The sequence below is a fragment of the Dendrobium catenatum genome, unplaced genomic scaffold (genome assembly GCF_001605985.2).
Source record: "Dendrobium catenatum unplaced genomic scaffold, ASM160598v2 original_scaffold_125794, whole genome shotgun sequence".
In the NCBI taxonomy this organism is placed as follows: domain Eukaryota; kingdom Viridiplantae; phylum Streptophyta; class Magnoliopsida; order Asparagales; family Orchidaceae; genus Dendrobium; species Dendrobium catenatum.
Genome location: NW_021444229.1, coordinates 611,374 through 681,031, shown reverse-complemented (window position 1 = coordinate 681,031; position 69,658 = coordinate 611,374). Strand labels below are relative to the sequence as shown.

The following is a 69,658-nucleotide window of genomic DNA, read 5'->3' as shown; positions in this document are numbered from 1 at the left end:
ATATAATTTTGTGTAATACTCATTTAAAAAAATTTGACTCTTAAAAGAACATAATGAAAAAAAATAATTTATATAGCCAACTCGACATAGTGGTATAAAAGCTTGATATTATTGTTGTACTCTTTTTAAAAATTTATTCTAAATTTTTATTTACGTATCAAATATAATATTTCAAAAAATTAATTAATTAACTCATATATTTGCATATTCTACAACCAATTTTTTGAGAGTTTAATAAAAAAATATATTAAATTTTTATTATATATGTTATGAATAATGGATGATGTTATTTTTGTAAATAAAAAAATTTATGTCAAGATAATCCATAGCATATCCAAGAGCTTTGAGGTTGATTTTGATCACTTTTTTTGTTAAAATATTCTTATATAATTTTTTTTCTTCATGAATATGCCAATAAAAATAATTACTTTTTCCTAAAAAAAATCAAAATATGAATTTAATAAATATGATTTAGATTTTATTTGAGACAACTTTTTACTACTTTATTAGAAGCTTCTTTAGAAAGCAGTAAAAAAGTTGTCTCAAATGAAACCTCAATCTCATATTAATAATAAAATTTAAGATTTTTATTAATTAAATTAAATCAACATAGATATTCAATTAGCCTTAAAATATGAACCATATAAATAAAATGGGGGCCTTTTTTAATTTTGTATTTGAACTTTTTTAAATTGAGTAAGCTAAAGGATGATTATTAGCACATAAATAAAAAATAATAAATTTAAACAATTTTAAATAAATACCTTTTGCGTAAGCAACTTTACTACTTATAAAGTCGGTGAAATTTAAAAATCAACCTTATAAATAAAAAATTAACATAAAGAGCCCTTATAATGATGATTTGACTTCGCCTTTTCTTTGGCCTAATTAATATGCTCTATGTGGTGTCCACTTCCACTGAAATACAATAAACAATAGGGACTATTTTGCATTTATTAATAAATCACATAATTTTTAAATAATGCTGCTCTTAGATTCCCCTCTATGAAGCCATATTAAAATATCTCTCTCAATGTTATTGGTGTTAATAGGATGGGAATATTCCGTTAAGTGAAAAAATAATATTCTGTTACATCCATTTTCTAGAATAAAAAACTTTTATTTTTTTTTTAATAAATCTAATTACTAACTATTTCTCTTTGTAAAAAAAAATCATTTAGTTCTTTATTTTAAATTTTTTTGGGATGAAAAAGCACATATTTAAGAAAATAAAATATATTATTACATATAAATATTTAATTCTAGAAATTTAAAAAAGATGTAATTGTTAATGATGAAGGTATACTAATAAATAATTATAATTTATTGTATGGCAAAAATTTAGAAATTAGAGTAACCATGCATGATAAAATAAATTTTTTTTGTATGAAGATGGTAAAATTAATTACTAAAAATGATCTCTTTGGTAAAAAAATTTATTTACTTATTTATGTTGAAAATTTGTTTGATGAAAATACACATATCTTAGAATATATTATTACATATAAATATTTAATTATAGAAATTGAAAGAAGATGTAATTGTTAATGATAATAAAAAAATTATAATTTTTTTGAAAGGCTAAAATTCACAAATTAGAGTGATCATGCAAGAAAAAGAAAAAGAAATTTTCATGACACTAAACTTCATAAAAAAAGTGGTGGATTAGTAAAAATCAAAAGATTAGAATGGCACAAAAACAAAGTATTTTAAATAGTTGAATGATGTGATCATATAAAAAAAATTGCACATCATAACCTTTTTATAATATTAAAATCACCAAAATTGCTTGCACATCTAAAATTCTAATTAATGGAATACTTTAAAGGCTATGATGTTTATATTTCAACAATCTACTAGTTTATTAACAAGATAGACAATGACTTATAGTGACTATCAAAGATGACTCCAAATGGAATTTGGGATGAGGAGGCATCTATATATGATTGTATCACGGGAGATAATGTAAAATAATGTGTTCTTGCGTGAGATGAATAAAATAAAATAAAAAAGAAAAATAATTAGATTAAGATATTCTAATCATATTTTTATTTTGAGATTTGTGCAATATAAATTTTTATTTATTATTTCATGTACTTATTCGTCTCAAAATAAATCTAATGATTTTGATGAGATCCATCATAATTATTTTTCAGTTCGAATATTCTCCCAATATAAAAGTTTTTAATTTAAATTTTATGATAATATAACTTATACATAACTAAGGTTTAGAAATTAGAGAGAATTATGTGAATTTCCTTAATAATGGTAATTATAAGAATAAATAAAGTGTTAACAAATTAAGAATTATATTATCATATTTTTAAAAAATACATATTTTTTTAGTATAAATAATAAATCTGCCAAAAATTTACATGTATGTATGTATATGTATATATGATCAATGAACTAATTTATAAACTTACCAAAATATTGGATATTTTTGACTTCATCTCCTTCACTTAGAGGAGGAAGATCAAAGCTAATATCAGCAGAAGAAGAATTCCTTTGCATTACATTACTTTGGCAAAGGTGTACTGATTTGCTTGAAATATTACTACAGCCTGCAGTTTTGCTCTCAACAATTGCATTTTCTTTCCCTGAAACTAATCGATCACAGTAAACAAACAGTAGTGTTATGAAGAATAATTTTATGAAGAATTAATAACTAAGAAGCGCTGAGAACTCAAAATGCAGAAGGCAGTGATGTTAATTATACCGTTGCTCATTGTATCTTTGTTCATCAAATCTGACAGAGCTGAATCAGCTGATGATAACTTCAAATTAACTGAAAAAAAAAAGAAAAAAGAAATATTGCTTCTAAACTTAAAAGGCAAAAACGAAGAAATTAAGTTGAGGAAGAGTAATTTACTGGCAGAGAGGATGGCATCATAAGGCTTAGAGATGGAAAGATAAGTTAGAAGAACAATGAAGCATACGAGAAGCAATCCAAAAGTAAGCTTTTGAGGCTCAGCTTGCCTAAAGCTTCGGGCAAGCGTCTTCTCATACCCCATAATGGATAACTTGTGCTGAAACCAAGCTAACAAGTTTATTTGGAGATGATGAAGTGTGATGAGTATTTCACTATAGAAACTTGTCGCCATGTTAATTTCTTTCATTATATTATTATTATTAATCACTCCCTTTGGAGGTTAATAGGTACTTTTCTTCCAATTGTTGGTGAAGGAAACCAGCTAAGAAGGTATATAGTTATTGCCTTTAAGCTCTTTTTCTTATTCATATTTTTCAACGTAATGAATTTTCTAAGGAATGAGTGCTAGGGATGTGCAAAATGTGCATGTGGAGGCAACTTTTTAAGGGTCAAGAATGATTTCTATAATTGATCTAGTTGGTGTTGAGGTCAATATAAGTTATTAATGGTATTACCAACTCCAAATATAATGATAGGAACAGCTAATATACAATTAACAATAGTAGTTTAAGCTGTTGCTGGTGAGATATCTCTTTAAAGTTGGGATCTAAAGCTTCACTATGGGGTCGGCACAAAGCTAGACAAATTAGCCACGCAATAAGCCACAAAATTTTAAACTTTTTAGTAGCTTTTGATTAAGTAGATGAAGTCAAATTAGTGAGCAATGTAATTTTTTAGAGCTGTAATTAGGTTCAAAGGTTTTAATTTGAGACAATAATAATATATATTGTTGAGTCAATAACAAAAATTATATAATTTCGCTTCATTTATTAGGGGCGAATTGAAAACCGCCACTAAAAGATCCTCTTTCCGCATCGGTTAAAACCTATGTTAAAAGAAACGTTTCAATATCTATCTCGCCGGTTGCAAAACCTCTGTGAAAACCTCTTGCAGTGAATAGTAAATATAACGGTCATGTAGCAATTTTAGAACTGTCGCAAGATTTTTTTTTTTACAGCTAAAACTGTCGCTAAAGCTCTTTTCTTGTATTGAGTGCCAAATTATATGGAGGATGATTTTCTCATAGTAGGTTACAACCATTATATATATAGTTCTTAATCATATGTACGATGATACTAATTTTTAAATATTTTGGAACATAATATATATGAAAACATGACAAAACCTCTTCCATTTTAGTTGAAATGTAAAACATCACAAGAATATTGTTTATTTTTTTCCCTGTATTTGCAACTAATATCAGAGTTGGTCCCAAGAATAGATATTTAGCAAGGGCTTTTGTGATTGGTGGAGGGCGATCACAAATCATTCAAAATTAAAGCAAATACATCCTCCATTTCTTTTCATTCATGTACGTTTTCCAACTCCCTGGGCCATCACTACTACAATATTACAAGCTATTGACGATGGAGTATATGATAGAAATTTTTTGTCGCTGATTATTGACATATTTATTGACATTTTTTTTTTTCGATAATCCATCCTTGCGTGAATAGTCTTTTGATGAGGCCTAATTTGCTCCAGCTGTTTGATAGTATTTTGGATCAAGGTTATACAGTGCATTTTAAAAATTTTACCTGTTAACTGCTTTTGCCTCTGTCTATTTCTTATGGAGAGCTAGAAATTAATGATAGAATATTTGGTGGTAATTTTGATTGTCAACCCACGGTACGGTGATTGTCAAAATCAAAAATGATGTTGCCCGCAAAACTCATGGCTGGAAAAAATTATGACTTCTTTGGTTTGGGCTCTGTATCGATGCTTGTTGCATAACCTGCTGCAACTGTTGCTGTTTTGCCTGTTTCTAGAGAGAATTATGCATGCTATACCGATTTTGTTGCCTTATTCGGTTGCCTGGGAGTATTTTTTGGAAGCTAAGGGCAATGATAAATGCCGATCTTCAGCTGCCTCTTGGACGGTCTTTTTGGCAATCATGGGCTATGCTCTTATTTTAGTCCCTCTCGTTCATTTGACCTGGATCGTGCAAATCAACTTGAGCAACCTGAGTCCTTCAATTCGTGGCTTTTCCGCCACCTCGTTTTGTTTTGAATTGTTGTTTTTGCTTCTTTAGAATCTTTAATCTCTTTTGCTGTTTGAGATTTTGGATTATAATTTTCTTGTTTTGACTTACATGTAATTTCTTTCATTCAATGATACGGGCTTTGCCCCAAAAATTTCCAAAAAAAAAAAAAATTAGGATAACTTATAAATAGTTACCGTTGCCGGTGACTTTTTTATCGTTAATGTTTATGATAGAAATGATCTTTTTTTATTAGATTTAAATGAAATTTTGACTTCTAGCATGACACAATGTCAAAAAAGGATTCATGTAGTCGACCCCATGCAGTGGGACAAAGGCTTTATGTTGTTGTTGTTGTAATGTTTATGATAGAAAATTAATCCATCAATAACTAGTTGATGGTCCAAAAATTAGAGCAAAACTATCTATGGCTCAAATCACTCACTATTAGGGGTACAATCGAGTCAAGCCTGCTCACGAGCCGAATCGGGCTGTACTCATTAATGGGCTCGATGAGTCGATCTATCGAGCTCGCGAGTCAATTACGAGATCGACGGATTAACGAGCCCGAGTTCGAACACTCCGCTGCTCGACTCGATAGCTCGCCAAGTAGCTCACATAAGATGAGCGGGATTTGCAGCGAGAGCGGAAGTGGGAATCAAATTTTATATTTGACGGCGGGAGCGGGATTCGCAACGTGAGCGGGCTTTGACGATGGGAGCGGGATTCACAGCAGGAGCGGGCTTTGTCGCGAGAGCGGGAATCAAATTTCATAGGTGGGAGCGGGATTCACAGATGGGACGACGGTCGACGGAGCTCGACGTAGCTCGGGACGATGAGCGGGATTCACGGACGACGCAGCAGCTCGACAAGCCGCTCGACTTGACTCGTTTCGTGAGACGAGACGAGCTCGAACTCGAGCACGGTACTTGCAATTGGCAGTCGAGCTCGACTCGAACACCCACGAGCTCGAGCTCAACTCAACTCGTTTGCGCCCCTACTCCTCCCTATCTCCTTCCACCACTCTTTATACCATCTTTTTTAGAATATATTAGTAAATCCAAAGATTCCAAACCTATCAGACATATTTATCTCAAAATTCTTAATAATTATCTCAATTTTTTTATATCTATTGAAATTAAGTATCATGTCTTTGTATGTTTGTTCTACTATTTTTGGACCCCATACCTTCTCATGCTTTTGCTATTTCAAAACCAATCTCGCTTCCTATGTTTTTGATTACACTCTAGGATTCCATGAAAGCTAAATACTTAATAATGGTACTCAAATATTTTATCACCAATTATTTTATATCCTATTACACTCTAGATCCCATGAAACATTTCACTTAAAACACATTACCTGAATAATGTCTCATATGTCTCTTCAAATCACAATAGACAAAAAAAAAAAAAAAAAAACAAATCTTAAAAAAAAAAAAAAATCATCAAATTTAACAATATTTAAGTAATAATATTATTAAATTTTATTATAAAGATCATAATTGATTTGTTTTTTTCTTTAATATATTTTATCCTAAGTTTAAGAAAGAGTGGTATGTGATTTTCGAATGTATTTCTTTTTATTATTATTATTAAATAAGCATGTTGCATAAAATTACCATGAATATTGTAATGTGCAAAAAGAAGTGACCATGATGACCTTTAAAACTTATTTCTATGGAATGTTGCATAAATTTATTGATTTCAATTGCATTCAATGGAGCATGTTGCTATTTCTATCTCTTATCATTATTTTTCACTATTTTCATTAATAAATTTTTATATTTGAAAGCTGTTGTAGAAAGCAATAAGAAGATTGTCTCAAATAAAGCTAAGAGATAGAAGTTAGTAATGTGCAGTTTTTAAAATAGCGGTGTTAGGTAGATACCATACTCCATAGTTAAAAAATCTAATAGATAATAAAGACCAACACAATTGTTATTATAAAGAAAAATAATACATGTAACATAAATCATTTCTCCTTCTTATGAGCTAAATGACCCAAACATATTAGTTTGTGAGAGAGGAAGTTAATGATAGCGTTAAAATTCCTAAACTTTATTCATGCTAAAGAGGATAATGCCTTAGTATGAATGTTTCAATTCCAAAGACAAAATAATTAAGTGATAGAAAAAGTTTTTTGCTTGACGTAGAGGGTAAGTTTTAATTCTATATTATTATTTATATGTTTATGAAATCCCAAACAGAGACAAAATACACACTTTCAGAAAATTACCAAATTACCAGAAATCGTATAAAACAACGTTTTAAAACTTTACTTGTACTGAAGCAATATTTTCCAATGTCCAGATAATTTCCTATTCAACAAAAAGCGCACAGAACTCAAAATATCCGGTAAAAACTTTCCATAAAATACTTAAATCGTGCAAAAACATCATTTTCATACCATACCAAAAGTTACACGGTAAAAATTTCGTCAATACAAAGATATGCACATTTTTCGGTAACGGAAACACAAAACTAAGCAAAAGAATACCAAAACTCGAAATCTTTGAAATCAGAAATAGGATTCGAAGTCCTTACTACAAGACGAACAAATCTTCCAACTACGATGACGGACGAAAAGCGCACCGCCAGCTCCAAAATTAAGTCTTTTCTTCATTTTCCTTCTCTTTCTCTCTCTTCAAATGATTCAAAATATCTCAATCCAACATATATCCATTCAAATCGTCCCGGATGATCCAAAATCGTCCCGGGACGATTTGCCCTCTAGATGAAATTCGTCCAGACGTGAACAGTTTTCTTCCCTGGACGGCTTGCTCTTTGGACAATTTTCGTCCCGACGAACCAAATTTCATCCCGGGACGAACTTTGTTCATACAGGCAGTTCGTACATACTAAACATACAGATTTTCACAATTTTCTTCAGTTCATCCCGTACTAAGGCTAGTTCGTATGGACTAACTGCACTAAAAAAAATGCACTTCGGAGGAGTTTTACAGACCCCAGTTGACTTGAGGTCAAAATGACCAAAATGCCCCTTCAGGGCAATTTTGTTTGGTCATTTTTGAAGTTTTCTCTAAACTTCAACATGTCCTTTTCAAATCATACTCTAGAACTCCTTCCAATGCATCCTAATCATCATTAAGAATGCCATGGATCCTAATCAGACTCTGGCCAAGCTTGTTTGACCAGATTAATCAGTTTTGACCAAAATACCCCTTTAGGGTTTAAATACCTATTTTGAATCAAATGACATTCAAATTGTTTGGAACCACTTCCAACAATTTTCAAATATCATTCCAAATCTATTGAATTCACTTCCAATTCCTAAATCAACCTGGTTAACCAAGTCAACCTAGGTGGACCCAATGACCCATTAAGGACTTAAATATGTGTTTTGAACCAAATGACCTTACTGATCCTTAAAAATACCTCCACTAAACTCCAGACATCCAATCAAACTGTTAATCTCAAAGCTTGGCTCTGGGTCAACCTACTTGACCAAGTCAACATAGGTTGACTAGTTCAACCCGTATGCCTATCTACTTCTAATCAAGCTTCAAATCAACTCCAAATCCATTCAAAATCCTATGATCACTTCCCTTAGTGATCTAGACTTGATTGGACCCATTGACCCAGTCAAAGTTGACATGGTTAACTAAGTCCAAGCCTATTCAAACTCCCTTCTTTTGATCAAATCACTTTCAATAAGTAATCAAGTCCCTTTGAGCTTTAAACCCTTGATCCCACTATATTTCATAGTTTAAATACATTCAAAGTCAAGACAAGCCAAATCAAATCCCATTTGATCAAGTCAATCCACGAGGACTTGGTCAAACCCCTTCAAACCCTCATATTCCTATATCAAACCCACACTCCCAAACCTCCCTTACTCCATCAAACCTATACCTAAACTTCATCTACACTCTATTCTAACAACCTTACCTAAGTTTGACTAGTCAAACCAGTCAACTCAAGCTTTAAAACCCTTTACATGATCAAACTTATGGAACCCAACCTCCTCGCTTAAGGCTAGACCCATATATCAATCCAAATGACTCTATACCACACCTAGACTCCAGCATAGCTGCTTTGACCCTTGTTGACTGGTCAAACTATCACTAAGAGCTCAAATAAGCTCTCATGGTCAACCTTCACTCAAACTCTTACCCCATGCCTTGATATTACTTTTAAATCATTTTATCACTCCCTAATACCACATGGATGCTAAATCAGTGACCTATGACCCCTTTGATTGGTCAAATGGTCAATGAGAGCTCAAACAAGCTCTAAGAGTCAAACTCGATCAACCCAACTTCCCAGCATAAACCAGGCCCGTCTAGCCTATAGATCCAACTCCAAAAGCTTCCTTGAAGCTAGCCCGACATCCCCAGCAGCTGTCTTGCCTCCTAGCTCATCCTAACCGTCCCTAGTGGTCCCCTCTAAAAGTGACCCTAGGTCATTCTCACCTAGGCCACACTCCCTCTCTGCTCCCTAACGGCCAGGGACACTTGTGTCACGACCCAACCCGATCGGGACGGGTCCCGCTCGCATCGGGTCGTGGGGCCTGAACTTTCAGACTGACTGAACTGATTCCAGGATCTGGCTTTGAAATTTATTTCAGAACTTTCTTCCAAACATATAGACAAAAACAGACGCACAGAGCTTCCATATCGGCCCGGACGATCCTGGAGCAGATTTGATGTTACAACTTGTCCTCAATCCCAACATCCTCCCTAAGGCATCCCAACCATCCTGTTTGGCTCCAATAGCTGGAATAGGGTAGAGAGGTGGGATTCATTCATCCCAACCTATCTCTTTTTCCAGTTCATCTCTAGAGCTCATGGGATTTCATTTTGATTTCCCAAAACTCCCTCTTCATTTATCCATCGATTCCCAGTGTTTGGAGCTCACCGGCGACGAGTATGATGCAAGGCTGAAGCCTTCATCCGTCCCAAACATTCAAGGTCCCAGTAGAAGCTTTATCAGATGTCTAAGTCTTCTAAAAAGTTGAACGCGTACAATCCACAAGCTCAGTAATACTTGTACCATCCAAAACCATCTAGTATATCAAGGTATATCTAAAACCCTAGGATTTTTTTTTAGGTTCTTAAATAACGTTTCAATCATTTCATCAAAGGCTTAGAAAATTATTCCCCACTTTTTCTTAGACTATACTCTACCTATGTTTAAATTTTCTAACTATTTTATCCATTAATTTATGAGAACAAAAATGAAAGTGTTTCTAGGGTTTCGGGTGGCTGAAGGTTGAACACAAGCCCATGACTGCATAATCCATTCTATTTGGATTGAAAGGTCATGATCTTGTCATATTTAAAAATTAGTTCAGGCACTTGAAACCGTGGTTTAACCAGGCCTTCATCCGGCTGAATCCAAACCGCGGGATTCATTTGAGCCGTCTAATCCTCTCCGTTTAAATTTGCCCTGCGAGTTTGATCTCAGTCATTAGATCAGAACCACGGTAGATCTAACGGTCTGAAGTCCCGCTAAGCTGGTTAAGTGGATATAGTCAGCTGACCACCGCCATTTAGGTGGCTGAATCCTGTCGGGCTGCATGTAGAAGCAAGGGCCCGGGTCAGCGCCGTCGTTTGACCAACCATTTAAAAACCCAAAATAATTTCAAAAAATCCCCTGAACTTTAAAAATGCATAAAAAATTCATTTTTCAACCATTTTTGGAGTTCTTCGGCTGTTCTTTTCAACTTTTTATCTAGTTTATTTTAAAAATAAAATAAAGTCATTTTGGGTTATATTTTATTAGTTGTTTTAATTTTTTATAAAACTCTATTTTAATTTTAAATAAATATATATAAATTATTTTGAGCTGAAATTTGATAGAGGTATTTTAGGGTCTATTTTTTATCTTCCCTAATTTTGTCAAGTCCATTTGATGCATAGATCTTTGATATTTGAATTTACAAAAATATTGTTCATGATTTGACCTAAATTTTTATAAATTTGAATATAATTCAAATTAAATCCAATCAGTGCATTTTTGAGTTCTATGGAATCAATGTAGAGCCCTCTTTTATTGAAAATAAGTTCAAACCTTGATCATGTATAGTTTAGTTAAAATTTACTTCCAATGCAAGTTAATCTAGGTTAATAATAATCAAACTATGCATAATCATGCTATCAAATTAGATTGACTTTAATTTGGATATATTTGCATATATCTCTAAATAAACTTCAATTCAATTTAATGCATTTGTTATTTTATAATATATTGTTTAAGTTTATAAGTCATTAGATGACATAACAATAATGATTTATTATAGAAATCATTCCATAGAATATTAGGGCACTTCTTTTTCTTTGTTCATGATTGTTATGATATGGTGTGATTGCAAATAGTGTTTAAAGGGTTAGCAGAACTTGATAGCTATCCTATAACTTAGTGACATTAAGGATAATAATTAAAGCGTGTCTTAGTAAACTTAGCCAAACATAGGATGAACTAAATATATTCCTTTTGGGATGAAACATGAATATAGAAAATTAGTGTCATGGTTTACTTTAATCAAATTCACCTCATTTTGACATTAATCAACCTCCAAACAATTATTAGATTTAGGTGACCCTTCATTATGGGTCTTGTTTTTTTTTTATAAATCCAAATAATTCAAATAAAATTCATAAAAAACTAAAATAAACTTCATCTAATTCCAATCAACTCTAAATCAAGTCTACAATCATTCAAAATCAAATTGAGTCTAAATTTTATTAAATATTTAATTAACTCTTAATTATCTTTAATTAAAAAAATCATAATAATTTAAATAAAATTCTTTAAAAATTCAATTTAATTCCAATTAATCCTAATTTAATTCTTTTCCTTTTAATAATTAATTAAATAATCATAATAAGTTTAAAAATTGATTATAAATTCAATTTGATTCAAATAAAATTTAATTTTTTAATCTCTTTAATTTAATTATAATTTTGAATAATTTTTCAATTTAATTTCATTAATAAACCATTTAGTTTTAATTAAAAATTCAATAAACGATTAAAATTGTAAATACTATAACAAAATTCATAAAAATTTAAATTAAATTCTAATTCATCTAAACTAAATTAATTTGATAATTTGATTGATTAAATTTTATTTTTGATCAATTAAATTTGAGAATTTATTTAATTTAAATGAATAAAGGTATTTATGCATAAAGCTTGATTCCTTTTTGAGGGCTTTAGGCATTTTGATTTTAAAAGACCTTTAATACACTTAAATAATAAAAAGATATATCATGTGTTGTGCACAACTCCTTTTAGGAAGGCACTAATGCATTAGATTTGGGAGATCTTCAAACTCTTAATAATACACCGACCTTATGTGGCATACTCAACTCATTTGGAAAGTATGTCATATTGCATTTGTAAGGTCCATTTTCTCCTTTTGTAATAAAATTTTAGGGACTCTCAGATGTATGCATGTCTTCTCTATAAGATGGGTATTCATTTTGAGAGTCCCAGGACTTATAAATTGATAACTTTTTGCACTCAAGATGTTATTAATCTATAAGTTCTGTAAAATTAAATATATAACTCTAACATCTAAAATTGGAATATTTTAAAAGTTAAATACACACTATTTAAACTTCAACTAAATCCCCATTTGAACTTTAATGATAAACCTTAATAATACATGCAATTTAAAACATAAATTCCTATAAGACCTATCCAAGTCATACAACCTTTTTTACACACTTAGATGTTTGCTAGGACAACCAACTTTAGCTTAGGCTAGGCCGGTGGTTTTGTTGTGTTTTGATTGTGGGTGTTTTTCCTAGAGGGCACCTATATTTATCTTCTTACTTTTCTATAAATCATAGCATGCATATTTATTTTCTTTCAGTGCATCAGAGTGCGGAGTGAATAAGTGAGGGTAGTATATTTTACTTTTTTATCTTTAATTTCTTGTATTTATAAATGTTCACAAAACACTAATAATTACATAACTGCTTTTATATTTTTGTAAAGTAGAATGTTCCTAGGGACTGATATACTTGTAAAGAGATGTAATTTTAAATTCCTAAATTCTTGTATATAGATCGAGCTGTATTGTGTCTTGAGTCTGTAAAAGAACTAAAAAATGACTGCTTATATACATACAAGTGGGGCTCCAAAAAATAATATCCTCTCTCAAGGGGATGTTCATTTTTAGAATTCCACAAAAGATCTGGAGCCAGAAGACCTTAAGCAGTCATATTTGGTTCTAATTTCTTATAGGTTTAGAACCCATGTTTATTGTCGATCGGGCTTGGCCACCTTTACTTTACTGCAGACCTTGTGATGTACTATGTAAATTTTATATAAATAAAATCAGTTATTTTATATTAATTTGTGATTCATGCATCATTAACATACGAGTAGATTTTCAATTTTTGTAAGCATATCTTATTGCATTTGATTCAAGTTCTTTAACAATTCCTTGATTCCTAGGGTAGAGTTATCTCAAATCTTACATTCATTGGTAAGTTATTATGATTAGGATTGTTAGCTGGCAGCCCACTCTAGACAGGTGATAAGTCTAGAATGTATACACTTTCTCCTTGCACTTTTTATAATTTCTAATCAAATCTAAATTTTTTAAATTCAGTGTTAGAAATTATAATCTAAAGCCTGAGCATAGAAAATTTAATTAGCCCAAATATTTCCTTAAACTTGTATATATTTTAAAATCATTTAGTCTTCATTTTAATTGAGAGTATTCCCTTATGGGATGTAATTAACTATAGGGGCTTGCCCCTATAGGAAGTCTAAACCTAGAATAAAATAAACCCATCTTAATTTCCTTTCGAAGGTAGGGGAAAAATCTGTGAACGTATTAGCCTTATCTGTATTTTAAATTTAATTTCATAATCAAAAGATAGAAGTATATTCGATTTGCTTCACAGTGAATTGAATATTTTTTTATATTTGATTATGGAAATGAATCTATGATTCATTAATCTAATTGGGATGATAGAATAATATGCTTGTCATCCTTCGGGATGATTTTTATATTCCCTACGCTGCATTCAATTAGAAGAATGAATTATAATCTTTTTTTCTTTAAAATTGATATAAGGACATCAGTCTACCCTTCGGGGTGATATAATGTCCAACTATGTGAATTTAATTGAAAGAAAATATTAAAATACAAATAAAGCAAATTGTGTGAGAACTAAAAAAGTATTTTTAATTTTTTTTTCTCATAGAAATAATAACATAATGAATTAGAGTAAAAGGATCTATTAAATGAATTAACAAGTATAATCATTACAACTTTATGTTTCATAAAAAATTGTATTATAAAAGAAAGTCAATAGATACTTTCTCGTTCCTTCATTTTTCTAGCACAATTATTTTCATTGATTTCTTTTAGTGATTGTGTCATATTATTTTTCAGACTATGGAGCCCAAATTTTTTTATAAGAGATATACCTGAATATTGATTCAAAAAAATAGGGATGAGATGACCAAAAAGAGTATTGGAGAGACTTTTGCGCAACCCCTTTTTGAAGGCTACCAAGATATGACAACTTTAATCCTTGACCTAGAACCATGAATGAATTATTAGCTAATTTCAAGGTCAAATCCCAAAATAAAAAACTAGAGACAATAGAGAAGACTGTTGGGATCCAACTCTTTGGGGAATCTAAAAAGTTTCACCTTAATAATTTATAGGAATTTTTTTCACTATTGATAATCATCTTGGGACTCTCTATGCTTAAGTCATTAACAAGATCAAGGTAGAGATGATTAATTTGAAGGGAAAGATCTCATGTTGCAAGGAAGTGTAATTATCCTCCATGTTAGTTGTGGAATCAAAATTTATCCGGTGAATGATGCCAGGCTTTAGTTTACCACCCACCTGTGAGCTTAAAGACTTGAGGATGATGAAGATAAAATAGGAGAGGGGAAGAGAGAGGATGGATTTGAATAAGATATTTATTATCTTAGACATAAATACAAGTGTAAAAAGGAGTGAGAGCCAGATCCTGTAGAGCTTAAGCTAAACTATGGAAAAATAAATCATCTCTCTCTCTCTCTCTCTCTCTCTCTCTCTCTCTCTCTCTCTCTCATTTTCTTGAGTCATCTTCCCTTCTAAATCATGTCAAGTTATATCTTCCATCCCAACTCGTATCTTGCTTACCTTCCTCCTCTCCCTTTTTATAGGGTTTGGAGTGTTACAATAGAATGTGTATGTGGTATAGTAGTTGTGCTATTGATCTTTAATGTAGCTCAACCAGTTGTGTCAAGTGGTGTGGCAATCTTGTAGGAGTTAATTTGGGTGAGAAGTACTCCATAGCATCTGGAGATTGAGTTAACGTGAGGTAGAAAGTTGGCCTGAGATCACCCCGCTAGAGCAAAAGGGGGCAAGTGATGATTTGACATTGATCTCTAAGCTTATTGATGATCCAATCCTGAGAGAGGTATCGTGAGAGACATGTGTGTCTTTATCTAGATTGTTGGTATGTCTCGTGTGGGAATACTTTGAATATTGGTGAGATGAATAAGGATTTATCCAACTAAGAGAAGAATTTTCGAGGTACCCCCCCCCCCCCCCCTGTGGAAGTGTGATTGCTTGAAGGAAGTGGACGAAGGAGATCTATCTTGCTCTAGTAATAAACTCCTTCCTAGCTCCTAAGTGAGTCCTGTGAACAAACTATCTTGAAAGAGGAGGGAATACTCCTTCCGCTCATACCTAATGTAACATGTTAGATACCTACGAGAATGTACATCTATAATAAATCATGGGTGTGCATTAGCAAGTTCATTGGAGGAGTTGGATTCTTACTTTGCCACCATATTCATTAAAGCTTTGTCCCCAAAGAGGTACTTTTGATCCCCTTGTTCATGATTTATTTGGAGAGGTGACTTCTTTGAGTGTTGAATTTTATTACATAGCGGTGGCTAGTTATCGGTGAGCTTATTGTTAACTATTAATTGTTCATGATTTGATCTTTATATTTTCAAATTTGATTTTGTAATTAGTATATATTTGATTTAATTTGAGGAACGATAGAAGGATTTCTTTATCTCTACTAAAACTTGTTCACAAAAATGATGGCAATGCACTATGAATAATTGCTAGCCTTTTACACAGCCTATACGGTCTCATAGTTCCTGCTTCCTTTTCTGAAGAATTTGCTGCAACATTTTCTTAAATCACTTCCTTTTTAAAAATTCTTGTGCTTTTCTTGATTGTGCTAATGACTTCCTTGCCGCTAACTAGGATTATAATTCATTGGCTTCATATAATTTACAATCAGTGATAAGTGTGAGATTAACGAGGCTTCACTGCTAGAGTTCTGATGCTTGGATAGGCAGAAAATATCTGAGAATTTTATAAAATATGCTTGAGAATAGAAAATTGTGTCCTCTGAGCTCACCTCTTGATACCCTATTTATATATTTAAGTAGGATCATGCGCGTTATAAAATTGACTACACATATATATATGACTATTAAAAAATAAGAAAAAAATACAAGCATCTTTTAGCCTAATTAGAATGTACAACTTGTAGAAGTTGTTTGTCAAGCTAAGAAGAATTAGTTAGCTTGTCATGCATAGGTGGATGAATACTCAATCGATATTTCCCATATGAATGAAAAAAGTCATCCACTTTAGTAGTCATCGAGGACAATATGATAGGTTGTACTCATGTGCTTGGGATAAATTAATAAAATGTAGTCACATACTTTAAGTGAGTTCATTTGTAGACTGGACGAGTTCTTTTTTAGTTGATATAGAGCAGAAAGAGTTGCTTAACTTGAGCTAGGATGACTTGCCTTGAATCAAAGTTACTAGATATTTCAATGTACATAAGTGATGTTCTTGCTGGTAGTGCTATCATAACACTATTAGAATCCACATTTTATCTTGTAATGTGTGGTGATGATGTTATTTATTAAATGTTCAAGCTCTAATGGTTGCATAATATGCATGGTATTGCAAGATCATCCTTCATCACTATTAAAAATTTTGCCAGAGACATGTTGGGGAATATATATTCTAAGGTAGAGAGGTATATTTGGGGCAACAGGATGATTGTCCAGACTATTTATCAGAATTTTTAACAAAAACTTGATGAGAGATATCCCAAGATCGATTCCTAAGAGATGCTCTAAAAAATATTTACAAGAGAGCTCACTAAGAAGTGTTTTTTGGAAAAATGATTCCTATTAATGTGCCATCATTACATCAATGTTATACCAAATCAATCATAATTATAACGAACATCTAAATGATCAAAATTACATCAAACTTTTAGACAATCTTTTGATTTTAATAATGGTGTTTTGGGATTCATGCTATGCATTACAAGGAAAGAAGAAGCTACCCTTTGATCATGGGCATTTAAGAATGCAATAATTTCTTAAAGTTTTTGTGATAGGACCACCTTCTAATTGTTTAAGTTAGAGCTTCAATCGTTCCAAGTTATTGCCTTTAAAAATTGCTTGGCTCTTATGATGAATGTGCTGCCACATTTTTTATATAGGCAGATTTTTAGTAACTGAGATTCACATCCAGATGCAGACAGAGTAACAATCTGCAGTTAAATTATGACTCGATAATTTATTCATTAAACGTTAGTGGGACTAAAAATTTAAGTTTCTTTTGGGATTTTTTTTTCTTTTTAAAATAGTTTTCTAGTATAAATTTTTTTATGAATTATAAAATTTTATAATAGAAAGCCATTTTATGAAACAGTGCAAAAGTTGTCCAAAGGCTTCGTTTAGGACTACTTTTTTGCTGCTTTTTAAAGCAGCTTTCGAGCAAAAATTTCAACTTTTATACTAAAAAATTGTTTTAATAAGCAGTAAAAAAGTCGTCCCAAATCAAACCTTAGGCTTCTTTTGAGATATCTTTTTTATTAATTTTTAAATCAGTTTTTAAGTATAAAAATTTTTTCAACTAGAATTTTTTTTACTAAAAAATTAGTTTAAAAAGAAGTGAGAAATATGTCCTGAACAAAACCTTAATTATTATTCAAATATCATTGCATAGCTGCAGCAAATAGAAAGCCTTTTAGTGAAAAAAATCTGACTCAGCCTAATTTTAGTTCTTATTAAGACAAATTTTAAAAATTGATTTATGATATTAATATATATTTGTATAGGAAATGTAAATGTATAATATGTAACATAAAGTTTCTCAAAAAGAAAAAAAAAATCATAATATTTTTTTATTTTCCCATAAATTTTGAACTAAATATTTTTATGAATTTATATCTTATCTATAAAATTATTGTATAATTATTATTTCATTAATTACACGCCAATCTTTTAATATTTTTCTACTTTATAATAAATTTCATAGCAAATATCTCTAATATTCTTACATTATCTATAAATCAAAATAGCACAATTTAATGTTTAAATATAATTACAAAATTAATTATTAAAATTGGCATGGGTGAGATATCTAAAATAACTTATAATTTTTTTTATAAGTACTATATTTTATAATAAACTTAGGATCTATTTGGGACGTCTTTCTCTTTCAAACCGCAATTGCAGTTCTACGACTATTATTATTTTTTAAAAATTTCTATGAAGGGAGGCTGCTTTTTACAACCATAATTATTAATCTATAATATCTTAAAAATTAAAAAATGAACATATATATAATATTTACAGCAGCTTTCAAAAAATCACTTTTTCTTACGACAGCTTCAAAATAACTGTTATAAAATACTGCAGCCGTCTCAAACAAAGCCTATAAATATCACTAAAGCTTAATCACTTTTTAATAATTTTCTAGCGTTAGGTTATCTCCATGATTGAAGTTCACATGCGATGGCTTTTTCAAGTTAAAAGTGGTTCTTCCTTTGTCGGATCTCTCTTGAAAACGCTGTGCACAAATTATTCCAACAACTCCTGATCGTTTATCATGTTCTCAATATCAATCATGTGGACTTTAAAAAAAAAAAATAATCTAAGTCAAATTAGTTATTGCCATACTGTGATAAGACTGTGTAACAACTTTATTTTATGTTATAAAAAAAAGATATAATCTGGTGTGGTGCTCCATCGGTGCAGGTTAAACAATTAATATCACTTACTTGGCTGACTAAGATTGAGGTAATAGTATATTTAAGAGAGAGTGCTTAAGAAGTGATGTATTTTTTAATTAGTGTGAAGTAAACGCATTATTATTTTTATTAATATAAATATAATTAAGCTGTTGTATGAGTACAAAGTTATGAAGTAAATAAATGCATGATTAGGACGCATAATTATAATATTTTTTCTTCCTAGTATGATTTGATTGAGGCTTTTATGGCTCTCGTTGTTGCTTTTGAAGTAAATAAATAAATGATTAGGATGCATATTTACATTATTTTTCTTTGCAGTATGATTTGATTGAGGCTTTTCTTGCTCCCTATTGCATTTGATTCTCTCTCTCTCTATACAATTCATTAACAAAAAATTTGATAAGAGGAGTAATAAAGAACCATAATTATTAATATATATATAAGGAAGATGAGTTCTAAGTTAAGCTTCATTTGAGATAGATTTTTTATTGTTTTTTAAAGCAGCTTCCTGGTACAAAAATTTCTAGTTCAACAAATTTTAGGGTACTAAAAAGTCATTTTGAAAAGCAATAAGAAATTAAGTTGTCACAAATGAAGCCTAAATGTCGCTCTTTATGAGATAGGAAGGATGACACTGAGAAAGAGTTGATGATGAAAGTGTTCCATTGCAATGATGAAGAACAAATTTCATGTTGATGACTTGTAATATTATTATTATTTAAAATTATCTCACTTCATGCAATATAAATATTGTGATATATCACACACTCTTTGTATTTATTACGATTTGTATCAATAAAATCTATCTCCTTTCCTTGTCTTTTGCTTCGAGCTTTCTTATTTTTATGTATTTATTATGATTAATCATATCCACTTATTTTAGAAGAATTAGTTTTTTAGACCAAAAGAATCTTGTTTGATTCTTATAATAAAATATTCTCCTTAGGGCACCCTAATAAGTGAGTTTGAATTGGTTTTATAATCTTTGAGAGAATGCTTCATTAATAAGCAAATAATTCAATTTTTGAGAGTCCAAATGTATGTTAGTAAAGTGACTCAATGAAATTCATCATACAACAAACTATTTTGAAAATTTGATCCTTTATAATTGAAACAATTATTACTTCCCAACTATGCTCAAAGACAATTTTATTAGTCATGGAAAAAAAGAATACCTTTTGGAAGATCTTATAGGCAGTTGGAGTGAATTGTTGGCTTGTTGAAAAGTATTTCAATTAGGAAGAGAGTAATTAATCTCTCTAAAGTTATACACTTTATAAAATAATGACAATTTTTAAAAGAGAGAAACTATTTCCCAATCCTTATATGATGTTGGGAAGTAATTTTCTACACCCTCCTTACTATTGTATGAGAGAGTAATATGAAACCTCAAAGAGTTTTTTAGAACGATATGAAACCACTATGTTTTGGTGATGTTCAAAAGTCAAGGTTGTTTCTTAGAACATTTAGATAAGTAGAGGTTTTACACAAGAATAATTTAGTCTCATAGTATTTGTATATAGTCAATTTTTGTACGTACTAGAAAGTTATTTTAAGAAGCAGTAAGAAAGATATCCCAAACGAAGACTTAGTCTTCGTTTGGGACGACTTTCTTTCTGCTTCAGAAAGTAGCTTTCTAGTATAGAATTTTTAATTTTTGTACTAGAAAGCTACTTTATGAAGTAGTAAAAAAGCTATCCTAAACGAAGCCATAGTCTCTCGACTATACAAAATTGATCCAAAATATTTTCTTTGGGACTAAATTTGAATCATTTTTATACAGTCGAGGAATTAAATTACAATCAATTTATATCAGAAGTACAAGATGAGTGACCATTTTGGATTAATTTTGTATAGATAAGTAACTAAATTAGAGGAACATGATTCTCTAGTGCTAAATTAGCTACACATAAGTAGTCTGAGAACTATTTTGAAATTTTTCTAATAAAATTAATATTATAGCTATAATGATCTATTTAATAAAAAAAAGAGTTAATTAATCTAGCATGCAATTTCCCAATCAAAAAGTACAAATTAAAATTAAAGACTTTATAACAAACTTTTATTAATCAAACAACTATAAATGATCACAACATAAACAATTATTCTAAATCAATTCCAAAAACTTCTTAAAAAAAAAAAAACTAAACTAAATATCAAATATATATAGAAAAGTATGACCTATCAATTTAATAAAATCTACTAATGTAAAAATTGAATAGCTTGAATCAAAACACTCTTAAACCTATTCACATCAAGCCTCACATTCTGATGATCCAAATAAATTTTCCTCAATGCAAGCCACCCTTGTCTATGTATTGAACCAGGATCCTTAAAGACAGGTCCATCTCTATCAAATTGCTCTATCAAAGTACTCTCTTCTTCACTTATTACATACTGTAAATACCTTAGCTTCATCTCAAATGCAGGTCTTCCAAAATCAATCCAAGCTATATTCTCCAATGCTCCCAAAGGAACTATTTGTATAACAACTGAATTAATTGGAAGAAAAACTAGATTAGTAAGCCCAGCTCCATGAACTCCCATGATCACATCACAGGAGTTAACAATGTGTGAGAACCGAACAAGATTAGAAGAAACTTTTGCTTCAGCAACCACTGCTTCATAGCCTAAATCTTCGGCCATTCTTACTATTTCATCAATGTTCATGAAAGAACGAGTGAATTTCCTCGCTATGATCAAAAGCCTTGGCTTCTTAGCCTGATTATCTCTTAGTTTTATTGCTACTTGTCTCTCTAATCCATATGATTTTTTCATTATTTGAGAGAAATCGACCATTGAATATGAATTTGGAGCTCTTGAAGGATCAATACTCATCTCCTTGTGCTTCCTAAGACCAACTATCACATGTGGGTAACAATGAACATTTTCAATCTTATTAAAGTTGATTACTTCATACTTAGAGAGCTGCTGGAGATATGGTTTGTACTTGGCTAACCACCATGGCTGCACATTGCTTATCAGAAACTGAACTTCTGTTCTGAAACTGGTTGATGTGATGAAGAGAGGGATAAGAATGTCTGTAAAGTCATGGAAAATGTTTCCCATGTAACCCCCAGCGGAGAAGAAAATGGCTGGGATGGTATGGTTGATAGAGCAGGAAGGGAGTTCTTCTTTATTGGATGATAATTTTACAGACATTTCTGTTACATGTTGTAATGCTGTTAGATCTCCTTTGCGAGGATGAGGCTTGATAGTCCATGATTGTTCTCTCTGTGAAGTACTAATTTCAGAGAGAATGGTTGATGAGTTCCCACGGATTCTGATATTGCCTTTTAGCTCACAAATGTCTGATCTCATGTCTGAAAAATCACAGACTGGTTTCATGTCTGCTTCTTCTGTCACATTTCTTGTGCCTGCAAGAGAATGATTAGTTAGTGATTACATATGAGTGCTTCTGATTGCTTTGGTTGATAATTAGCAAAATGAATTGAATCTGGTTTAGCTCTTTGAGACGGTTACAATATTTTATAAAGTTGATTGTAAAGTTATTATAGCAAAGCAACTTAGATACTCTAATTATAAAAAGTAGTTTTCCACCACAAAAAATTCTGAAAAGCGGTGACAAGGCAAGTGATAAAGGCTTCATTTGGGACGGCTTTCTTACTGCTTCTTAAAGTAACTTATTAGCATAAAAATTAATTTTTTTTTTACTATAAAGTTGTTTTAAGAAGCAGAAAGAAAGCCATCTCAAACGAAACCAAAATATAGATAAAAAAAATTGATGTTGTTGTCTAAAAAGTAAAATCGTGAAAAAGCTATGACAAACACTCTAAATTAGAAGGGATTCATGAGTTGGATTTTGGATGAAGCAGAGTTAAACTATTCACTGAATTAAATGTTTAAAGTGAAATTATGCTTAGCACAGGAAAGTTCTGAGTAATGATCAAAATGCTCACTGGATTTCTTAGAAGTGTTCATTTTAGTCTCATACTACTCTTTTGAGATATTCCATATAGCACCGCTATGCTCGTTAATTGGGAAAATTATTAGGTCCAGTCACCTGACAGAGAGATACATCCGGATTTTTCTCTGTCTACAGTAAAAGCATAGTCAAAGCGCAGCTGCTACAGTACCTGCGCTTTACTGTAGATAGAGGAAAATCCGGATTTTTTTGTATCAGGTGGGTCACCCTAATAATTTGCCCGTTAATTGAGGCTTTGTTTGGGAAGGCTTTTTTACTGTTTTGTAAAGCTATTTTTTTAGTTAGCTAAACTTACATAATAAATGATTAATGACATGGCCTTCGCTGCTCAAATCTCCCTTCTGCTGGCATAGATCATATGTTTGGTTAAAAGCTGGGTCACCATCTCGAGTCTCACCATTCATGATACCTTCAACTGAGAATGAAGAAAATAATATTAAATCATAACAAGGCTTCATTAATGTAAATTAAAAAAATATGTATCTAAATATATATTTTTTTAATAAAAATCAAGCTACATATTTTTATTACATAAATTCTTATTTTCGGGTATCACATATTATTTCTAAATATAAGTAAATTATTATCTTATATGATTAAATTATTAATTAAACTATTTAACATTCACAATATTCTTAGGCTTTGTTTGGGATAGATTTCTTACTAATTTCTATAGCAGTTTTTTAGTAAAATATTTTTCAAACTAGAAATTTTTGTACTAGAAATTATTTTAACAATATTAAGAAAGTCATCTTAAATAAAACCTTGATATAATGATTATACTTATGAATGTTTATAAGAATTATATATATTGTTCAACATTAGTTTTAGCTGTATTAAGGGATAATAAATGAATAAGAATAATCATTCTTATATAAAATATATCAAAATACTTAAATATACATTTTTTAAATATTATTTAAATTATTTTATTCCTTTTCAATCAAATAACCCAAATGATAACAAAAAAGAGGAAAAAAACCCCTTCAAAATTCCTTGTGATAGAAATAATAGTACTAAATATTGCTGAAATTACAGTAATTCAAAGTCTAATTAGCTCACACGCTTCTCTTAGAAGAAATTTATGCTAGTAGTTGTTATTTCCCATTTGTCAATTTCGTGTGCTCAATAGCACAAATTTTTGGGTTTATTTAGGAGAAACCTTCTTGACTTTTAATGCTACTATGTTATTTTTATCATTATTTTATAATCATTTCTTAATATATTTTTATTTATTAACATGATGGGAAAATATTGTAATTAGTAGCTTAATTAGTATCTATATTGTAATTAAGTACATTTGTTAAATATGTGTTTAGATTTTATTTCGGACAGTTTTTTTATTGCTTTCTAAAATAGTTTTTTAATAAAAGAAATTTCTAATTTCGTTTTAGAAAGCAGCAAGAGAGCTATTGCAAATGAAACTTTTAAAATTGAGAAGATTTAGGTGCTTATAATTAATAATTAAAAAATAATTTATTCTAAAACTATACTCATTAAAAATAACACATACATGCATTTTATTCAAATCATGTATTTTAGCAGATTTATTAGAAAAAATTGCATCATGAGAGAGATTAAAAACAAGAAAGAAAATTGCCAAATGAGCAAATAATAATAATAATTTCAGTTACAATCGTTAACAGAAAATGCTAATTATAATCTTAATTGAAAGCACTAATTAAGCAAAGAACTAATGAATAAAAATTACATAGTTTTTGCCATTTAACTTACACTTATTGAAAGGAATGACTGATGGCCCCAACATTAGAAAGAAGGTGACCATAACCATTGAGCATCCTATTACAAGAGCTTGTCCAAGCTTTCTCGGCTCAAACCTGCTAAAACCTTTTAATAACTTTGCCTCATAAGCCAACTTAGCCTTCTCCCCTTCTCTACCAAAGCTGGAAGGAGCAGCCATGGCTTCTAATGCATGTAGGAGAAAGAAAGGAGAGATAATTAAGCTCAAATGTTCATTGCTTGAACTACTCCTAATAAGCAAACCTCAATCAATTTCCTATCTACCTTACACAAATAAAATAGTTTCTTACAAAGTTTTCAGCCGGTTTGACATTGTATAATATAATTTTTATATTGTTTTGGAGATGGTGATGCTGTAACTTAACAAATGGGAATATGGAACCTTCCTCATTTATTAAAATGGGTATATTTTATCAAAGGGTTTTGTTTATGGAAGATGGTTGGTGAAGGGATATTATTGAAGTGTTGTGTGGGCAAATTACTTGAATAATCACCATTGTTGCTTAAGTTGCACCTTGTTTTAAAAAAGCTTTGTGGTGATCCACTAATGGCGCTCATACAATTTGGATTGGTGATTAATTAGTAGGATGTCTTGTGATAAAAAAATAGTGAAAGTATCAATGTATTTTAAAGCTTTAAGTTAAATCAACATAAAATAAATTTAAAGGTTTTAAAGCTTAATCTTATGATACTTTGCTACCAGAATTTAAGTCTGATAAAAGTTTTAAAGATAATTATTTTCGGTAAATTTTCCGCTGGTAATTGTTAGGTTATGGTTGAAAATTTCGACATCACCATAAAGCTTGAATAAAATTCCTTGTCGACTTATTTTTCTTATTTTCTTTTAATTTTGTGGCCCTGATTGCCACTTGATGTCGATAATGCATGCCCCTTCTTTGATTGTCATGGCTACTCTCCTACGTTGTTTCTTGCCTAAAATAGAGATTTTTCATAGTCTTACTTAATTTTATTCTTCTTGTGTGTATATTTTTTATGAATCACTATCGCTTCTTCTGATGCAAATAGCTAACCAACAATAACAACAACATCTTCATCAAGCCTTTATCCCTCTATGTGGGGTTGACTACATGAATTTTTTTTCTTTTATTCTTTTTTTTTTTGTGTTATATTAAGAGTCAAATTTTTTTTTTAATCTAATTAAGAATTGACATTTATAATATTTTCAAAACATGTATTTTTATGTTTACATCTCTAATCTTTATATAAGCCAGATCTAATACATCTATTCTCATAACCTAATCATCAGAAGGCTGAGATTTTATGTAACCAAACCATCTAAGGTTACATAAAATGTCAGCCTTCTAATGATCAGGTTATGAGAAAAAAAAACCATTTATCTATGATTTTTTTTTCTTCAAAAAAAAAAAAAGGTTAGAATGAAAATTCAATGCAACATATGCAATAATAATTTATAGAGCTGCATAATATCATTGCATCATTCAATTAAGATTTTACACTTACAAAATATTGTTTAAAATAAAGCATGAGATCATAGAATTACAAACTATCAAAGAAAAAATAATCAGATAGACACATGCAAGGCTAACAAAATCATAAAATTCCAAAAAAAAAATTATGATGAAAGTCATCAAAAAAATTGACCCAACTTAGTTTAAGTAAAATTATATATATGAATGAAACAAGAGAAAATATATGTTGATGAAAATCACTAAAACTTAAAGTAAAGTTGGTAACAATAACAATCACATGTAGAATAAGTGATTCTTTGCGAATAGCTTGAACTTTTAAATAAAAATTCTAAGTTGCATAAGCAATTGGTGCTACATCAAATATTAGGCTAAAATATATGAAAAGTTAGTTATAAAACACTATGTTGGAAAACCCAAAGTTAGAGTATTTGTCAATTATAAATAAAACAAGTATGATAAGATCATTTTTTAAAATAGAGCACTAAATATATACTATTATTGTGAATATATGATTGCATTTGTAGCATATTTTTAATATCTAAAATGTTGAACTATCAACATCAATCCACTTGTTATTTGCTAGAAAACGTGAGTCAATAGAGTATATGTTTTATGTTTCAGCATTATATAAAAATTCAACACATACAGATAAATGTAGTATGATAAAAAAAATTTATGTGAAAAATCTAAATAGGGAAAAAATCACGGGATCTAACTCATATTAAAATTCCATGATATATCAGAATATACAAGAACACTTCTTTTCTCACTGTTGAAGAAGAATAGAGCTATTTGAGAATAAAATGTCTTATTTCTCTTATAGAATTTAACATGGGGCCTAGTCCATATGAAAAATAATCTATCCTACGGTCCATCTCGATTCTCTTGATCATGAAGTATTTATTCATTATTTAAGTTCTTTAATGATGTTTGAATTGAGTGATATTAGGCTCGTTTGAATTGTCTCGTCAAGCCGCTTGATTTGGATATAAGTATGTTGATTTTGGAGATCATTTGGTCATCTATTTAATGTTTGTAGTTTTCAATTATGCTTCAAGTACTTGATTTGTGTTCTTTTAAGCCATGATTAAACCACTTGAAATCATTGAGTTCATCTTATTGAGATGCTCAACTCGACTATTAGTTTGTGAAAATTGGGGACCTATATAATTACAAAAGTTTCCAAGTAAAGATTTCTGTCACTCAAACAATTTTTCATAGATATATCACTACTACCATGATAGGCAATTTATACACAATCATTATTGAATAATATATACTATTTAATTAAAAAATGAATATTTTAATTATTTGTTAATTTTCACTTGTGCTAATCTAAGAGTGATAAACAGTAAACACCATCGAGTTAGAGTATGCAAATCTAAATTCAAAATCAAATATTTTGATTTTCACTCCAAACAAATCATATTGAATCAACAATGAGCAATTTATAGTTGAGTTTCAAGCTGATATTAATTTAGCTTGATACGTTATAATGAAATTATCTTGATTGGGCACGAATCCCGATGCAAAACTCAACCCGGAAACTTCAAAAATTAAATCCGGAAGCACCCGAACTCCGATTTCAGCAAGCTTACAGTCAAACTGAGCGTCTCGGAAACACGAACCCAACGAAACCAAATTCAACCCAATCCGAGCCCAAATGGGTTCAAATCAAGGACCTGAAGTGCTGTTGGAAGGTTCAAACCACAATTTGAGTTAACACACGGTCTCCGATTTTAACAAGCTTATACTCGAATTGAACGGCTCGACAAGATGAATCCAACGAGCCCAAGATCGCCAATTTCCAACATCACTAAGGCTTTCAAATGTCCAACGAACGGTGAACGATCGAAGGGTTCAACATCAACCGTCCATTCGACCACTCCCTATCCGCCCCTGATCTCACAACTATTTACAAGCCATGCCACTCCAGAAAAACTATAAATAGAGCCCTCATTCTACACAAAGGGAACTCAAGTGAAGAAAGAGAAGAAGAACCGAAGAAGAAGAGAAAGGGGAAAAGGAGAATCCTCTCCTCCTCGACCACCGCGGAGCTCTTCCCGCCACCTGAATACGCCAGAATTCTGCCGGATTTTTCAGAAACGACGGGATTCTGCAAAACTTTGTTAATTTGCTTCAAATTGTAATCTGATCGTCCCGATTTTTGGGACGAATCAGTTTCTTGTAATTTACAAAAATACTAGTGAAACTTTTCAGCTGGGCGTGACCCCGTGGTTTTTCCCTCTTCTGGGTTTTCCACGTAAAAATCATGGTGTTCATTTTCTTTTCTGTTTGTGTGCTGAATATTCGTGCAACGCTCGGACGTGAATTTCTAAACTCTACAACAGCGTATATTCTAGCCCGCAACAGTTTGACGCCGTCTGTGGGAAACTACTATCCCACAACTTCAAGTATTGCTACTATGTTCAACAGAAGTAGCAGTCGCATCGTTGGAGCTTCCCACTCTAACTCCCACCAATCCAGAAATTAGTCTGTGAATCACAGACGCCCGATGTATACCTCTTTTCATCCTGGGGGGCAAAATGCTGCCGGAGAAGGAACCTTGGGACTTTCTTTAGAAGAAAGAATCCGAAAGATGGAAGAATCTCAGAATGAAATTCTTCAACTCCTGCGAGAGACTCGGCAACTGACACTACCACAAAGGGAGGAAGTGCTTCTCCCTCGAGATCCACCACGGATTGAAGATGTTCAAATCGAGCATCTTCAAGCAAAAATTTCTCCCCCAAGAAGGCAAATACATCAGGATAACGAACTTGCCGATACAGCAAGTTCTACACATCTTCCGCCCTCAACTCGACAGCCTTGCATTCTCCCTGATCTCCCAGAAGACTCTACCCAACCACAAGTTGTTGAGCTCCATCGCAACGCCCTCCATCATGAATTGCGGAGATTAGTACTGGAAGAGTTCCACCGAGAAGATGTGAGGCAAAATCTTCGACCGAGGAACTTCCATGAGTCATCACCTCTAACTGAAGCCATTCTTCATCACCCTATTCCAGTAGGATTCAAAGTACAAAATGTTGAGTCCTACGACGGAACGACCGACCTGTATGAGTATATCATCTACTATAGAACCATCATGCATATTTAACGAGCCTCGGACGTGCTCCTCTGTCAAGTCTTTCCTGCCACCCTTAAAGGACAAGCCCGAACGTGGTTTTATTCGCTTCCACCTGAAACAATTCCCTCATTTGTCAAATTGGCCAAAGTATTCGTCAAACAATTTGTGGCCAATCAAAGAATTGCTAAGGATTCTTCCCACCTATCCGTGATCCGTCAAATGACGGAGAATCGTTGAAAGAGTATTTTCAGTGATTTTTCACTGAGGATCGACAGATTTCAGGAGTAAACCCTGAATTACTCATAGGGATCTTTCTCGGAGGCCTTCGTCCTGGCCCCTTCTATTCAGCACTCATGCATGATACTATTCATTCATATGCTGATCTGATCCATCGCGTGGAGGCGCAAATTTCTGCAGATGAAGCTATAAATGCTCACATGAAGCAGTTTGAGCAAATAAATGGGAAGCGCAAAGTTGCACCTGGGATGACAAATTCATTCTCACAACAGAAAAAATAAAGGAAGAATGATCTCCCTCCTAGGCCTCCATTACCACGATGTGAACACCGACAGGAGAAGGAGTATACCCCACTCAACAGATCTCGAGCAAATGTATTGATGGTCGTTCGAGATCAAGATACATTAAAATGGACGAATCCCTTGAAGTCGAACACAGGAAATCCAAATCAGTATTGTCACTTTCATCATAGCCGTGGTCACACTACTGAAGCCTGTAAGCAACTCAAGGATGAGATTGAAAGACTTATCCGTCAGGGCTATCTTTGACAATTTATTCAAGATTCAACTACCCGAGAGGAAGTTCGTCTCGCTGGGGGCAGAATCAACAACGAAGACAACCATTGAATAATATTCAAATTGTTGGAGAGATTGAATGATCACACACTTCATGCATTTGTATTAGCAATACTACTTGTCTTGTTGTCTCTTTTATGTTGATTAGGATGTCATTTTGATATCTCTAATGTCTTCTTACAAGTTAAATGTTGTATTGTGTCCGTACGTATATCATATGTGTTGAGTCTCAAAAATAGCGAAGCCTCAACTGTTAGAAAGGCAGAGGGAGAAAATGAGAAGGTGCAATTTTTCTAAAGGCCCAGGGGGGGCCTATTTATAGGTTTTTGAGGAAGAAAGGGGAAGTTATTGCCATTTTCGGAATCCCATTTTTTTAAAATTTTTCTGATTTTTTTGAATTTTTTGGGATTTTTAGGGAAAAAATAGCAAAAAACTGATTTTTTTTTTTTTCACGTGGTGGGGCCCACTTAAGGCAGTGGCAGGCCGGCTGGTTCGGCTACCCGGTCCGTTCTGGACTGGTTTTTCGCCACGAAAAGTCCAAATCCGACGTTTTTGGGGTCCCTAGACATATTTTTCGATGTTCCGGACTCGATTTTGACACTTTTGGAGCTCAACGGGGCCTCTACAATCAAATTTGTGCAAGTGTTCAACTTTCAGAATGCAATTTTTTGCTATTAGGCAAATGTAAGATTTCAGAACAAATATTTTCGGACTCCTGGAGCTTCGACGTCCAAAAATAGGGGGGCAACTGATACGTTATAATGAAATTATCTTGATTGGGCACGAATCTCGATGCAAAATCCAACCTGAAAACTTCAAAAATTAAATCCGGAAGTACCCGAACTCCGATTTCATCGAGCTTATAGTCAAACTGAGCGTCTCGGAAATACAAACCCAACAACACCAAATTCAACCCAATCCGAGCCTAAATGGGTCCAAATCAAGGACCCGAAGCGCTGTTGGAAGGTTCAAACCACAATTTGAGTTACCAAACGGTCTTCAATTTTAACGATTTATACTCGAATCGAATGGCTCGACGAGACGAATCCAACGAGACCAAGATCGCCGAATTCTGACATCACTAAGGCCTTCAAATGTCCAACGAACGGTGCTATGATCGAAGGGTTCAACATCAACCGTCCATTCGACCACTCTCTATTCGCCCCTGATCTCACAACTATTTACAAGCCATGCCACTCTATAAAAATTATAAATAGAGCCCTCATTCTACACAAAGGGAACTCAAGTGAAGAAAGAGAAGAAGAATGGAATAAGAAGAGAAAGGGGAAAAAGAGAATCCTCTCCTCCTCGACCACTGCCTGAGCTCTTCCCGCCGCCTGAATACGCCGGAACTTTGCTGGATTTTTTGGAAACGACGGGATTCTGTAAAACTTTGTAAATTTGCTTCAAGTTGTAATCTGATCGTCCCGATTTGTGGGACGAATCAGTTTCTTGTAATTTACAAAAACACTAGTGGATTTCAGCTGGGCATGGTCCCGTGGAGCGGGAAGCATCGAAGGAAAATCAAGTCGGACTCTCTCTCTCTCTCTCGCTCGCTAGCCGGTTGAGTGTTCTCTCTTCCTCTAATTTGCAGATTGCTATCTTCCATCCATGCAACTTCGGATTCGTGTGGTATGCTTTCGCGAAAGCTAGGGATTTTGAATGTCGTCAACTCAATGGAAATATAAGCCCTCTGTATCTGGATCTAAAGAAACCCTAAAAGTTCATTGCCAAACACGAAGTCGCGTCGGGAGCTCTCTGGGAAAGGCATCAACGGTTTGAAGGAGAAGGGTTCACGACGGGAGCTCTGTGGGGGCAAGCATCGACGGGACCGGTGGCGTGTCAAGGAGAAGATGGGTTCGTGACGGGTTAGGTGGCGGAAGGGGCATCTATCTGCGTGGATTTGAGTTAATTTTGTCCATAGCCCGGATTTACTGAATCCGTGGTTGAAGGTAAAACGGACGATAACCGGGATTTAGGATTCCGTAGGATTTTAAGTTGTCATTTTTTGCTATTTGGCAGGATTTTGGTTAATTATTGTGATAAGCCGAAATGCCGCAACCCAAGATCAGTTCTTTCTTCCAACCGTCCTTTCCAGAAACTCAACATGCACTTCAGGTTCCGAACAAGATGGAGGCTTGGCATCTGCTCTCTGGAGTGATGAATGCTGATTCCCGCTCAGTATTAGCTTTCAAGGACTCCAATTTAGATCCGAAAAGGTATTCAGCTTATGATCTATGTATACCTCAGTTAAAATTCTCATTTGTAGAATACGGTTCTCTGAAGATTTTTTTTTTTTTTTTTGGTTGTCTGAAGAAATTTTTTTTTTTTTTTTTGGTTTTTCTAATAACGATATGGTATGCCTTTGTTCCGATCAGTGATTGTGATGAGTTTCCACCATCAGAACGTTCTTGTGAGTACAAAAAGAGTGGAAGCTCGTTAAATCCTTGTAGAAATCTCAGTAAGAAGAGAAGATACGAACAATACCATTTGGATTTCGGGCAATCCGACTTCATTCTTTACTCATGCTCTGTATGTGGACTCATGTATTCTCGTGGGGTAGAAGAGGATGAGCGGGTTCACCGGAAGTTCCATCAGGACTATGATAGGGGAATTCAGTTCAAGGTCTTTGTTCTTTAACTATCTTTTAACTGTTTTACATTTGACAAGCTGTTGTTGATTAATGTGAATTTAATCTCAAGTCTTATTGCAGGGCTGGCATAATGAGAGAGTAGTATCTGATCCTTGGACAAAAGGGGATCGCATTTTGCTTATTTTGGACAGTGATTCTTCAACTCAAAAACGTTTGGTATTGGCGTTTCTATTTACATTTTTTTTGTAAAATGTTATATACACCATCATGCTCTCCTTAGAGTTATAGGATGACTGTAACAACTTGCAACCTTCTGTAACCTAACCATAAAGGAAAATCACAATTTCAATATATGTGTAGTTGAGGCCTTTCTCCTGCAATACAATTCATCATATTGAACAAATCATGCATCAAGGAAGTGTTTTTTTTTTTGAAGTAATCAACGTCAAGATTTTGAACTTTCACTCTGCTTGTGCTGGTAGATTCAAAAGGTGGTTAAAATGACAAAGAAAGAACTTGGATTTGCTGATGAGAATATCATCCATGCTCTTTGTAAGGTGAACTAGTTTAGTCTACGGAATGGTGGAAATTTGTTTAATCTAGTTGGTTTCATTTAAAAGGAAAAGTTATGTAACTAGGAACTGTTTTGAATTTACTGCTCTTTTGCTGTAACAAATGGCATTCCTGTACTTCAGGTTTATCTCTTCATTTCTGCTCATAGAATTGTTGGATGGCTTGTTGCTGAACCTATACAAACAGCCCATAGAGTTATCCCAAACTCTTCCTCAGGCAATAGCTTTGACAGTGGAATTGCCGAAAGTCCTACGAAAGAGCAAATGGGTATTGCAGATTCAAAGAAATCAAAAGAAACCACTCTTCAGTTTGGAGATTTCAAGTTCCGCAGGGAACTTGTAAAGAAAGATTGCCCTGCAACGAGCACCAAACTTAATAAATGGGATTGCGGTGCTATCATATGTGAAGAGAAAGCCGTTCCAGCTAAGTGTGGTATTATGGCAATTTGGGTCGTGCCATCCAGCAGAAGAAAGAAAGTTGCCACTCAGTTAATGGATGCTGCAAGGTAAAGTCAGCTTGAATCATGAAAGCGAGCAAAGTTGTTTTGATGTTATTTATGTTCTTTATTGTTTCTGTAGCTGATTAACAAGTCGCTTGCTCTTAATGGTTTCAAAATTTCATTTTCTACAGGAAGAGTTTCTGCACAGACCAAATTTTGGATATTTCAAAGTGTGCATTCTCTCCACCTACCTCAGCAGGGTTGGCATTTGCTTCCAGTTATACGAACAGCAGATCATTTCTAGTTTACAGAGCAGATGATGTTTGAACAAAACGAGGATATAAGCATTCTAGAAAATCAGTAATCACATTTTCCGTAATAATTTTTTGAATTCACCATTAATTGATATCCCAAATACTGATACTACATTTCTTAGATTCCTTTAATCTGCTGTTGGGGCATTCCTTGTCTTCAATCTAGAATTAGACCTGCTGAGTTAGTTAATAGTCAACAGTTACAATAATTTTTCTGGTTTTACACCAAACAATCTAATTGAATTTTATGTAATGTGTTAAATCATGAATTGTTCGTGAATCACACCAAATTATATTTAAAATAGTGAGTGAAAAGAGAATGGAGAAATAGAGAGAGAAAAGAAGAATTCAACCGTCAGAAGTTCTGAGATTTCTATAAAATAAACTTGAATGCATAAAATTAAAAAAAATTGAACTCAACCACAACCCCTTATTTATAGATTTGGATAGGGGTTTGAGTGTTACATAATTGATTACATATATATGTATCTATTATAAAAATAAGAGAAAAATATACTAGTTGTATAACCCAATCAGAATGTCCAACTTGATAAAGTTGTACACTGAGCTCCAAAGAAGTCATTGGCTTGGCATATTGATGGTCAAATAGTCAAGTAATTGGTTAATAGTTTTTTTTACAAGTCAACCTTTATTGAGTAGTCACTAGGGATGACTTCATATATTGTAATTGCGAGGACCAACTGATTGAGTGTATTTGTTAGATTGGGATGAGTTTTGAGATGTAGTTGTCTGTTTGAGGCGAGTTTTCTTGTAGATTGGTTAGTTTCTTTTAAATTGAGACCCAATGTATTGAGTTAGCTTGGTTGAAATGGGTTTACTTTGCTTGAACTATGTGTTCTGGATATTTGGATGTACTAAATGCTTATTTATTTATTTATTTTAATAAATTGAAGGCAGTCCCTCAACACAGCGAACCAAAACACCATTTGTTTGGCTCAAGATAGGCATTGATTTTAAGTATGTTGTTGCTTCAGAATAAAAAAATCTCGATGAAAGCATTGATGTTGGCTTAAAGTCATAAACAAGGCAAGGCACAAACACAAGCATCAGTACTTGGGTCAAGAGATCCTGTTGATTCAGAAGTAGAAGAAGGCTTGGAAGCAGGCATGTAACACATCAACAGTTCCAACATAAGAGATGGATCTCTTATAGGCTATACAAGAGAAGCATATCAAAACTAGGCAACTAATAAGGAATGAAGAAAAAAAAAAAAAAAGAGAGAAGAATAGCAAGCTATCCTCTTTCTAGTTTGAGGGCATGAGGACTTGTTTATCACTATTCTATTACATGACTTTATTATCGCTGCTTGAATCCTTCTCCAAATTTGAATTAAGGCATTCCATTTGATATACATATTAGTATCGCCCTCTTTAGAAAAGTCAGATAAGGAGGAAGGCATGGAATTGATAGGGAACCTTAGCCAAGCGGCTAAGGCAGAAGTATGCAAAACTTCTATTTCAAGGTTTGAATCTGACCGATTCTTACAGTGTCATTCCATCCATCCTTTTTTTTTTCTTGTAAGTGGATACAATGTTTTCCTAGGATAAAACATGAGAATTTATGGAGTGAGAGTGACATATATATGGACATAAACTAGCCGTCTTGAGTCCAGTTTCATTCATTTAGACCTATAATATCCACGTTAAACATGAGGTGTGGAGCATCTCTTTGTAGTTCATATCAGTTTGAATGAGAAAATAGATTAAGTTTCATTCATAAACTAGGTCGAAGGTTTGATAGAGGTTGCCTTGTTGGCTTGCGAGTTGCTAGCTCTGTTGTTGATTACTAACCATAGGATAGTGAAAGCTAATATTCCTACTCTTGCTTGTGTGCTTGTTTGTTATTCTTCCTGTTATGAGACAACCTCGACTCAAGCTGACTCCACGCCATAAGTTGTCAAGCAGTTTGGGCTCGATCAATCAGTGAAGGGGAAACCAAAACTTGTTGGAGTTCCTCGCCATCACTTCGCCTAGATCCCTCCAGTAGTAAAGATGCAAGTTGAAAAGGTAACTTTTGTTGCCGAGGTGTGGAGCAATAAATGAAGCAAGTCTCAGAAGCATTCTAATTAGACCTCTTTCGAAAAGGCTTATTGGATTTTAGGGGGTTCCATATGAGAATAGGATATCATTGTCATTGTATGAGGAATTTGAGATCTCAATTGTAAGCTCTATTGAGATTTCCTTTGAAATCCTATTTTCTTTTTTGAATGATTATAGCGCCTTAGAGTAGCTTTTGATGCTGAGCTCTTCAATGTTGTTGAAGTGAAGTAAAGTTTTATGTTTGGAGCAAAAAATTACTTTCAAAAGTTATGCTCCATAAGGCTTTAGGATACCACGTTGAACCCATATTATTTCTAAGGAGGTTTCTTAATTGGCTTATATGGGGTTTCTTGGGCCCATTCCTAAACTAAGAATTCCTTCATCGATTGGTTATTAGATATCAGTGAAAGGAAAAAGTCGATTGGTTACCCGAAATGTAGCAATGAACTTAAAAAGGAAAAGGAGAACATTCTTTGCCTGAAGCTTGCTGAGCAGTCCCTTTATTCTTAAAGATGGATGCTTCACTTCTCATGGTGAGGGGTAGTGTCTTATAGCTAGTTTTGAGGCTAAAATCTTCAGGCTCACATGCTGTTGATCAACAAGGCAACCATCGCTGCGAAGGATGTTCCCTTACCTATTTCTTGAATAGGCTCCCATAGTTTTCAATATTGAAATACAGAACTTTGCCAAGAAACCTAAGATATTATGGTTCCTATGTTTACTCTGAAAATTAGTCATTTTGGAAGCAAAATTTCCTCAACAATAATATTGAAATTCATCTAAAAATCAATGTAATAGTTGCAAAATCAAAAGAAAAAAAACCTGTGACAAATGAAAACTTTGAAGGCCTTTCAAAGTCCTGAATTAATATTAGTAGAAACAATTTGTGTTTCCTTTCAAAAAGCTGGGCTTTGCTTTGTTGTTTCGTTCTGGATTAAGGTTTTTCATTCAAAGTTAGAGCTTTGTTTCAATCACGTTTGTCTGATTGAAATAGTTCAAAACATACAAATATATATTAAATGTTTATCTCGAGATGAGGTTTGTTTGGCTTGAAAATAAAGACCAACCTAGACATGATTTAATGTTGAATAATTGGATGTTAGTTCAATCACATATTGAGCTCATACTCTATCAACTAAAGCGCAGTAGTAACAACTCTTTTTCTCGTTTATACATAAATTGAACCAAATTTGTTTATTATATTCCTTTTGTATTGCATAGATAATTCCATTCAAATTATCCTCTAATTTGAAGTGTTCATATAAATCTTCATGCATGTTAGTAGATAGATATTTGCTATAATTATATATGTGTATATCTGTCGAATTCTTTTTTAACTTATTCTTTTAAGGAAACTACAGCACCACCTAATCCACTATCTAAAATAGTATTCATAAGCTGACATGTTTTCTGTTGGCATAAAGGGATTGATGAAATACAATTATGCTGAGATTATCAAGTTTTTTTTTTGTCTTTCTCTCTCTTCATCTCTCGTTTATTGCTAGTACATCAAGAAAGTTTTGGGGTTATTAGTTGGTCATCATCATTTATCTTCTCTTAATCCTATAATCGTCTTCATCATTTTCATCCTCAACTTATGCGTGTCTTTGTGCTTCTGTGAGCATGATATTATTTCCTTAACATTTCTTGATTAATAAGGCAATCACAAAATTCACAAATATTGGGCGATTGGGAGCTAGGATGAGTGCCAAATGTTTTTCTAGGACTATTCAACCTTTAAAGATAGAAATCTATTAGTTTTTTTATTTCCTTGAAATCCAAGACTAACAAAATTCATGTTGCTTGGTTAGGCCTTTATTTGAAGATGAGTGCAATAGAAGTTTCATATCGCTCATCTAATAAAGATATATTTTTAGTGTTAGGATCTTTGGGGAGAAGGTACCTTTTTGTTTGGTTTAGTTTATGTGGATATTGGTATTTTTTAAGTTTAATTTAGTAAAAAATTAATGAAACAAGTATAACATAAAACAATTATAAGGAATTGTTAGATGATAAGAAATAAATAATATTGCTTAAAGTTTGTTGACTTAGGAAATGTAGATGATAATAAATAAATAAATAAATGTAAAGCTAACATTATGACATAGGAAAAAATATCCTTATGCTAAACGAGAAAATCCTCAAAAAACTTTGATTTCAATAATATTGCTTAAAGCCAGTTGAACCTTAGGAAATGACATTTTTGTATTCCTACACTTGGAGAACAAGATTTGAAATCTCCATTCCCCGTGTACTTCAATATTATAAGTACTACTAGTAGAATTATAAAACTGCATAGATTCAAGGTTATCAATATCTAAAATAATAGGATGATGATGAGTGGGTAACATATTCAGAGGATTTGAATTAATGTTCTTGCATGTAGATGAAGAGTTGAACAAACACATTCTTGGAGCTTAGGACAGCAAGGGAAGGCTCTGATTTCACGATAAGATCTAGAATTTGTTCCTACTTTTTGTGCAAATTTGATTTGAAGTAGGGGGAATAACAACCGTTATGTTTGAAATTATATTTTGATTATTTATATGCTTCCACAACAATAATAACAACATCAAGTCTTAATCCCACTACGTGGGGTCAAATTATTTATATGCTTCTCTTGAATCTTAATATAGGGATCAATACCAATTAATTTCCTAAGTTTTGGCTGAACATTGAAACACCCATAGTAGTTGTGGCAAAAAAGTTTTGCAAGAATGAAAAATCATAGTAGAGCAATATGGTTTTAAATACAGCCTTTTGTTAATCATTAGAAGAGGAACTAATCCACACCTCTTCATACAAAGGAGTAATAATGTCCATTTCAATCATAAATCTAGCCACAAATAATCTTTAGATAGTTGAGATGTAGCATCATCTAGTTTTAAGGGTTTGTGAGAAATAAAATGCAAAGGCTATAATGCGGATTGGTTGAATTAGTGTAAATGATATCGAGTAACTAATCAGAACCAGACCTTTTTTTTTTTTTTAAAGGGTCACTTTTTTGGATACAAACCCGCCTGCTTCGAACCCGGGTTGACCCGCCAACCCATCGTCGTCTTTACTTCCAATCCAACAAAAAACGGCAAGATAGAGGTGATGAAATGGCAACTGGAGGACGGGACGGCGGCAGCAGTCAGCGGCACTCGACGAGGTCACTTGTTTAAATTTAAAGCAGTTAGAAGACGAGACAGTGGCACTGTGTTAGATGCCAGGTGCACTCAGGGGCACCTGGTAGGCAGGCCAATGCATACGGGACAACGATAGCGGCTAGGTGCATTTAGCGGCACTCAGTGAGCGTCATCATGTCAGACACGATCATTCGACGAGACGAGGTCAGTGCGGACAGGACGGTGACAACGACACAAGCCAGCGCAGATGATATGTGACTCACACGCGACGCGATATTCCTGTGTTAAGCCGGGTTGATTTTGGGTTTATGGGTCAACCCAAATCAGACCCGTTTTTTCAAAACGGGTTGACCCTAACTCGGAATTTTTGGGTTGGGTTTGAGTCGGGTTTTCGAGTCATGTAAAATATTGGCACTCCTAACTCTCCTGGTAATTAGCATTACAGGGGGACAAATGGTGACTTTTAGTTGATGTACATAAACTCATGGTCATTCATCATTAAATTTTATAATTATTATATAAAAAAAATAAATATATATATATAGGATCCCTCCATAACAGTGTGCTTTGATGAACAATTCTTAATATCTCAACTAAAATCTATTTATAATCAAATCTATAAAAGATCTCACAAGATGTTATGAGTTGAAGTCTTACCTTTTGAAATGATTTGTCATAATTGAACTCTTGTACTTATTAATTGATTAGTAAAATTCTCTTTGTTATATTACTTTGTACGTTAATCTTCTTCCCATTAACTATTTGCAAAATAAAACTCGAGACATATTCTTATAATTTTTGTGCCCTTATTGAGAACTATAATAAAGATATTGGCAAAAGCACTAATATAAGCAATTGACAAAGGAATCATTTCTCTCTTAAAATTAAGAAAATTTTCAAGAGGAAGAGTAGGCTGAAATTTTGGCTTTACCTAATCAATAATGAGAAAAAGGAGATAATAACTGCCTAACTTGTGAAGAAATTTGTTGAATTCCATCTTGTTTGGCAACATTGCCCTTGCCAATGAATTAGTTCAAAGTTTCAATTCCAAAAATTCACCCAATCATTTTTGTGCGAAGTTAGATATTCAAAAGCTTTTAATAGTGCCAGTCACAAAACTATTATTCAAAAGCTTATGCAAAAAGTAGTTCTTATCAACTTTGCACCATGGATCATTAGTTTTATTGAAGGTATTCCTTTTTTTCAATTATCATAAATGGAGAGATGAAAGGCTACTTCAAATCATTCTCTGGTCTTAGATAAAGATGTTCTCTATCTCCTTTTATTTTTCATCTTTATTAGTGACATAAAATCTTGTATCCTTAAAGACCAATGTATCAAATATAACTTTAGAGGATTCTCATTGAACAATTTGGTTATGAACCATCTCTAAATATTGATGATCTACTTATTTTTGGCATTGTAACTCCTATGAGCTCCTCATGTTTAAAGCCTATTTTTCATCACTTCAAAGGCATCTCAGATCTCTTCTTTAACTTGGATAAGTCCTTCAATAGCTATTTAAAATCCATTGATATCAATGCCTTGCTAAGTATGAATAAGATATCATGACTCTGATTGGATGTAATCTCTTCTATACTTTGCAGGACTTTCTACATCTAATTCATGAGTTTGATCTTAAATTTCCTTCACCACAATGGAGTTAAAAAAACTTGGTACAATCTCTTCGCACATTATCAATCTACTTAAGAAAAAAGGAGGTCTAGGCCTTCGCTCTCTTGACACACTAAAGCTTTGTTTGGGACAGCTTTCTTATTTTTTTCTAAAGTGGCTTCCTCTAGAACTTTTTTGTACTAGAAAGCTACTTTAGAAAGCAGTAAGAATGTAAATTCAAAATGACTTGGAGCCTTTATAATTTCAACTATTGCTTTGCTGACTAGTGTTTTAACTTCTATGGTTCTATTTAGGAAAAATAATATTCATATATCTCCCCACCATAGAGAACTCTTCACTTATCTGCCATCAAAGTGCAAAGTTGTATTACTATATTTGCATCTAGAAGATTTGAAAGGAGTTCAATTAATTTCTATTGGCTATGCATATTTTGGCAAACTGTAGTTGTTGCAATGCTTTTATATTTTTTTTGCTTAAAATTGATGGTTCTAAGTTATATTTTAGAAAGATGGGATTAAGTTGTATTTATATATCATGTATTTTTGTTTGTGTATATATAGTTTTGTAAAAAAAATATTAAATTTGTCCCCCTTTTAAAGTTTTATGATTTAGTATTATATATAACTATTTAAAAAAATGATAGTATTTTTAAAATAATCAACTTGTATCTTTGCTAAAATAAAAATAAAATATTGGCTTTGTTATGGTTAAATTTTATTTCTCTTTGATTGACAGATAGATATTAAAGATGCATTAGAATAAGTAATGAATGCTTTTAATCATCATATTAAAGTAATATTTTAAATTTATTTATTGATATCTTTTTATGATCATTTAAATAAATCTATCAAAGTATGTGCATCAAATTTGAATAAGAAGTGTAGTTGGCAAACCTATAAAGTATTAAAGAATTTATTACAAACATTAAGGATATCACCTCTAATGAATAATTGTATGTTGATTCCTTAATAAACAAAGGTTACTTTGAGTTTTCATAAAATCAGCTAAGTACTAGCCTTCAATGATACAAGCTTCTATTAAATGGATATGCAGATAGACGAGTGTTAAAATTTCGAATGTTAACTTATATGGTTGTAACTTAGACTTCATTTGGGATAATATTCTTATTGCTTAAAGTAAATTTTTAGTATAAAAATTTAATTTTTATGTTAAAAAATTATTTTAAGAAACAGTAAGAAAGCTGTCTTAAATGAATTCCTTAATTTGCATGAGTTATGACAAACAATCTAACCTAATTATAACTTAGGTTTCGTTTGAGATAGTTTTCTTATTACTTTTTAAAATAATTTTCTTGTATAAAAAATTCTAGTTCAAGAAATTTTTATATTAAAAAGTTATTTAAAAAATAATAAGAAAGTTGTCACAAATAAAACTTTAATAAATTTTTTTTAGAAATCTAGAAGTTTAATCATATAATTTATCTTAAAATAGACTAAATTAAAATCTTAATCAATGGTTAAAACAATTGAAGGGATCAAATAAAAGCATTATAAATGTTTGAATATAGTTTGAACATGTCGAATAAGATTTGAATAATGTTCAAATATGATTCAAACAATGTTTAAATATATGTTCGAATTATGTTTGAGAAAGAATATTATATAACATCATATAAAGATCATATGATTTGAATAAGATTTAAACAAACATTGGGTCTCCATCAAAATTATCTTGATTCAATATAACATGAATAAATCATTAAAATGTTACACAATCGATTGGAGCATATGATACAATATAATTCCCATGTTAAATCTGAGGGTCAAAGTTTGTGTTAAACTACTCTGTTCAATTCAACTTCACCAATATGATCTTCTTTTTTGTTGAATGAAGAAAACTCAATTAAAAGATGTTGAAATTAGAAATAGATAATGTTTGGAAGTATAGGGAGCTGTGATTAGTGGAACATTGTTACTTGGTGTTTTAAGGGGAAATTCTTAAGAATGACGGTATAAGAATAGCGAGGGGGCATTTATGAGCAAATTTCAACAAATAAACAAACATAGGATATTTCTCTAATTACAATTATTATGAGTCATATAAAGCCACATTTCCCTTTTTAATTTATGATTTTTTTTAAATCCACTAATATCAAATCATTGTTTATTTGTGAATTAAATGAAGGTAGATTTATAAAAGAAGAAATCATAAATGCCTTATAAGAGGAAAAAAGTATAGTGTCACTCCCAAATATTGGAACTAGATGTTTGACCAAACCCCTTGGGCTTGGCATGCAGAGTAGAGGCCAAAGAGTCCCCTAGAATCATTTTGAGATGAGGTCATACGACATTAGAAAGCTCTGGATGACTCTAGAAGACTCTGAAAGGTTTTACAATATTCAATAAGGTTGTACAAGATTCTAGAATGCCCTGAAAGATTCTAGAAGATTTTGGAAGGTATTGGCATGTTTTAGAAAGACCTATAGTTTTCTAGAAGATTCTAGAATACTCTAGAATGTTCTAGAATGTTGTGGATACTTAGAGAGTATACTTTAGAACTCCCCAGAACATTGTAATATAAGTAGGAAATAGTGTGGAGTATTCTAGAGAACTCCACACATGTATTTGGAGGGAATTTTAGAAAGTTCTTAGGCATGGGTGGAGGGCTATAAATAGGACCATCCTCTTTATTTGTAAGCAATCTCCTCACACCTTTCAATTCTCCTCTTGTAAGAATGTCCATGCATAATGAAACATTTCCCCAGCCACTTCCTCTCTTCCTAGCAAAATTGTGTGGGTTTAAGGTTGCTTAGCACAAGGAAGGAGTGCTAAGGCCGCACAGGCAACTAAGGTAAAGTCTCCCCATGATAATAGGCTACATGTTAGAGAAGAAAACGTATTTTGACTATACCCTTGATTTGCAAATCGAGCATTATAGGAGAAAAGCAACTCATCTCTTTTTTCAAAAAATATTTGAATATATTTTAAATTTTAGCTCAATTATCTCGAACAAAAGAGTCATCTTGTTGTTAATATATTTTTTAAAATCACTATGGTACATGATAGATAATACTTTAAATAATCTTCCATCCTCATAGTGAACATCGATCGAATTAAGGTTCAGAATTGTTGCGGACTAGAACATTCGCGGCTTGGAACGAATATCTAGCACACATACATATATAGAGAGGGTTGTGAGAGTCATAAGAGACCAAAATTTTTACTTGAAAAACTCTGAAAAAGGGTAAAAATTATGGGACTTGGCCCAATTAAAATGATTTTACTAATTTTTTAGTTGATTACAAGTGATGCCATTCTTTAGGAAAAAAAAAACTCATAATCAAAACCAAGAAAGAAAGATAGATGAGAGAGAGAGAGAGAGAGAGAGAGAGAGATTCTCCTTTATCCCTTTTGTTGAATAAAGTTATAGTTTCGGTCTCCAATCAAGTATTATGTTGACCTTCATGTTATACCCAATAGAATCAGAAATGGAGAAGAAATGAAAGCAGAAATCCTACGCATAAGCCTCTTACCCGTCGGACCCGCGATATCCTACCGAAATCGCGCTGATTCGGCGCCGCTTGAGTTGTATCCCACGAATTCTGCTCGAACCCCGCTCGAGGTCGTTCATTCACGTCGTTAAATACCAAATCAAATGGAGCCTTCGGCTGCTCTTCTTCCCACGATAACTCTTCTTCCACACACGCGAAACCTCTGCTCCCGTCGCCTCCAAGCTGCCGAAGCCAGTCTCTGCCTCCTGATTTCTCTAGTCCACAGAGAGAGAGAGAGAGAGAGAGAGAGAGAGAGAGAGAGAGAGAGAGAGAAGGAAACTAGCCGAACTTCCTCTCTCCCCTAGCCGCGAGTCTCCTTCCCTATCTGCCTTCTCCTTCGGCGTTCCTTCCAGCCCGATCGGAAGCAACAGCGGGAGCTCGCGGGCTTTGAAGATGGCTCTCCCTCACGCGCGTTTCTTCGGCCAAATCTCTTAAATATATAGTTTAAGAGAGTTAAACTCTCTGTTTAATAAGATTAGACTTAATCTTATTTTGATTTATAATTAAGTTAAATTAATTATAATTAGTTTATCAAAAATTATAAATTAAAATGATTTATTTATAATTAATTTAAATTAATATAATTAATTGTATATTAAAATATAATTAATTATAATTAGTTTTTTATTAATCATAAATTAAATCTAATTAAGTTATGATTAATTTTAAATTAAAAATAATTAATTATAGATTAAATATAATTAATTATATATTGCTTAATTGAAAAATAAATTTCATGAATTTTATAATTAATTTTAAATTAAATATAGTTAATTATATATTAATTATAATTAGTTTATCATTAATTATAAATTATGTATTTTAGTTTATAATTAATTATGAATTGAATATAATTAATTATATGCCAAATATAATTAATTATATATGATTTATAATTAATTATGAATTAAATATGCTTCTCTCCCTTCCCTCGATCCACGTGCCGACATTGATCGTTAAGGTATAACTCCTAGACCTTAAACCTTTGAAAACCCATTCCCGGTGCTTGCAACAAGGCGAACGACAAACTCATGCACGCTTTTATCTAGTGTGGTGAGAAGGGAATTCGTTGTGATGCTTGTGACGGGGCGGGTAATCAAAACCCCATTTTCGGCGTTAGTGTCAGACCGGAAAACCAACTCATGCACGGTTTTCTCTAGCGTGGTGGGAAGGGAACCTGGTGCGACGCCTATGGCGAGGCGGGGTAAATTATAAATTGCTTATTTTAAACTGGTGCTCGAAAGCCCATGCACGCCTTTCTCTGGCGTGGTGGGAGAACAAATTATTACGGCCGCGATGTCCTCGTTCGAGGGCACCTACCATGTACGCTTTTCTCTAGCGTGGCGGGAGGCTCAGTTTTCCGTAGTTTTCTCCTAAACGGGGGAGACGCCGGAAGGCTGCCGAAATTTCGGGTAAACATAAGATCGTACTTGGGACAATATGGAGCTTTACTTGGACATTGTTTGGACCATAAATGAACTAAATCTTAATGAACAAAATGCTTAAGTCAATCTTGAATGGTCGCTAAACTTGAACTTACAAATGAACTACAACGAAGACTTGAGTTAGAACATGATCTTGAACTCAAGAGACCAAGGGACTTGACCTGAACAATTCAAGCAAGGACTTGAGCTTGCTAATTGAACACTTGAACTTGCCAAATGACTACACTCAAACTTGATTTGAGCATTAAAAGAACTTGGACTTGCAACAAATGACTTAAGTGAACTCAAACATAAAGTGCAAAGAACTTTGACATTGAGCTTGAACAAGCAAAGGTGAACTTGAATGTGGACCGGAGTTTATAAAGACTTGTACTTTTATTTCTCCAAAATGATTCATGAAATACTCTAATCTAATGAACTACAATGATTGGTGGTGAACAATGTTCCAAATCTCACACATACAAACTCTTGGTGAGGTTGGGGAAAATCTCTACATCTCATTAACCATCAATTACAAGCAAATAAGAACGATGTACAAGATATTGCAATAGTTCTTCAATCGAAGCTAATGATGGAGGTGTTGATTGCAAGCAAAGAATAATAAACCAAAGTGACTTAAACTCTTGAATCAAATTGGTATGCATGCAACGATCAAATGAAGAATATGATAACATGCCTGTGATCAACAAAGTAAAGCTTCTTACAGACATTCAAAACTTTTATACCAAAGGGGATGTAGATATTAGAAGAGATGATGATCGTTGAAAGCATTCTGAAGTCACTTCAAAAGATGAGAGAACCATCATGCATATAACAAGCAACATGTATGGATGATAGTGGAAGGCCATTTGCTCATAAGTTGAAAGCGTAATAGATTTGGTGGCATTCCTACGACAAGAAAAATATATTGATGTCCGTAGATTGTGAAATTTGACGAATACGGAAGATGGTGATAGATACAACTCCATGCAGTCTAGATCATTATGCAATTAAATGAGTAATATGACTTTGAATGAGCGCATAACAGGCTTCTTTCGCCTACAAACAAAATACAGAGTTATTATATCAAATGTAAAGCACCTGAAGGTTGTTGTAGCAAAGAACATGATAGTACCCCTGCACGTGCACTATAATTTGTATACACATATGTACACTAAAGGGGAAAAATATAATCTCAACTCGCATGGGCCCCGATGAGCGTGTTATTGGTACACACATGACGTCTATGAATACTGCGCGGGTTATCAAATTTTGAACTCGATCCTCATAAGCAAGTAAATAGGAGTCGAAAAGGTTCAATCAATAATTATAAAATGCCCCCAAACCCGCATGGGCCCCGGCGAGCGTGTTATAAATGCACACGTGACGTCTAGGGATGCTGCGCGGGTCAATAAGTGAATTCTTGTTCGAACCCGATCCTTCTATACGGATTAATAGGAGTCGACAAGGTTCGAACCTGCAAACAATTACACGATTGTGACGACCGGTGTATTTATTTTAATACATTCATATTAGGCCTTTAAGGCCTATAATCAAAAGAATTCACTAAATAAAGGCATAAAGCCTACGAGAAACCCGATCCTCGATCAATAGCTTGGTCGAGTTGACATGGTTTAATCCATAAAGAGAAATGACCCCAAACACCCCGATGATGACCGTGTTGAATGCAAATCTCAACCGGATGGGTTTCCAAATACTTTCAAGTGTCTCCCAAAAGTCCATTTCAAATACTCCAAAACTCCACCCAAAATCCCAGAAAATTCAAAAAATCCCAAAAATATTTAAAATGAAATAAATCCATCAACTCACTTAAAATAAAATTCCCCCACCATCCGCTTTAAGTGCAAGATGGTGCAATTTTTATTTTAAATATCAAGCTCTCCCAAATTCTCAAATTCAAACACATGCTGCTACTATATGTCATATAACACGTATTCTCTACGTATATGATTGATGACTAGCCTTAATCGAAAGTTCTCTCTCGTTATCGGGAGGGGTAATTAACTATAGGGGCTTGCGCCTATATGAAACCAAAAATTAGATTATAAAGTCCTCGCAAAAATGAGGGCGAAATCTCTGGGTAGTGTCTTATCTACAAACTCATCTGCCTTTCAAAATTTACCTCGGAACTTATCAGTTAAAACTCTCTCGCCGAATAAAAAAAAAGCGAGCGGAGGTCAGGGACGAATTTTCGGAGCCCACATATTAAAATTAGCCCCTTCTCTTTCTAAGTGCAAGAATTGCTTGCTCGACATAATGGGGGAATCCTTTTGTGCAGTTATTTCGTTTATCTCATATCATAATTGCAGCAGATCAGGATTTACATAACATTCCTGACAAAAAAAAAAAAAAAAAAAAACCTTCACCAACTATTGCATCTAGAAAATATTGAGTACTAAATGCACCAGACATTCCGAATAGACCAAAAGGTCATACTTTATCTTAAAATGTTATTGTTTTTTCATAGATTTCATGAAAAAAAATTATTCTTATAAATTATAGTGTATACAATTTGTACAAATTTTTATTGTCTACAAAAAAATATTATTATTTTAAAATGTTATTATTTTGTTATAGATTTAATGAAAAAAATTATTTTTATAAATTATAGTGTATACAATTTAAACAAAATTTTATTTTGCCTCCAATGATAATTATTTTATAGATAATATACAAATATATAAATATTTCATTATTTTATAATAAATTTAATAATAAACATATTTTTAACATTTATATCATCTAAAAAAAAAATTCAACTCATCCTAATTCAAAAAAAAAAAAAAAGATATCACTTTTTTAGCCCCCATAAAAAAAGGATTAGAATATACTATTGTTTTATGTGTTTTGCGTGCAAATTTGTCTTAATTGACCTAAATGTGCAAAAAAAAAAAATCCACAATAAGCTGTGCAGCAGCTATCTAACAAGATTTGCTAATTTAAGCATTATCAAGGATTAAAATATAAAAATAACAATATATATAAGTTCTCTAACTTGATAGATAAAACTAGCTACATGAACAGTTTTTCTACCCTAGAAAAAAAAAAAACATAACAAGTTACAATAACCCTACTCAAACCTTAGTCTTATGTTCAGGCCTATGAGTAAACTCAAAGTCCACATGCACAAAAGCTCTTTCAACTTCAGGCAGCAGCTCCAGCTTCTCTTGAAGACTCTCACCAATATCATGAGCTTGGCTCAAAAGCATATTTCCAGGCAAAACAATATCAACCTCGACGAAATAATGTGATCCAAATGTGTAGGCTCGGACCGTATCGATGTGCTTAATCTCTTCATGATGATTCCAAATGAGGTAAGTTAGCTTTGCTAAGTAATCAGGTGGTGCACTTCGTCCGACTAATGAACAAACGTTCTCAAGAACCGTTCTTGCCCAGGTGCTCATTGTGTACAGTGCTATCTGCATCAAAAAACAGAAACTAAGAACCTACATCGGCTACGAAATTTCTCATTCATGAATGGTACTTTTTGGCTATTTGGATGTAAATTTATCAGTAATTTGTGTTATTTGCATAATGAAATTAGAGTAGTAGATTTTAAGATTCTTACTACTTTTCAATCTGTACATGTTTGGGAATTCTGGAATACTAATCAATCTTTGCGGTTGTCTAATTTTTGGTGTCCCCTTCATCCCATCTGATTCGAAAAGAGTAGTGGATCTTATCTCTATTATGATTTTTTTCTTTTTTGCAAATATATTTTTTTAAGGTTTTATTTGCTTTTCAATAATGTCTACCTCCCTTCTGTTAAGAATGGTAGCTTTTTTGGTTTTCTGTTTAGTTTTTTTGTTCAGATTGTAATAGTTTTTTTTCCCTGATTAATGCAATTTGCATCCCTTCAAAAAAAAAAAAAAAGTAACTATCTTTGAGCATAAGGGCTATGAACATTCCTACTTACCAGAATAGCTCCTACAGGATCGATCCACCAGCAAACTTTAATAGCTAGTACAGCAGTAGCTAAACCAATGGAGTTAGTGATGACATCAAATAAATGATCTTGCGCATAAGCTCTCACAATTTCGTTTTTGAAGCTACGGCAGTAGATCATCAGCACGAATTTTACAGCTGTAACGGAAGTCATGATTCCAATTATCCAGTTAATCTTTGAACTATCCAGTGAAGAGTGGGACTGCACAATAGAAAATCAAGACAGCAAAATAAATTAGATATTTCAGAGTATCTTAAGGTGTCACAATAGCAGGAGCAGATAATTCTGTTTCATGATTTTTTGATGAATTTCCATCAATTTATCCCCCAATAATTTTACTATCATCGTAGTAACAAATAACAAAACTGTACCGATGCTAGAAGTCTCTGACCAGACTCCAGTAGTACTTGGAAACCAAGAGTAGCCATAACTGAAGCAAAAACTATAATTCCCTGCGACAAAAAACATAAAAAAACCACACCAAAGCATATCATATTTGCATAAACAATCGAATAAGAGAGCATTTCACGGTGAAACAATATCATTGATAACTTACCACAGGTTGCATCCGCTTTTTGCCAATTGGATACCTATACTGGTTAGGCTTTTTCATGGCATGTGATGTGAACCATAAAATGAATCCAGAGAGAAGATCCAACAAGGAATCCAGTGTGGAAGCAATCACAGATAGAGACCTACTTGAAATTGATGCATACACTTTGGCTATAAAAAGAAGAAGATTAGCCATGTTTGATATATTGATTGCCATCCTCTCAAGTCGAGCCAATGCAGCAAGTTCATCCTGCAAATCCAACCAGTGAAATAAATTACAAAGTCTATTTGTATTACTTTAAAGACCTTTATCTCCTATTTTTCTCTTTAAGTCTGTTTTTTCAAGTAGCTTTATCAATCCAAACTAAGGCTTCGTTTGGGACGGCTTTCTTGCTACTTCTTAAAACAGCTTTCTAGTACAAATATTTTAATTTTTTGCTACAAAGCTACTTTAAAAAACATTAAAAAATGCCGTCCCAAACGAAACCTTAGCCATCAACAAATCCCCATGGAGTAGATAGCTACAGAAACTACATACTTTCCCACAAATTCCAATGACACGGATCTACATTAAAAGATTGAATGAAAAAACAAATATCCAGTCGGATGTATCAGACTATCAAAATTTCAGCACAATCCTTAACATACCTCTGTTGGAGCGCCTTCTAGACAGCCTAACTCAATAAAGCTTTCCATTTCAGTAAAATCCTTCAGAAGCTTCTCCTGCTTATTATAATATTTCTCGATTCTGCTTTTCTTTCCTGCGAAAGGAATGACTGACAATGAACACGCATCTTTGATGATATTTTAGAAGGTTTCACACAACAGCAAGAAGAATACTGAGATGCATAACAAAAAATATCACTAATACACAACCACCTTTGAGTTTATAAGAGTTAAACATCAATTTCAACTTTTTTGCACGCCATCAATTTTCAGATGGATTCAATTCAAATATTATTGAATCCTTCTTATCTCTTATTGTAAGGCAATTTCAGCAATTCTTTCATTTTTCTTTCCCATTCAAAATGGTAGGCATTAAGCACTCATCAAAAACCTCCAGAAAGAGTCAGTCAGATAAAATGCAAGTTCACTGGTAGGGCAAACAAAAGAACAATAGCCTAAGCAAAGTCAACCTGAGAATCAATCATTTATTTTTCTTTGTATTATACACTAAATTGCAAATATCATCATCATAATATACTTTCAAACTTTCAGATATAGAGATTCCTAAATTTTTGTGACAGCTATCATAGTTTACATGTAGGACTTTAATTGGGGTAAGAAATCTATGTATAATGAACTTAAAAAGTTGATAGATTTTCAAGTGTGTCCAGGAAAGAAAAATTCACATCTTACCATAATAATAAAATGATGCCGTCTTGACATAAAGAAACCAAGCCTATGAATATATACAATATTTATAGAATTGTGAAAAAGTATATTGTAACTGAGGAATCACAGCCAACCACAATATACTAACCATTAGGAGTTGAAAGTAAGGATACTAACCAATACCCCATACAGATGCACAAAACAAAGAATTCAAGAAATATTTACATTAATCAAGAATTAGTATTAAATTAATTAAAAAAAATACTATAAAACAAAAGCAATATATTTAGAAAATTAAAACAATATAAATAAAGTAATTAAAGGTGAATAACCTTGCAATTCATAGATTAGTATATAAATGATTTTTTCAAGAACAAATAGTAGGTTCCAATAATTATTTTGTTATACATATTATTTTAAAAGGAAAAATAAAATAATTTCAATAAATGTAGTTATAATTGTAATTAATAGAATTAATTAATTAGCAAAACAAGTCTTTGATAATTAGAATAAAAGGCCTGCTGTTAGACATCAAGGAAAGCCAACCTTATTTCTAGGTTCCTGATCAATTCCATCCAAGCAACAAATGATTGGATACTGTCATATTCAAGAGTTAGCACTTCAGCCCATTTAGGAAGACTAATAAAATAAGAAGTGATTTACACGAAAATAATTGTTCTTCCAAGCCAATTGGTCAAATAGAGAAAAAAAAAAAGCAAATCAACATTTGCCCAGGTCTTTGTCTTTACAGCTCAAAACAAAAAGAAAAATAATGCCTATACATATTGTGAGCCACAAAATTTTTTTAGTATTTTTAACTAACATCAAATTATATGATTTTAATTTATAAACAAAAGAAGATTAATGAAATTATTTGCTACAAAATTAACAAGAAAAATAGTTAAACATTAAGACATTTATTTAGAATCAACATAACAATTATCATAAAAGGCGAAAAAAATTCTTCCAATATATACAGCAAAAATATAAATTCATGAAGATATTTGTTGTAAAATCTACAGGATAAACAGCAACCATTAGAACAGAAAACATTTTCTTAAGCCGTTATTTTCAGATTTGTAGGACCAAACGTACAGCATCTGAATTTTTTCAGCCCATCATAATAGCAATTATGTCAATATCCACACCCAACTTTTTCCCAAAAATAGAATGCAAAAATCTCATTATTTTTGTTGGGACATTTAGGTTAATTAAGACAAATTCACACAAATATTATATATAGACAAGACTTAGAACTCAGGAACTCTTGATTGATAGAATGAACTCCCAACCAAAAACCAAAATGAGCTTGGAAAGAAAAAAATTTCCACCGTACATAACAAAACTTTTGCTTCCTAAACATAAATTTATTCCCTCTTACACAAAGTTCAACAACCAATAAAAATTACAAGAATTAGTTTAAAAAATAACTGTAAAAATATAACAATAAGTGATTTCAAGCAGAAAGTGCACGCATACCCATAGAAGCACCGAATACCCTAGAAACCAAAGTCTGATCTTCCCGTTTTGTCCACTCCGGCAACTGTAGACCGCTCACGTTGATACGCCAGGACGAACTCGATGAACCCACGGCCGAATTTTCTCCGGCAATCGCCAGAGAACTCATCTCCGTGATATCGCCGGCCGCCTCTCTACCAAGAAAGGCCATACCCTACGTTCAGTTATTCCACGAGAAAAAAGAGGCCCAATTAGATATATAGAGGACGGTGGAGAAAGCGCACTGGTAATATCCGTGCGAGGAAACTTTCACGAACGGCTTACCACGTGGCTTTCATGTGGCCGTTGATTTATAAAAGGTATGGCAATTGGCTTTTATTATCGCCGTCCGATGCAAAGCATTTGTTCTTCCAAAAGCGCTTTGCTTCCGGGATACTTCCTCGTCTCATCGTACGGCTTAGAATAATTCCTCTTTATTATTTTATAATATTTGAATATCTTATAATATTCTAATCGAATAAGTTTAATTTATTAAATTTATCTCATTAAAATACACATTTAAAATAAAAAATGATGTAAATACACATTTACGGAGAATTAGAAATTATAGAAGAAATCATAAAAAATTAATTAAAAATGAGTTAACAAAAATTTAATAGTTTTAGGCTTAAATAATAAAATCTTAATATATTTTACATTAATTAAATTTAAATGCTATCTATCCAACAAATTGAATTGAAATTCGGTTAAATATAACTTATCAACACATTAAATTTGAGGTGAAATTTTAAAAACAACTAGAGTATAAAATTAAATAAGTAAATAAGAAAGGATAGGTCGGATAAATTTGAGTTTGCAATACATACTTAATCGCCAATTGTTAGGCGATTTGATTGCCACGTGGGCAACGGTTGGGGGCTTATACTTCATTTCATGCATCATTCTTCCCTCTAATTTCTCTCTATTTTTAATTTTATCTTCCTTAAGTTGTATTGTGATAGTCGCTTTGTTTTGGTGAAGTCCATAACACAAAGTTCCCAAATCCGTCAACTAAAACCTATAATTTTCTTTGTGTATTTTGTTTTTGCTTTGATATATCTACTTTAGATTTGCCCAAGCATTTTAGTTATCACATCTTAGTTGTTATTTAAAATAATGTTGAATTTCATAGTTATTGATAAGTCATCAAACTGATTCGACTATAAGTTTGTTGAAATCAGAGCTTATTTAGGCTTATTAGTTCCATCGTTGGAAACTTCTAGAATTAAATTAAGGACCATCCAAGCTCTGATTTCAACAAACTTATAGTCGAATCAAAAATCTCAAATAGACGAACCCAACAACACCAAAATCAGTTCAATTCAAGCTCAAATAAGCCTAAATCAAAGGTCCAAAACATATTAGCAGGGTTCAAAGCATTAATTGGATAACCAAATGATCATCGAATATGCATGCTTATAGTCGAATCAAGCGACTCAACGAGATGAATCCAACGAGCCCAAGATCGATTAATTTGACATCATTATGGAACAAAAATGCTTGATAGACATTTTATGATTAAGGGAATCACTATCAGCCATCCGATGGAACACTCCCAATATATTCTTGATCTTCTTCATATTTACTAGTCATGTCACACCTAGAAAATTATAAATAGATCATCACTCTTCACATAAGGATGGGAGAAGGAAGAAGAGAAAATACTCTTGGGCTTAAAGAAATCTTAAGCTCCATCCTAGCACCATCATCGGCAAATCAGCATTACCAAGCTGCCATTATTGAATCTTCCCCCGACCATCATTGTCAGACCTCAATCATGTAGTTTTTGACAGATCCTTCCAACCACCATCGCTTGCCTGTAATCCTTCAAACCACCATCGCTTGCCTATAATCCTTCCGACTATTATCACCTGACTATGGTCATTTCGATCGCCATCATTCACTAACTATAACCCTTCCAATCTGTGACGCCCCAGGCATCCATAGTGAAAGGATTCGTCGACAGTCGTGATCAACCTCACTTCTTGCTCCCTTACTCAGACCTGAAATTGTTAACCACATATAATGAGCTTCAAAAAGCTCAGCAGGTCACCTAATACCTACAACTGAAATCAAAGCACAGTACTGAAATAATATGCATGTCAATCTATCAAATCCATAACAGTCAATTGCACATGATCAGTGAATCTATGCAGCAGGTATGAAAATCAGTAATCAATGCATGATCGATACAATCCACAATCATCGGTAAAAGATTCGATAAATAGTAGGAAGAAATCCATAAAGCTCAATAAATCAGTCATACGTCAAATCTCGAAAGAATCCATAAACAGTAGAAAAATCTATATTCGGAAGAATCTCAATTAAATTGATCAGTTACATCGATAGAGAAAAATCGTCTCGATAATAACCGTTAAAGCAATATCGTATCAATAGAATCAATCAAATCAATTATCTCTGATCAATAACATCAATCGGTATGAAATCATATAAAACAATCAAACCAATACAACGCAAGAACGGTTGAAATCAAATCAATACAGTAAAACATATTCCATATTGATCAATGAATCACATGCAGCAGTTCAATATGGTGTATCAATGAAGCGATAGTATCAATGAATCAGTATCAATGAATCAATATCAATGAATCAATGAATCAGTATCAGTATCAATGCTCAGTGACATAATGCGAATATCAACGAAATCGTATAGTAACAATAAATCCGTTAATAAATAAATTTCAATACAAATCCGTTGATATCAATAAATCGGTAAATCCATCATGAAATCATAAGAACAGTTCTGTACACATGCAATACAATACATTAATCTTACTGAACAAGTACAATCATTGGCTATTAAGACATTTTTCAAGTCGATAATCCATTGTGCTGTTGTAGAAATCCATAAATATATATTCGTTGGCTCAATAAAAGTCGTCACTCTATGCCCGTCTGTCGGCATAATAATCTCCTTATGACTCTCAATCGTTATATCAATTATCAATAGAGGATAACACCAAACCCTTTTTAAAGGAAAGCCCGTCGGCCCACCATCCTGTACAGGTCAAGTCAATCTCCAACTAACGGTTCAACCAGTCTTCACTTGTCTTTCAATAATATAACAGTATATCAATCATATATCCACATTCGTAGGCATATTCAATCAATCAAATCATCAAGTCAGAAAATCAGAGGTCATACGAAAAATTGGCGGCATAACGGCAGCACACGGAATGTACACAGAAATCACAGGTTCAGAAATTCACCAAATTACTAGAAATCGAAGAAAACAACATTACAAAGCTTAACTTGTACTGAAGCACTATTTTTAAACACCCAGATAATTTTCTATTCGATAAAAATCGCACAGAACTCAAAATAACCGGTAGAAACTTTACAATAAATACTCCAATCGTATAAAAAATATCAAATCAGAAACATAGCAAAAGTTGTGTGGTAAAACTTTCGTCAATACAAAATTATGCGCGTTATTCGGTAATGGAAATACAAAACTGAGCACAAAATTATCAAAACTCGAAATCTTTGAAATCAGAAATAGGATTCATATTTCTTACTTCGAGACAAATAAATCTTCCAACTACATCGTCGGACGAAAAGCGCTCCGCGGCCTCCAAAATCAAGCTTTCCCTTCTCTTTCGTTCTCTTTCTCTCTCCTGCCTTCTCTTTCTCTCTCTTCAAATGAATAAAAAAAATCTCAAATCCGATACTTATCAAGCAGGATCGTCCAGGACGATGCCCAGATCGTCCCGGGATGAACTCCTCTGGACACAGATCGTACAGACGAAATTAATTCCAATTTGTTTCGTCCCTGGACGATGCTCTCGAGTTCAATTCGTCCCGACTGTTCCAGGTTCGTACAGACGAAACATACACATTTCTTCATAATTTATTCAGTTCGTCCCGTACTAAGGCCAGTTCGTCCGGGACTAACAGCACAAAAAAAATCAGCTTTTTAAGGGTTTTACAATCTACCAACCTTAAAAAAAATGTCGTCCTTGATATTTCCCTTAAGGGATCGAATGCAAAATTGATATAAAACAAATTTGTCCAATCAAAACTCAAATCAAATCAAATCAAAATCAAAACTCGTCGGAAATCATACAGTCATTCAGTTCATTCAATCACATGTCATTCACTATGTAAATGATGCACTTGAAACTATCCATTCTATCAAACTATCAGTCAAATCCTTTCACAACACTTTCTCTGATACTATTGTGACGCCCCAGGCATCCATAGTGAAAGGATTCGTCGACAGTCTTGATCAACCTCATTTCTTGCTCCCTTGCTCAGACCTAAAATTGTTAACCACATATAATGAGCTTCAAAAAGCCCAGCAGATCACCTAATACCTACAACTGAAATCAAAGCACGGTACTGAAACAATATGCATGTCAATCTATCAAATCCATAACAGTCAATTACACATGATCAGTGAATCTATGCAGCATATACGAAAATCAGTAATCAATGCATGATCGATACAATCCACAATCATCGATAAAAGAATCGATAAACAGTAGGAAGAAATCCATAAAGCTCAATAAATCAGTACATACGTCAAATCTCGGAAGAATTCATAAACAATAGAAAAATCTATATTCAGAAGAATCTCAATTAAATTGATCAGTTACATCGATAGAGAAAAATCATCGTCTCGATAATAACCGTTAAAGCAATATCGTATCAATATAATCAATCAAATCAATTATCTCTGATCAATAACATCAATCGGTATGAAATCATATAAAATAATCAAACCAATACAGCGCAAGAACGGTGTAAATCAAATCAATACAGTAAAACATATTCCATATTGATCAATGAATCACATGCAGCAGTTCAATATGGTGTATCAATGAAGCGATAGTATCAATGAATCAGTATCAATGAATCAATATCAATGAATCAATGAATTAATAGTATCCATGTCCATAGCATCAATAAATCAATACATTATCCATATCCATATCAGTATCAGTATCAATGCTCAGTGACATAATGCAAATATCATTGAAATCATATATAACAATAAATCCGTAAATCCATCAATAAATAAATTTAAATACAAATCCATTGATATCAATAAATCAGTAAATCCATCATGAAATCATAAGAATAGTTCTGTACACTTGCAATACAATACAGTAATTTTACTGAATAAGTACAATCTCTGGCTATTAAGGCATTTTTTAAGTCGATAATCCATTGTGTTGTTGTAGAAATCCATAAATATATATCTGTTGGCTCAAAAAGAGTCGTCACTCTGTGCCCGTCGGCATAATAATCTTCTTATGACTCCCAATGTTATATCAATGATCAATAGAGGATAACACCAAACCCTTTTTAAAGGAAAGCCCGTCGGCCCACCATCCTGTACAGGTCAAGCCAATCTCCAACCAACGGTTCAACCAGTCTTCACTTGTCTTTCAGTAATATAACAGTATATCAATTATATATCCACATTTGTAGGCATATTCAATCAATCAAATCATCAAGTCAAAAAATCAGAGGTCGTACGAAAAATTGGCGGCATAACGGCAGCACACGGAATGTACACAGAAATCACAAATTCAGAAATTCACCAAATTACTAGAAATCGAAAAAAACAACATTACAAAGCTTTACTTGTACTAAAGCACTATTTTTAAACAGCCAGATTATTTTCTATTCGATAAAAATCGCACAGAACTCAAAATAACCGGTAGAAACTTTACAAAAAATACTCCAATCGTATAAAAATATCATATCGGAAACATATCAAAAGTTGTGCGGTAAAATTTTCGTCAATACAAAATTATGCGCGCTATTCGGTAACGGAAACACAAAACTGAGCACTGAATTATCAAAACTCAAAATCTTTGAAATCAGAAATAGGATTCGGATTCCTTACTTCGAGACAAACAAATCTTCCAACTGCGTCATCGGACGAAAAGTGCTCCGCGGCCTCCAAAATCAAGCTTTCCCTTCTCTTTCTCTCTCTTGCCTTATCTTTCTCTCTCTTCAAATGAATCAAAAAATATATCAAATCCGATACTTATCAAGCAGGATCGTCTAGGACGATGCCCAGATCGTCCCGGGACGAACTCCTCTGGACACAGATCGTACAGACGAAATTAATTCCAATTTGTTTCGTCTCTGGACGATGCACTCGGGTTCAATTCGTCCCGATGGTTCGTCCCGACTGTTCCAGGTTCGTACAGACGAAACATACACATTTCTTCATAATTTCTTCAGTTCGTCTCGTACTAAGGCCAGTTCGTCCGGGACTAACAGCACTAAAAAAATCAGCTTTTAAGGGTTTTACACAATCATAATCTGATGACTACAGTCCTTCCCACCTCCATCGCCCGCTGACCTACATCGCCAGCCTACTATGATCCCTCCGACACCGTTGCTTGATTATGGTCTTTCCAACATCCATTACTTACCAACTACAGTCCTTCTGACTATCTTTATCTGATTATGAACATGCAACCAAATGAACAGAATAATATTCTCTTGAGAATAACTATTATGTCATTCTCCAATTATATAATATGTTATATATGATGTAAATTTACTACATTGAGCCAATGCCTTCCTCTGAGGATGGACACATTTATAATCAATTAGAAGTAATAGTGGATTCATTCAAATTAGGCAAAGCCTAATGATTTTTCCCTTTTTCTAGGATTTCTAAGTAAGAATTTTGGTGTCTCAAATGAATGTTGTACTCCTTTATCTTATATGTTTATGTATTGGATATTTGTACAAATATAGAACACTAAATTATATATCTCTCTACCACAGTAATTTTTTTAGGATGCAACAGTTTGACGCCATCAGTGAGAAATGATTCTAGATTGGGGGGCAATCTTTGCTGCAACCATGAAAGGTCGTTCACGTCAATGACTTAAGCTTAGTTAAAGAGGGGTCGTCCCTTTACCATGATCTTTTATCAGGTTCAAATGAAGCCATTAAATATTGAGTGAAATCTCTCTTCAACAATAAATATGTATTGCTTTATCACTCCTCAGTTATGAGCCATGGTTGTATTACATTCGAGGAAGTAAATTTGAACTGGGGAGCAACCTTAGCTACAACATAAAAAGTAATCGTGGCCATTAAAATTTCTCTAATACTTTTAACATATATTGGGAAATCATTTTTCATAAAGCCCCCAACAAATGTAAGGATGCTTCTAATAAATTTCAAGTTATATATAGTTCATAGTTGGATTTCTACTCATTGGACAATGTCTTAATCTCGACCTTAAAATGTAATAATAGTTTAAAGATAATTCATTCTTTATATTTAATTTGGGATAAACGTGGTATTCTCCCCCTCTAAATCATGGCATAATCAATCCCGGGGGGATTTGATTCAACCTTTTTCCCATAGGTTAACGTTATCAAGCAACACTCTGACACTACAGGAAAAATGGCCTATACCGGCGGTTTGAACCGGCGGTTTATAGGCCGTCGGTATTACCGATGGCTCCGCCGGCGGTTACGCCGTCAGACTCTAACGACGGCTTAATCGACGGCCGCCGGAAAAAACCGCCGATTTTCAGCATTTTTCCTGTAGTGTGACAAATAATCTTGAATAGTTAAACATTCTTGATGGATTCCCTTGATCTCTTCCACACATATTAATGTCATCGAATAATGCTCTGACAAATAATCTCAGATAGGTCAAATATCATTTATGGATTCTCTCGATTTATTTCATATAGGTTAACGTCAATGAGCAAAGCTCTAAAAAATAATCTCGGATAGTTCAAATATCCTTGGTGGATTCTCCTGATCTCTTCCACACAAAATAACATCATCGAGCAATACTCTGAGAAATAATCTAAGATAGGTTAAGCATCTTTAGTGGATTATCTCGACCTCTCTACACATATTAACGTTATTAAGCAACACTCTAATAAACAACCTTGGATAGGTCAAACATCTTTGATGGATTCCCTCAATCTCTTTCTCATAGGTTAATGTCATCAAATACGCTCTAATAAACAACCTTGAATAAGTTAAACATCATTTTCATATTATATTATACTATTCTCAAGTACACTTTGAAGCATATCTTTCATCTTATTCTTTAAGGAATGATCTGAGCCCTAATAGGCCTTCGTTTAATTGACACTATTAGTATGCTGCTAGAATGCTACCATCGACGCACAGCCTGACGCATTTGTTCTCCCATTAACACTGATGCATATTTCTTTCAATAAAATACAACTCGACCATCATCATCATCGGCGCTTCATCTATTGGCCATTATTGGTCATTCTCCTCATATCAGCCATCATCGACCCCTCACTCGATTATTATTAGTAACACACCTTCTAATTATTGCAATCATCTTATCACACGATTGCTAACATCTGAATATCACCTTACCACCTTCGTTAAGCTTTCATCGGTATATTGTATGACTCCTTATATCTAAGGATATATCCTAAAACTTGACTGGGGATGCCACCTATCCATGATAGTGGAATGCCTCTAATATAATAAGAAGTAAAGAAGAAATACAAAAGGAGAGAAGAAGAAAGGCAAATGTTACTCCTTCTACACAAAGAGGGGCATTATAACTTTATAAGGGATGCCATCTATCTAAAATAATGGAATGTCTCTAATGTAAAAAGAAGTATGAGAAAGAAGGAGAATGAAAGATAAATCTTCTACTTCTACACAAAGAGGGACAATGAAACTAATAGGGGATGTTGCCCATCTAAGATAATGAAATGCCTCTAATGTAAGAACAAGTGAGAAAGAAAAAGAGAAGAAAAATTAGAAAGGAGAAATTGTTCTTTTCCCCTACCCCCAAGGAGGGTATTTATAGGAATAAGGAAGAAAGAGTATGAAAAGTTTTTTTTTTTATTTAGAATTTTCAATAATTATTTAAAGATTTTTTGAAAATTTAAAAGCCAAAAAGCATCCTTTTTTAAGAAAAATTTTTTCTATAATTTTTTTATAAATTTTTAAGGGTTTTTTTGGAATTTTAAAAGCTAGAATGCCCTCATTTTTTATGAAAAATTTTTCTAGTGTCTTTCATAATTTTTTAAAGATTTTTTGGAATTTTAAAAGCCAAAAGTGCTTCTTTTATGAAAATTTTTGTAGAATTTTTCATAAATTTTTAAAGAATTTTTTTGAATTTTAAAAGCCAAAAAGTGCTTCTTTTTATGAAAAGTTTTTCTAGAATTTTTCATAATTTTTTACAGATTTTTCACAATTTTAAAAGTCACAAAATATACTTTAATAATAATAATAATACTTTTAAAAGCCAAAAGTTCTTCTTTTATGAAAATTTTTGTAGAATTTTCATGAAGTTTTAAAGAATTTTTTGAATTTTAAAAGCCAAAAAGTGCTTCTTTTTATGAAAAGTTTTTCTAGAATTTTTCATAATTTTTTACAGATTTTTCACAATTTTAAAAGTCACAAAATATACTTTAATAATAATAATAATACAAAAATATATTCATGACACTATTCCTGCATTATTAGTGCATGAATAACTTGAACTATTCACATGTATTTTCATTATACACACACACATCACAAACAATAAATTTTTTTTTCTAATCTTTGTCTTTATGCTATTTCCTAATAATGAAGATAATAGAATTTTTAAGTAATAAACATCTTGAAGTTTTATTAAAAAATTAATTTCTTAAAATTGGCCATTTCCTAATTGAGGAAAACGTTAATTTTGTTTTGAAATAAAACTTCAATTTTATCCATAATAAAAAAATTATTTTAACACATTTAATACACAATAAATATCCTACAACTAATTTTAAAAATGAGTTTAGAGAATTTTGGGAAGTAATTATTACTTCATTCAGTGCATCCAATTCAAGAAATGTTATAATTAAGGATCTTACTTTTTTTCACGGCCCTGAAGGGAGGTCCACGGTAACGTTCAGGGGTGATCTTGCATTGAAATTTATCAAAAATTCTAATTTCACATGGACAATTTTTCAAAAAGCCCGACAAATATTTTCAGACTATGCGAGCTTCAACATCTAAATATTGATGAACATCTGAATCGGAAACTTTCATAATTAAATTCAGGACCATCTAAGCTCTTATTTCAACAAACTTATAATCAAATTAAACACCTCGAAGAGACGAACCCAATGACATGAAAATCACCGAATCCATCGAGCCAAAGATCACTTAATTCTAGCATCATTAAGGCACAAAATGCATGATAAAAACTATATGTCAAGGAAATCACTATCAGTCATGCGATGGAACATCCCTAGCATGTCCTTGATTTTCTCTATATTTATCAGTCATGACACTCCAAAAAAATTACAAATAAACTCTCATCCTTCACTTGAAGGGGAGGAGGGGAGAAGGAAGAAGAGAATAGACCCTTTGGCTTAGAGAATTATGAAGCTCCACCCCGGCACCATCGCCGACAAATTCACGACACCAGGCTGTCGTTGTTGAATCTCCACCAAACCATCATCGTCAAACTCCATCTAGTAGCCATTGATAGTCCTTCCGACCATCGTTGACCGACTACGGTCCTTCTGACCACCATCACACGACTATGATCCTTTCGACCATCGTCACCCAACTACGGTCATTTCGACCACCATCACCTGCCAACTACGATTCGACCACAATCACCCAACTACGGTCCTTCCGACCTCCATCGCACGCCGATTATTATTTCCCCGACCACCATTGCCTGATTATGATCCTTCCAACCTCTGTTACCTGCCAACTACGGTTCTTCTTACCATCATCATCTGACTATGGACCTGCCAAAAAAACGAACAGAACAACATTGTCTTGAGAGCCACTATTATGTCATTCTCCAACTATATATATAATGTGCTCTATATGATATAAGTTACGTTTTCCCCTTAAGAAGGATATCATTTATAATCAATTACAAGTAATAATGGATTCATTTAGACTGGAAAAAGCCCTATAGTTTTCTCCCTTTTCTAGGATTTTCACATAAAAAATTTAGTGTCTCTAATAAACGTTGCACTCCTGTATCTTATATGTTTGTGTGCAAGATCTTCGTATAAATCTAGGATGCTAAATTCTGTATATCTCTACCCCCTGAAGATCATGTACAAGGCAAAATTTTAAGAACATTTCAGTAATTAAGTAAAATTTGACCGTTAAATTTAATTTAGTAGAACAGACTTAGGCTTCATTTGGGATGGCTTTCTTTATGCTTCTTAAAGCAGCTTTCTAGTACAAAATTTTTAATTTTGTACTAAAATGCTGCTTTAAGAAGCAGAAAGAAAATCGTCCCAAACAAAGCCTTAATCGCCATGCGCACCACATCATGTTGTCCACGCGGGGATATGCATATTTTTTCAAGCAGAAATTTTAAGAACAAATCTACGATGTTGTCCACATGGAGACATATATTTTTTTATCATATAATTTTTTTTATTAATTAGACTTGTTGCGTCCTGGAATATTCGCGGCGGTAGAGAAATATTTAGTTTAACGTCTTAGTATTGTACGAAGATCCAGCACACAATCAGATAAGTGAGAGGGTGTAGCGTTCATAAGAGACACAAAAGTTTTTACGTGGAAAACCCCTGAAAAAGGGGGAAAAACCACGGGGCCTGGCCCGGTTTGAATGAATCCACTAGTATTTGTAGTCGATTACAAATGAGGCAATATTTTCAAACTATGCGAGCTTCAACATCTGAATCTTGATGAACATCTGAATTGGAAATTTTCATAATTAAATTCAGGACCATCTAAGCTCTTATGTCAACAAATTTATAGTCAAATTAAACATCTCAAAAAGACGATCCCAACGACATGAAACTCAGTGTGATCCGAGTGCAAATGAGCCCAAATCAAGGGTCCAAAGCATACTTAGATGGTTCAAAGCATTAATTGCATAACAAAATGATTGTCGAATATAGCATGCTTATATTTGAATTGAGTAACTTGACGGGACGAATCCAACGAGCCAAAGATCACTTAATTCTAGCATCATTAAGGCACAAAATGCTTGATAAAAACTCTATGTCAAGGAAATCACTATCAGTCATCCGATGGAACATCCCTAGCATGTCCTTGATTTTCTCTATATTTATCAGTCATGACACTCCAAACAAATTATAAATAAACTCTCATGCTTCACTAGAAAGGGGGGAGGGGAGAAGGAAGAAGAGAATAGACCCTTTGGCTTAGAGAATTATGAAGCTCCACCCCAGCACCATCGCCGACAAATTCGCGACACTAGGCTGTCGTTGTTGAATCTCCACCAAACCATCATCGTTAAACCACATCTAGTAGCCATTGATAGTCCTTCCGACCATCGTCGACCGACTATGGTCCTTCTAACCACCATCACACGACTACGATCCTTTCGACCATCGTCACCCAACTACGGTCCTTTCAACCACCATCACCTGCCAACTACGATCCGACCACAATCACCCAACTACGGTCCTTCCGACCACCATCGCACGCCGATTATTATTCCCCCGACCACCATTACCTGATTATGATCCTTCCAACCTCTGTTACCTGCCAACTACGGTTCTTCTTACCATCATCATCTGATTATGGACCTGCCAAAAAAATGAACAGAACAACATTCTCTTGAGAGCCACTATTATGTCATTCTCCAACTATATATATAATGTGCTCTATATGATACAAGTTTGTTATATTGAGCCAACATTTTCCCCTGAAGAAGGATATCATTTATAATCAATTACAAGTACTAATGGATTCATTTAGACTAGACAAAGCCTTGTAGTTTTCTCCCTTTTCTAGGATTTTCACATAAAAATATTGATGTCTCTAATAAACGTTGCACTCCTATATCTTATATATTTGTGTGCAAGATCTTCGTATAAATATAAGAAGCTAAATTCAGTATCTCTTTTTCGCCTTGAATTTTTCAGGACACAATAGCTATAATTTAAATTACTTAGAAAATAAAGATTATGTACAAGGCAAAATTTTAAGAACATGTCAGTTTATTAATTAATTAAGTAAAATTTGACCGTTAATTTTAATTTAGTAGAACAGACTTAGGCCTCGTTTGGGACGACTTTCTTGCTGCTTCTTGAAGCAGCTTTTTAGTATAAAAATTTTAATTTTTAAACTAAAAAGCTATTTTAAGAAGCAATAAAAAAGCCGTCCCAAACGAATCCTTAATCGCCATGCGCACCACATCATGTTGTCCACGCGTGGATATGCATATTTTTTTCGTGCAGAAATTTTAAGAACAAATCTACGATGTTGTCCACATGGAGACATATATTTTTTTATCATATAATTTTTTTTATTAATTAGACTTTTAAATTTATTGTCAAGAAACTAATTTTTTTTTGCTGCAATGACGAGCACATGGTAGATAATGGATTTTAAGATATATTTGACTTGTAAGTTGCTCTCATATGTATTTAAATAGAAATGGGACGTCTTAGGTTTTAATAATTTTCTAACAATTTTTATATGATCTTAATTTGTTCTTAAATCAAATTTTACTTGAAAACAGTTTGCTTCAGTTTTATATTTCATTGCATTCATATGCTCATTTACTAAAGTTAAAATTTGAATTATTATAAAATTTTGAGCATCTTTATCAAAGTGTACGAGGCAAACATATAGCAATTCACCTAGACACTTTAAGTATTCTTATCTTTCTTTTTTCTTTCGAAGTTACTTTTACCCGTAATACTAAATCTCATATTCGTGATTCATATTGGAGGCAGCTTCACACCGCTTTATTGTTAGGGAGTGGCGTGTTACGTGCCCACGATTTATTGAGAGACTAAGACTAGCTGGGTTGGAACGCATAAGACACTTACAGTACGTAAAATTTGACCATCACCTATTTAAAGTGTTAAAGAATAACAAATTTTATCTTATAATTGGCTAGATGATGATATAATTGCAAGATATTTCATTTATTATTGGATTGTGCGTATATGGACCACCACTCATTAGTGGAAAATGTTGTGGGGCCTGGTAGAATAGGCACCCTCATGTTATTATTCACATTCGGTGAGCAAAAGAATCATGGTTAGTCACATTTTATTTTTTAAAAATTCCACCTTAGTTTATAATTAAGTTTACTAATTAATTTTTTACATGATACCTTAGTAATTTCATATTTTTATTACAATGTCAGTTCTTCTTGGACGTAGAGGAGAGGCTAAAGCCTGTTTAGTCGTGATACGGATACACCTATATAGGCGGTTGTGAACAGCATTAAGGATCTTTTCAAGAGATTTAGATAGACTGATAGAGTATGCACATTGTAGACGATATATACTAAAAACTTGATGTTTTCGCAGCAATTTTTAGCAGCAGTTTATCGAACCGCTGCTAAAGATAATTAGAAAAAGCGGTGCCCTAGCTTGTCGACTCTTTTCCATTCTCAGTGGATTGAAATCCATCGTCACGACCGACGAGCCTGCTCCCTCTAGCCGGTTGCCACCGTCCCCAATGACAACGCAATCTTTATCGGAGTCCAAGCATCATCCAGTTCGACAAACCCTCACGCCTTCGTCGTTGCTGACATGGGCGTAAGTTCATCATTTCTCCTTTTGTTTTCTCTATGTGAGTTCTTGGTAAATTTCTTGGGTGATTTTCAAGATTTTGGCGCTTTTAGCAGGTGGTGACGTTCTATTCTTGCTCGCATTTTTGTCTCCGATACATAAAGTCATGTGTTACCTATTGTTGTTCTTAAAACCTTCAAAGCCGTTGATCCATTCATAGTTGGTTTCCATGCTTTTTCTTTCTGGATATGTTTCGAAATCAGCCTAGGGTTTTAAGACATGAGGACGCTTGGCAGGATTGGTGCTGAACGCTTACTTTCTAGTTGCTGCTGCAAGATCTTGGCTTATTGGCATATAGGTTATTACCTCTTATCATCATACAGAACTTGTGATTTGCTAATTCAAAGGAAGATTCTATTGTTTAGTTCATTAATTTAAATGTCAATGTTGCATATTATTGCCTTGTGCTAGTTTAAATTCTGTTTGAAATATTGATGAGTGAGATAAAGATGAAAATTCAGTAAATTTTAATCCAAGTATAATGCAGTTAATTATCATTAACATGAATTTAGCTTAACTGTGCTTTTGAATGAATCAGATATAGTAGTAGCTTGCATATACATTGATCTTATAAAACTTACATATACATTTATCATTGAATTTCATTCTTGAAAATTTTCAATTCCATATTTTCTTACTGCAATCAAATGCCAGTTTTACTAATCTTGGCCGTTGTATAAGTATCTATATTTGTTTGAGCATAGATTGAATTTACTGAGCATAGACTCTCTCGGCTCGACTCTCAATCCCTAGGGTTTGCAATCCACGATTTCCAACCTCCCATGGGTGCTGATGGTGATTCCGGCAACTCGTTCGTCGCTGACAGATCGAAGTTCTCTTGAATTTATATTGTATCAACTTAACTAGGGAACATCTATTCCATTTGAATTTCATATTGTAGTAACTTCCTAGAGAACTTATATTCTACAATTTTTGTTTATTGAATTACTTAATGAATTTCTTAGATCTCACTGGTTATGGAGTGCAAGGAAATGACCCATCATGCCTACGAGTATTCCTTTTGCTAATTTTAAGTACAGTCTCTCAATCTGGATATGCTGGTTTGCAAGAATAAGGTATTTTGACCAACATGCTATCATATTTATTTATAACCTCTTATAACCTCTTTTATATCATTTCTATATTAAAATTTTTTGCTATCATATTCATTTAACTTCTAGTCTTTATTCTCCATATTAAGCAGGACTAAAATTTAATGGTCTGCATCTTATTGCAGTTGTTTGGATGCATCAATAGGGCATAGACTCATCTATGGATTTAATTAGGTTGGATTTGGATCAACTACGTAGCATATTCATCTGAAGCACGTCTAGGCTTGCAAATCAAATTATGTTCAAGTATGTTCCCTTGCTGCTCAATTAGCAGCTTTCAACTAGCATGTTGCACTATGGATTTAATCATTTTTCTATATGACTATTGTAGATGTATATTAATAATGGATGTGGTTGTTATTCCTACTTCTGTTGTTGTGGTTGTTATCAAATATCTATGTTAAGTGCTTAGGTATGTATATTCAAGTACATTCTTCTTTTTTCATGTTATATTTTTTATTGATAATTCAAAATGAAAATTTTGAAGCTGGCAGTAACATGGTCGCTTAAGTTGTGCTATTAAGTTCTAAGAATAGATTGCTTTGACCAATCAATTCTCTCATTTACTTCACAAAACAATACTTGTCTATGTTTATTGAAGTGCTTGCATGTTTCAACTAAAAGTTTTAATTCAAAAGTACTTAAGAGCAAATGCAGCCACAATGTAAATTTTTTATCATAAGTAGCAGATCATAAACTATTTCCACTTCCAAGATTTTTAATGGTTTTCACTAAAACAATACTTGTCTGTTTTGATGACTTGGTTCATATCATTCATTATTTTAAAATCTTACAGCTTAGTCATAATAGAAGTTTTTGACAACCAAAATATGGCTGATCCAGTATATGCACTAATATTTTGAAAATCCAGTTTGTTTGCATGATGTTTGATGCATGGTTTTCTTTAAAAATGTAAATTTCTGACATTTAGAAGTTTAAATAATTTGATCATAAATTTGATTTTTTGGTATTATATATTTT

At 33.0% G+C, this 69,658-nt stretch overlaps 4 protein-coding genes and 1 long non-coding RNA gene across 8 annotated transcripts in view; 2 read left to right on the top strand and 3 right to left on the bottom strand.

Annotated features, from left to right (window-relative positions):
• LOC110100605 (alpha-1,3-arabinosyltransferase XAT2-like) overlaps window positions 1-3,014 on the bottom strand; it is a 6,230-nt gene extending 3,216 nt beyond the window's left edge. The window contains exons 1-3 of the mRNA XM_020828186.2: window positions 2,873-3,014; window positions 2,720-2,788; window positions 2,427-2,606 (exon numbers count right to left, since the gene is read on the bottom strand). Of these exons, the coding sequence (XP_020683845.2) occupies window positions 2,427-2,606; window positions 2,720-2,788; window positions 2,873-3,014 (391 nt within the window). The remainder of the gene's footprint in view (window positions 1-2,426; window positions 2,607-2,719; window positions 2,789-2,872) is intronic.
• Window positions 3,015-21,131: 18,117 nt separating this feature from the next.
• LOC110100598 (alpha-1,3-arabinosyltransferase XAT2-like) lies at window positions 21,132-24,796 on the bottom strand. Its single transcript, XM_020828169.2, has 3 exons — window positions 24,610-24,796; window positions 23,171-23,290; window positions 21,132-22,306 (listed from the first exon to the last, which is right to left on the bottom strand). Exons 1-3 carry the CDS (start codon window positions 24,794-24,796, stop codon window positions 21,132-21,134), a joined length of 1,482 nt encoding a protein of 493 aa, XP_020683828.1.
• A 6,692-nt stretch (window positions 24,797-31,488) lies between these two features.
• LOC110100596 (protein CHROMOSOME TRANSMISSION FIDELITY 7) lies at window positions 31,489-41,238 on the top strand. 4 transcript variants are annotated; one of them, XM_020828168.2, is made up of 7 exons: window positions 31,489-32,203; window positions 32,363-32,609; window positions 32,698-32,793; window positions 33,060-33,134; window positions 33,273-33,655; window positions 33,781-33,949; window positions 40,702-41,238. In XM_020828168.2, the coding sequence occupies exons 1-6, from the start codon at window positions 32,037-32,039 to the stop codon at window positions 33,914-33,916; spliced, it is 1,104 nt and encodes a 367-aa protein (XP_020683827.1). In that variant the 5' UTR covers window positions 31,489-32,036; the 3' UTR covers window positions 33,917-33,949; window positions 40,702-41,238. The 4 variants fall into 4 exon arrangements, with proteins under 4 accessions (XP_020683827.1, XP_020683826.1, XP_020683825.1 ...); XM_020828167.2 differs by lacking the exon at window positions 40,702-41,238 and having other exon boundaries at window positions 31,489-31,936; window positions 32,007-32,203; window positions 33,781-34,050; XM_020828166.2 differs by lacking the exon at window positions 40,702-41,238 and having other exon boundaries at window positions 33,781-34,050.
• Window positions 41,239-48,607: 7,369 nt separating this feature from the next.
• On the bottom strand, window positions 48,608-53,216 carry LOC110100590 (metal tolerance protein 10). The gene is made up of 6 exons (XM_020828158.2): window positions 52,998-53,216; window positions 50,832-50,944; window positions 50,188-50,433; window positions 50,003-50,083; window positions 49,602-49,832; window positions 48,608-49,104 (listed from the first exon to the last, which is right to left on the bottom strand). The coding sequence occupies exons 1-6, from the start codon at window positions 53,185-53,187 to the stop codon at window positions 48,760-48,762; spliced, it is 1,206 nt and encodes a 401-aa protein (XP_020683817.1). The 5' UTR covers window positions 53,188-53,216; the 3' UTR covers window positions 48,608-48,759.
• Window positions 53,217-68,011: 14,795 nt separating this feature from the next.
• On the top strand, window positions 68,012-69,174 carry LOC114578712. Its single transcript, XR_003699680.1, has 2 exons — window positions 68,012-68,641; window positions 68,803-69,174. It is a non-coding gene; the product is annotated as an uncharacterized LOC114578712 (long non-coding RNA).
• Window positions 69,175-69,658: the final 484 nt, after the last annotated feature.

Excerpts from the sequence above, each read along its gene's own strand:
- LOC110100598 (XM_020828169.2), bottom strand. The coding sequence starts at position 24,796 with ATGGCTGCTCCTTCCAGCTTTGGTAGAGAAGGGGAGAAGGCTAAGTTG. Across the intron at positions 23,291-24,609 it reads AGTCATTCCTTTCAATAAGT|TTGAAGGTATCATGAATGGT; the intron begins GTAAGTTAAATG and ends CTTCATTCTCAG. Across the intron at positions 22,307-23,170 it reads TGTCATTAATCATTTATTAT|GCACAAGAAATGTGACAGAA; the intron begins GTAAGTTTAGCT and ends ATTCTCTTGCAG.
- LOC110100596 (XM_020828168.2), top strand. The coding sequence starts at position 32,037 with ATGCCGCAACCCAAGATCAGTTCTTTCTTCCAACCGTCCTTTCCAGAA. Across the intron at positions 32,204-32,362 it reads TCCAATTTAGATCCGAAAAG|TGATTGTGATGAGTTTCCAC; the intron begins GTATTCAGCTTA and ends TGTTCCGATCAG. Across the intron at positions 33,135-33,272 it reads TCATCCATGCTCTTTGTAAG|GTTTATCTCTTCATTTCTGC; the intron begins GTGAACTAGTTT and ends CCTGTACTTCAG.
- LOC110100590 (XM_020828158.2), bottom strand. The coding sequence starts at position 53,187 with ATGGCCTTTCTTGGTAGAGAGGCGGCCGGCGATATCACGGAGATGAGT. Across the intron at positions 50,084-50,187 it reads AAAAGCGGATGCAACCTGTG|GGAATTATAGTTTTTGCTTC; the intron begins GTAAGTTATCAA and ends TTTTTGTCGCAG. Across the intron at positions 49,105-49,601 it reads ATCCTGTAGGAGCTATTCTG|ATAGCACTGTACACAATGAG; the intron begins GTAAGTAGGAAT and ends TTTTTGATGCAG.